Raw genomic sequence first — 68,944 nt, 5'->3', positions numbered from 1 at the left:
AGGATGGTGCTGCGAAACCCGGCGCCAGCCAATTGCTCTTTGCGCAGCGAGCGGTTGTGTCTGGGTGATGGGGGGGTCGCCGGTGAGACAACAGATTCACCCAGGGCTTGACGTTCCTGCCGAAAATTGTCTCTCCCAGCAGAAAGGCGGTTGGTAGGAAAGGCGTTTCCCACGCCCAGGTTTCTAGAAGTTTCTCTGGAGCTTTCTCGAAGTGGCTCGGGAGCTTTCTCTGCAGCTCTCTAGGAGTTTCTCTGGGTGTCAATATTTCAAATATCAGCTGAATGCAAAGCAGTTGGCTGCACATTTTTGCCCGCTGTATCCACCGGTCTTGCCAGCCATCCCATTCCTGTGGCACGCGTGGTTAAAGTAAGGAACTCAATTCTTTCGGTGGAAACCCTGGAAGAAAATGGCTTGAAGAGGAGGAAAGTGGGAAAGAAATGGGAGAAGAATGGGATGCTCGCAGGGCAGGAGCTCCCACACCATCGGCATCTCTCCCATTTGGGAGCTGAATGCTCTGGGCTCCCCTTCCCCTGTGCTGAATAAACCCGTCGCTGAAGCAGAAACCGCCCAGCCTGATCCCAGAAATGCTGTCTCCTATCTTTGAACCTGGGGGGGGCAAAAAAAATCACCAACAGCAACAAAGAGATGAGATTCCTCGAGACAAAAAGAGAAAAAAAAAAAAAAAGACATCAACAAACTCTGCTGTTTCCTAAGATTATCTTTGCATTTCCAGCAGCATCCCAGGAAAATCACCTCTATCCCCGGGCCCGGTGCAGCACCTGGGGGGAGCAGATGCAGCACCCCGTGGCACCCTGGCGGCTCGCAGCCGGAGCTGAGGGGTGCTGAGAGCCCGGGGGGAGGGAGAGGGGTGTCCCTCGGCTCATGGAAAGACAGTGCCGGCGGGATGCCGGCTATGGGAACCGCTGCCGGAGCTGGCGGGGAAGGGGCTCCTCTGAACCGGGTCGGTACCTGCCGTAGATGCAGCTCGTTAAACGACCGGCTGGAGGCGAGACAGACAGATCGCTCGATAAAGATGTAAAGCGAAATAGAGGGTAAATACAGTAATCTCCAGAACTTCCCACCAGGGTGTTAGCATTGAGGTTGTAAATACACTGAAATCAAAGACTCATAAAACATGCAAATTGCTCTCTGTGTGTTTGTCTGTCTCCTTCCCATGTCTTTGCCCCTCACCCCTTTCCTCTGAATTTCTATCTTTCTATCTCTCTTCTTTCCATGTTCTCTTCTCCGCTCCTGATGAGCCTGTTAGGGCGAGGGAGGGAGGCTTTAAAAGACATTTTTGTGGTTCTGGGCAGCAAGTCAAAAAAATCTGCTTTTTTTTTTCCCGCTACCCTGCCCCCTTCCCCGTTCCAGACTCAGGGACACGTCACCCCAAACCTACACAGCCATCAAAATAAACATTAATTAAGATATTTTCAGTGATGTTCACTGTCACAAATTACCAGCCCCACAAAAGAAACGCTGCTGTGCAACTACTCATGATGTCAGTTTATCCCTTTTGCGATTGCTGAGATAAAGCATCATTTCTCCGCTTTCCTCTTCTGCCTTTTGCCCCGTCCTGCTCCGCGCTGGGAGCCAGCATCTCAGCGGGGCTGGAAAACCAACGCCGCTGCTGCGGGGTCCCTGGGCTGCATCGGCAAAACCTGCGGCGGGGCACGGAGCGATGCTCCAAGCAGGCAGCACGACACCACGATCTGCCTAAATGGGAGGATTTTATTGCCTTGGTGCCCTGTGGGAAGCTGGGGTCCCCTCCTGATGCCCAGGGCGGGTGGGGATGGGCTGTGGGGTGCAGGGATGCAGGGGTTCAGGGTGCAGGAATACAAGGGATGCAGGGGTGCAAGGGTGAAGGGGTTCAGGGGCACAGGGATGCAGGGGTGCAGGGCGCAGGGATGCAGGGGTGCCAGGATGAGGGGATGCAGGGGTGTGGGGATGCAGGGGCACTGGCATGCAGGGATGCAGGGGTGCAAGCATGTAGGGGTGCAGGGACGCAGGGATGCAGGGGTGCCAGGATGAGGGGATGCAGGGGTGTGGGGATGCAGGGGTGTGGGGATGCAGGGACACGGGGATGCAGGGACACAGGGATGCAGGGGTACAGGGATGCAGGGTGGGGAAACGCAGGAGATGCAGGGGTGCTGGGATTCAGGGGCACAAGGGTACAAGGGTGCAGAGGCACAGGGATGCAGGGGCGCAGGGATGCAGGGGCACAGGGTGCGGGGATACAGGGGACGCAGGGGTGCAAGGGCGAAGGGGTTCAGGGGCGCAGGGATGCAGGGATGCAGGGGTGTAGGGGCACAGGGATGCAGGGGCGCAGGGGTACAAGGGTGCAGGGGCACAGAGCTGCAGGGATGCAGGGGCACAGCAGGTGGGGATACAGGGGATGCAGGTGTGCAAGAGTGTAGGGATGCAGGGGTACAGGGTTGTAGGGATGCAGGAGTGCAAGGGTGCAGGGGTACAAGGGTGCAAGGATGCAGGGGCACAAGGGTACAAGGATGTAGGCGCACAGGGATGTAGGGATGCAGGGGTACAGGGGTGCAGGGGCACAGGGATGCGAGGATGCAGGGGTGCAGGGGTGCAAGGGTGCAGGGGTGCGGGATGCTGGAGCTCGCTGGCCTGGGGCAGTGGCGACGGTGCTGGTGCGGCCGCGCAGCCGCACGGGGAGGCAGCGTGGGCCGCCCGGTGCAGGATGGCTGCCAGCGAGCCGGAGCTGGCAGGGCAGGGTGGGGAAGCAGGAAAGGGAGCCCCGCTCCTCCTCCCCTCGGGGAGAGCCGTGGCTCTCGGCGGGAGGGTTGTGAGTACACACAGACTCTCTGGAGCCTCCCATGTAAATCCTGGCAGGACCCAGCCAGCTCTTAGATCATTCACGTGAGATCACCGTCTTGTTCGGGGCACTTGCGCGGGTAGGTACGTGCTGGGATTTCTGCGGGGACCCTGCCCTGGGGGGCTGCCCATGAGTTGGGAGCTGGGAGAAGAGTTCAGCCCGTCCAGCCCCTCTCCCTCCAGGTTCCTCCTGTAGCAGCATCGTGACTATGTGGCCACCATGCACAGCAGTCCCCAAACCTCTTCCAGCCAGCTAGCAGAACCTCGCTCTTGGGCTGAGACGCAGGCTCTGACCCTGGGGATGGAAGGTCTGACCCTGGAGATGGAAGGTCTGACACTGGGGACGGCAGGTCTGGCACTGGGGACAGTAGATCTGACCCTGGGGACGGCAGATCTCACCCTGGGGACAGCAGATCTGATCCTGGGGACATCAATGCTTTTATTTGCTGCCTCGGCCAAGGGGCAGAGGCTGCGGCAGGCGGGAGAGCGGCCCTGGGAACAGCCGAGGTGTGATGCCCCGGGCACCTCCGCCGGCAGCCGCGTGCCCCGGCACGATGCCGGCGTGGTGCGAAGCACGGCCTCCAGGCTCCCACCAGTTTCCCCTTGGGTAGGATACGGCCTGAGGTCGCTTTCTGTTCTTCTGCCACCCTCAATCATTTTTCCTTTGGTGTTAAAACCTTGTGGGATATTTGCATGCAGTTGTGACTTCCCTTACCCGCTACCGCTCCAAAGAAAACAGATCCATGTGTTTTAAAATCTCAGCTTACATACCATTCCTCCAGCTTCTGCTCCTTTTTGGGGCTTTTCCTTCTTTCGGTGGATCAGTGACCTGAAAATGCACTTTATGCTTTCCCCGGGAGAGGTAGATGAGGAGAGCTCCGGCATAGCTGCATATTAAACCCGACCTGCCGCCGCTGCCGTCCCCAGCAGCCTTTGCTGAGCCGCCAACTGCCGCTCTCCCCCCTCCGACATGTTTTTAATCACTCGCCCCAGATAGATCCGATTAGAATTCCCCCCCCCCCCCCAAAAAAAAAATCATTAAGTTTCCTGTGCGTATTTCCAGCCATTTAGGCCCCTTTCATGTTGCTCCGACTGTGGAAGTACGCACAGCCCCGCACATGGGGGTATCCACGGGAATTTCATTGACAAGCTGCTTATCTTCTCTGCCAGGTCATTAACATGCTGTTTACGCGTTCTGCCGGGTCATTAAGGAAGATGTTAATGAATGACCTCCGCAGTACCCCATTAGATACTCCACCTCCTGCCTCCTCCAGCAAGCTCTGTGCAAGGTTGCTACCTTATACATATATATATATATATTCCCACCATATTGCTGTTGGGATATATTGCCGTGCCGTTTAGGGCTGCTCACGCTCCAGCCAATTTTCAGTCATTTTCATTATGTTTCCTACAATATTGTTCAAAGAGCTAAAAATAGCTTCCTACTGCTTCTCACCCATTGCCATTACTCTCCAGAAGAGCAAGGCAATCTACTTCTGGCGGGGACTTTTAGCATGCACAGCTCGGCTTTGGGTAAATTCTGGATGCTCGGGACCTTTCTCCCCCTGGTTTTCCTCCTTTTGTGTTTTAGGGCGATGCCAACCGTCTGCCAGGGATGCAGTTTTCGGCATCGCTGCCCTCTCCCCCTTGGCAGCCCTCTGCTCCTCTGCTCTCCCTCTTATCCAGGGCACAGCCCAAAAAAATGGATTTGCTCCCGCTATGGTGAGATGGCGAAATGATTTGTCCTGCCCTGGGGAGGAGCGTGAGGGATGCGCAGGACCCAGCCTGCCCCACATTGAGGGATGGGTGGGACACAGCCTGCCCCACATCGAGGGATGCAGGGGACCCAGCCTGCCCCACATCGAGGGATGGGTAGGACCCAGGCTGCCCCACATCGAGGGATGCAGGGCACCCAGCCTGCCCCACATCGAGGGATGGGTAGGACCCAGGCTGCCCCACATCGAGGGATGTGGGGGACCCAGCCTGCCTGCACTGAGGGATGCGGGGGACGCAGCCTGCCCGCATCGAGGGATACACGGGACACAGCCTGCCCCACATTGAGGGATGCGCAGGACCCAGCCTGCCCGCATCACCAAGGAGTGCGCCGAGGGATGCGGGGGACGCGGCCTGCCAACATCGGGGCATGCGTGGGACCCAGCCTACCGGCACCGTGGGATATGCGGGACCAGGCCTGCCTTCACCATCGAGGGATGCACCGAGGGATGCGGGGGACCCAGCCTGCCCTCATCGTGCCACCCCGGCCGCCTGCGGAACCAGCAGCTGCTGCTTCTCCTCTCTGCTCCTTCCTCGCAGAAGGCAGAGCAAAGCGATGAGTTCAGTCTCTCTCACCCATTTCTGAGGCCTCATTAATTTAAGCCAATATTCTTTCCTCCCCAGAGGTCCTGATGAAAGAGAGCAACTCCATTGAAGATGCTTAAGCATTAAGCCTGTGCTCAAGTTCCATTAAAGTGCCTGATTAAAGCGGTGAATGGCTGGACTCAGGACAATGCTAAGTGCTTTCCTGAATCAGGTTCCCTGACTTCCCAGTGCCTGCGGCTGCACACCCAGCTCCGGCTTTCCGCCACTCTTCTTCCCTGCAGTCCCTTGCCGGACCCTTGTTCAGTCGCCTTTTACATTTTCTTTTTCTTGCAGGGATTAATTTATTATTTTTTTTCCCCCCTCCTTTTTTTTTTGAAACCTCAAATCCATGAGTGGCCACTTCTGAAGTGATAAAAATCTTATTCCTTGCCTTTGGTTTGGTGGGGTTTTTTTTTGTTTTTTTTTTTTTTTTTTCCAGGCAATTGTAGCTTACAACACCTTAATTATCGCGTCTCTGAAAACTGGTTAAAGATTTTAATACTTCCTTCCCCGGACCATTATGCACTAGACTTCTCAGCCCCATAAAATGTGCCTTCTGGAACCCGATCGCCTTGTGCTGCTGCATTTCCCCGCTCGCTCCTTGCCCCGACGGTTCAAGTGCCTTTGGCTCCCCCCTTTGCCTCTCCCCCCTCGTGCTCCCCCCCCGGCACCCCGGGCAGGTGGGAACCGCCGGAGGCGACGGCAGGGCTGCAGGCAGCCCTAGCAGATTTTCAGTTAGAATATGGGCTTTTTAATTTAAATCGCATTACACAGCAAGCGAATACGTTGCGTCATTTTAATCAGCCAGCACATCTGCAGAAGGTGCAAGTTTCCAGGAGTCGGAGCGCAAGAATGACGGTATAAATCACGGCGAAGGCAAATCCTTGACATCACCTTCATTTCTGAATGCGATCCTCTGATTTAGCAGCGCGACGCTGGCTTTCTGGCACCCGTTTTGCCTAGCTGGTCGCTATTTAATAGGCGCAGGGCTTGTCAGACATCTCCACGCATCCGATGTCCTGGCGTTTCAAAAAATCCCCGTGGGTTTGTTGGTTTTTTTTTTTTTTTTTTCAAGAAGAGGGTTGGATTAATCATGAATTTTGGCCCCAATCTGCGCAGGGCTGTATCCCTGGAAAGGCCGTGCTCGGGGAGAGGGGCTGCGCCTCCCGGCAGAGCCGTTCGGGATACACGCGCTGCCCGAGATCAGCCCCGTGAGATCTCATCCGTTTCATCCCAGAAAATAGTTCGTGGTGGTGGGGGGAGAACCTACCAGGTCCCACGGTGCCCATGCCTTTGGGATGAGCCAAGTTTATTCCCCACCGGTTTTTATTTAGGTGAGTTTTAAATAACTCAAGCGCTTCCCTGGAGGAGCCATCCCACAGCCGAACGGATTTCAGCACTAAGCAGTTTTTTTTTCCCCGGTGTTCAGCCCAAAATTTCCTTTTGCTCTGTTTTATCCCATCGCTCTCTCGCTGTAACGTTTCTCAGGCAATTTAAATACGAAGTGGCTGCGGAATACATTTTGGGGATGCAGATCGCCATTTGATGAGGGTGTGATTGCGCGCGGTAAGGAACTGCAAGGCAGCGGCTGCTGGGGGGGAGGAGGGGGGGGTGATGATGAGCTGCTGGGGAACCGCAGAGATCGGGGGGTACAGTGCCATCTTTCTCGCCCTGTCCCTTTAGAACGAAGCAGATGGGGGTGAATTCCACCCCCCCCCCCCAAATTGCATTATCATTTTAAATTAGGTTTCGCGGGAGGAGATGGAAGCCAAGGGACAAGAGTACAGACGTATCGATGGCGTGGGAAGGGGACAGTGTGACATACGGGCAGGAGAAGCACTAAGGTGCCACGCGCATGTGGCACAAAACAACTCCTGGGCCCCAAAAATATGAAGAATGTGGGAATTAAGTGATGCCCTTTCTTCTCCTGCAGGCCCCCCCCTGCAATTGTAGGCAAGGAGCCTGGGGGAGCACCAGGTCTGTGGGCAGCTGGAGACCCCGCACCCCCCATGGAAAGGGAGCCCGGCACAGCGTTACCCTCCTGGGAGCCGGGAGGGAGCCTGCGTGGGAGCTGAGTCCCCTGAAACTCATGACACCCGCAGTCATTTAATACGTGGGGCAGCTGTCCCTGCTCGGGACATCAAAGGCAGCCAGAGCTGCCCTTCGCCACCGGAGCGGGGAGCGGGGGCCGTGTCCCGTATCGCCTCTTCTGCATCCAGAGCTGCATCACGCTGCGGCCACGGCTCGCTCCGCTCCCCCGGGGCTTTGGGTGGCCGTGCTGTGGGAGAATGCCTCGCGCAGCTGGTCGGGGGCCGCGCTGCATATGGAGATGTATTCGCCCCCCCCCCACGCCTGTGCGCGCATACGTGCCCTTGGCATGGGATCATACAAGCACCGCTTGCCCTGATGTACGGCATGCGAGTCCTCCGGGCAGGTGGCAGGGCTGGGGCCGGCGCCGGGGGACCCCTCTGATCTCTGAACTTCGGCCAGGGCTGCGAGCAGGTGTGCGCGAGCCCTGCACACTCGCTCCGTGCGCACCCTCCATGTGTGCTCTCTGCATGCACGCTTGCTCCATGCACAATCGCTCTGTGTGTGCTCGCTCTGTGCACACCCTCCATGTGTGCTCTCTGCATGCACGCTCACTCCGTGCACACCCTCCATGCACGGTCCCTCCATGCACGCTTGCTCCGTGCACACCCTCCATGTGTGCTCCCTGCATGCACACTCGCTCCCTGCGCGCTCGCTCTGTGCACACCCTCCATGCGCGCTTGCTCCATGCACGCTCGCTCCGTGCACACCCTCCATGTGTGCTCTCTGCATGCATGCTCACTCCGTGTGCGCTCGCTCCGTGCACACCCTCCATGTGTGCTCCCTGCATGCACGCTCGCTCCGTGTGCGCTCGCTCCGTGCACACCCTCCATGTGTGCTCCCTGCATGCATGCTCGCTCCCTGAGCGCTTGCTCTGTGCACACCCTCCATGCGCGCTTGCTCCATGCACGCTCGGTCTGTGCACACCCTCCATGTGTGCTCCCTGCATGCACGCTCACTCCGTGCACGCTTGCTCCGTGCACACCCTCCATGTGTGCTCCCTGCATGCACGCTCCCTCCGTGCACGCTCGCTCTGTGCGCACCCTCCATGTGTGCTCCCTGCATGCATGCTTGCTCCCTGTGCACTCACTCTGTGCACACCCTCCATGCGCACTTGCTCCATGCACACTCGTTCTGCGCGCACCCTCCATGCACGCTCGCTCCGAGTGCACTCACTCTGCACACCCTCCATGCACGCTCGCTCTGTGCGCACTCTCTCCATGCACACTTCTCCACGAGCACACTCCACGCGTGCCAGCTGCGTGCACACCCTCCACGCACGCTTGCTCTGTGCGCACACTCCCTGCACGCTCACTCTCTGTGCTCTCTCCATGAGCACCTTTCATGCACGTGCACTCTCTCCGCACTCTCCATGCACACTTGGTCTTTGTGCTTGCTCCGTGCACACTCTCTGTACATCCTCCGCGCACAACCTTCATGCACGCTTGCTCTCCGTGCTCCTTCCAAGTGCGCTCTCTGTGCACCCTCCACATGCGCTCTCCCTGCACGCTCGCTCGCTGTGCTTGCTCCGTGCACACTCTCTGTACGCTCTCCATGTGCACGCTTCACGCGTGCTCGCTCTCCGTGCTCTCTCCATGCACACCTTTCATGCACGCTTGCTCTCCGTGCACACTTCATGTGCACTCTCTGTGCTCCCTCCATGCACACTGCCCATGCACACTCACTCTCCGTGCTCTCTCCGTGCTCTCTCCATGCACACTCATTCTCTGTGCCCTCTCCATGCTCTCTCCGTGCTCTCTCCATGCACACTCACTCTCCATGCTCTCTCCATGCTCTCTCCATGCACACTCACTCTCTGTGCCCTCTCCGTGCTCTCTCCGTGCTTTCTCCATGCACTCATTCTCTGTGCTCTCTCCGTGCTCTCTCCATGCTCTCTCCATGCTCTCTCCATGCACACTCACTCTCCATACTCTCTCCATGCTCTCTCCATGCACACTCACTCTCTGTGACCTCTCCATACTCTCTCCATGCTCTCTCCATGCACACTCACTCTCCATGCTCTCTCCATGCTCTCTCCATGCACACTCACTCTCCGTGCTCTCTCCGTGCTCTCTCCGTGCTTTCTCCATGCACTCATTCTCTGTGCCCTCTCCATGCTCTCTCCATGCTCTCTCCATGCACACTCTCCGTGCTTTCTCCGTGCTCTCTCCGTGCTTTTTCCATGCACACTCATTCTCTGTGCTCTCTCTGTGCTCTCTCCGTGCTCTCTCCATGCACACTCACTCTCCGTGCTCTCTCCGTGCTCTCTCCGTGCACACTCACTCTCCGTGCTCTCTCCATGCACACTCTCCCCGCACGCTCCCCCGCCTCGTGCGCAGGGATGCCCGTGCCCACCCTGGGAGCGCGCTGGGGAAGGAGAAGGGCAGACAGGGAGGGAAGCAGACGTGCATCCCGCCGCTCCCTGGGCTGCAAGGCGGGCATGGGCAGGGCGGCAGCTTCCCGGCTGCTTCTCTCCGGCGTCCAGCTCCTTGTGAGAGCATGAGGGTGGCTCGCAAGGCCTTGGATTTTTGGAGAAGGACAGGGTATCGTTGTCCCCCTGCACCTGCCCCCTAACTGCTATGGGAGCCTTGCCTCGGCCCTCTGGGATAGCAATCCTCCCTGCTGCTGCCCACGCTGCTCCCGGCCGGAGCTCAGCCCGGTTGCCCACTGTCACCGGTGCAACTGAGGCTGGGAACCATTTTCCAATTAGTTTATTGGGGTTTTTTGCTCAGAACCATCTGAGGAATCGCCCTGGTTCGGCACCACTGTATTCCTTATGGGGGCCGGGTGGGAAAAGCGGGATTTAGTCCCCGAGTGACTTTACTGGGCGGGCGTTCCCTGCCGTAGGAGCAACATTGGGAAGGGTTGGGAAGGAGTTTTCCCGTTCTCCCAGAGCGGTGCCCACCTCTCCGAGGCGCACTCTGCCAGGAATGAGACCTCTCCCCATGCCGCGGTGCCTTTCCCACCCTGTCAGTGTTTGGTTTGGCATCCGCGGAGACGTTCCCATATGGGCAGAGGCAATAAAGTGGGTGTTTACCAGCACCCAGCCCTCCCGGCGTGCCGGGGGCCAGCCGTGCCACTTGAACCCACAATAAGGTGGCACGAGGTGACCTTTGGACGCTCCTTCGTGACGCTGCATATCTGCGCCGGTTCCCCTCATCACTGGGACGCACCAGCACCAAACTGGTCTCCACTGGTTGGAGGTGAGGGCGTCCGATCCCAAAGTGATCCCGGAGTGACGCTGCCTCCTTCTCCCTCCGCCCGTCGGGGCGGTTTGGGGACAGGGGGGGACATGGGCACGGCGTCTTCCTCTGGAAGGATTCCTGGGCTCTGGATCCCCACCTGAGCCTGTGCCGGGAGAGCCGGCATCGCCATGGCAACTGGTCCTGATGTCATCGGCAGAGATGATGGGGAGAAACGGGAAGGGCAGGTACCGCTTCCCATCTCCCAGCCACGGGACCCCGTGGGGCCAGGGCAGGTCGCCCTCTCCATCCTCCCTCCAAAAAAATGAGAATAATCAATTTTTTTCCCCCTCTTTCCTCAATTATTTTCATCTCTGTTGGATCAGGGGTCATCAGAGCAGCTCCCGGGGAGCCTCCGCTCCGCTGCAGGGCGGCAGCACCCGGCACCCCACCTCGGGATTTGATTTTTCTTTTTAAAAATATAAAAACCTGATGAATCTCCACCCAAATTGGACGGCAGGGTTTGGCCATGTAAGGTGCCGGAGGAGAAATGCGTAAATAAAAAAAAAAAAAGTGATGCAGAAAAAAAATATGTCTCGGGGCGTTGCAAAATGAGGGCGTTTAACATTTTCTGAGTCAAAAGTGAACTTCCAGAGGGTTTTTTCAATTTTTGTGACATATAGCGAACTGACTTTTTTTTTTTTTTTTAAATTTTCTTAATAAAAAGCAAACTGAGTCCGGAATGGATTTTTTGTGCTTTTTTTTTCTTTTTTTTTCCTTTTTTTTTTTTTTTACATTTTCATAATCGGAAGCGAACTGACTCTGGAGGGTCTTTTTAATTTTCTTAACAGAAATTGAACTGACTCTGAAGGGTTTTTTAAAAATTTTTGCAATAGAAAGTGAACTGACTCAAGCTTTAACTTAAATTTTCTTAATAGAAAGAGATCTGACTCTGGAGGTTTGGGGTTTTTTTTGTTTATTTTTGCAATAGAAAGTGAAGTGACTCCAGAGCTGTTTATTTTGAAATTTCTTAATACAAATTAAACTGACTCCAAAGGCTGCCTTTTTTATTTCTGTATTTCAGCAAACTGACTCGAGGTCTGGAATTTTTTTTTTTCTAATTTTCTTAATAAAAAGCAAACTGTCTCCGGATTATTTTTTTTTTTACATATTGTCTTATTAATAGAAATTGAACTAACCCCAGAGAGGTTTTTTATTATTTTTTTGTGGCAGAAAGCGAACCGACTCCATGGTGCTTCAAAAGTTTCCTTAATAGAAAGCGAACTGATTGTGGAATTTGGTTGGTTTTTCCCCACAAACCCCTCCAAAACCCAAAAAACCCCTCCAAAAACCTCAAAAAAATTAAATAAAACTCCTAAAACCCGCCCCCAAAATAAGAAAAAACCCTCCACAAAATCTCAAAAAACTTCAAAAAAACCCTAAAATAATAATAAAAAAATCCTAAAAACTGCCAAAAAATCCAAGGAAACCTCCCCAAAATCTCAAAAATCGTCAAAAAACTTCAAAAAAACCTAAAAAAAAATTAAAAAACTCCTAAAACCTGCCAACAAATCCAAGAGAACCTCCCAAAAAATCTCAAAAAGCCTTCCAAAAACCTCGAAAACCCCTCAAAAATAAAAAAAACACTCCTAAAAAACTCCGAGAAAGCTCCAAAAAAACCCTCGAAAAAGTAAAAAAAAAAAAAAAAACAACCTCAAAAAACTCTCAAAAAAATAAAAAAATCGGTAAAAAGTCAAAAAAAAACCCCAACCCCTCAGAAAAACCTCCCTAAAAAGCCAAAAAAAACTCATAAAAACTTCAAATGTGAATTTATTTAGTGTTTCGTGGTAAATCAGACTAAACCGGAGCCGTCCCGCTCTGTCCCCCCCCCACCCCCGTCCGCCGAGTGCAGGCAGCGCTGCCGTTTTCAGGCGGGGGCGGTGCCACCGGCGTCCGCTAGGGGGCGCTGTTGGACCGCGGCTGAATGGCGGGCGAGGCGGGAGGGGGGAACGGCGATGGGGACGGGCCGGCGGGGCGCCGGGGCCCCGGCGCCCCGCCGGCCCGTCCCCATCGCCGTTCCCCCCTCCCTCCCCAAGCGGTGACCGGGTGATGCGGGAAGGGGGGGGGATAAAAGCGGGGGGGGGGGGTGGGGGTTAAAAAAAGGTACGCGCGCCCTTTAAGAAGAACGAGTGGGCGTGTCTCAGCCCCGCAAGGCCCCCCCCCGCTCCGCTCCGCGATTGGCCGGCCGGCTCGGGGCTGCCCGTCGCGTTGCCTGCGCGGAGGAGTAGAGCGGTCGTCGCGGCGGGCGGCGCCGCTGTGAGGGAGGGGACGGCGGCGGCGACGGAGGAGGAGGAGGAGGCGGCGGCGGCGGGACGGGAGACGGAGGAGGGCGGCGGGGAAGCGGCATGGGCGCCTGACGCCCGTCCCGTCCCGCCGCCGAGGGACGATGGCGCGGCCCCGCGGCGGGCGGTGGTTGCTGGGCGTCCTCCTCGCCCTGTGCCGCTTGGCCGCGCCGCTCGCCAAGAGCCTGGAACCGGTCTCCTGGAGCTCCGGGAACCCTAAGTACGTGCGGCGGAGGGGCGCGGGGGAACGGAGTATGGAGGGGGGGGAAAAGGTGCCTCGCACACACACCCCCCCCCCCCTCCCGGCAAAAATATCTAAAACCGGGAAAATGTTTTCTTAAAAAATTATACATTTAACCAAAAAGCGGCAAGATTTTTGAGGAGAAAAATCCCGCCCCGGGCACCGCGAGGAGCGGCTGGAGGCTGCGGTCGACGGACGGAGAGGAGCGACCCCCGGCTGGAGTACGGACCCCGCGCCGAGCCCCGGCGGCTGCTCCGGGGGCAGCGGGGCTGCTGCGGGCTTTTACCTTGCCTTAAATAAAAAAAACCCCGTACTTCTAATATATTTTTTTTCCCTAATTTTTAAAGAGTCTTTTGGCTTTTAAAGATTTTCTTATCTTTAAAAATTTTTTGATTTTTTTAAAAATGTGTTTTATTTTATTTTTATATTTTTTTCACCTTTACATTAATTCTCCCCCCCACCCCGCCCCGGGATTTGGGGAGGAGAGGGTGCCGGGGGGCCGCCGCCACCCGGCCGGATCGTCGCTCCCCTGTTACCACGCCGACGCTAGAGTTGGATTTATTATAATTTTTTTTTAATTTTTCATATTTTTTTTTTTTTGGCTGGGTTTTTTCTTCTAAAAACAGGCCGCGGAGGAAGGCGGGGGGCCCGGGGGAGGGGGGGGACTGGCCGGCGGTGGGACCCCCCCCCCCCCCAGCTCCCGGTCCGAACAAAGCCGGCGGCGGGGCTGCGGCTATATATACAGCTAAATTATATATGTGTGTGTGTGTGTATATATATATATATATATATGTTTTATGGATGCGTACGTGTCTCGGCCCCGGAACAATGAGAAGGGGCTCTCCCAGCGCTCCGGGATGAAGGGCGAGGAGGAGGAGGAGGAGTGGAAGGTGCTCGGCCGCGGTCACTGCTGGCCGGGGCTGGTGGTGTCAGGGTGGTTTTGGTAGCCCTCTTGCTGGCCTTTATCTTGTCCATCGCAGAGTGTTTGTTTATCTTAGCCCTTTCTCGCTTTAAAAAAAAAAAAAAATCCTGGTTTTTAGCCTGATTTTTTTTTTTTATTTTTTTTTTCCCCGACCCTATTTCTCAAAAAAAAGAAAAGGAAAAGAGTTTTTGAGGCTTGGAGAGAACTAAAACAATTTGGACAACCTTCCTACGTGGACGCTTCTATTCCAACCAAACATATATTTCTCTCTTTTTTTACTGGGAGGGGGAGGAAAAAAGCAACTTTGCTGGGACGAGGGCTCCCGTAGGTGAATTTTCCTCCTCGGTGTGTTTTTTCTTTCCTTCCTTTTGGAGCTGCGTCCGTTGGTTGGGAGCAGGAAAAGAACATTGGGAACCGATCCCTTGTGTTTGTGAGCCTGCGATGTCGCTGAGGGGGAGGCAGATGGCTTCCGGAAAATACCCTTTTTGGTTGGAAAAAGGGTGGCCGGGGATAGAAATGGCTTTGGCTTGGTGGTGTTGGGGGACGCCGTGTCACCCCGGACCCCTTTTATCAAATCCCCAAGGCCCTGAGTTGGGCGGAGGCAGCGGCGGTGGCAGCCGGGGGTGGCACAGTGGTGGCTTTTCCTGGGTGCGGTGGGATTGGAGGCATCCGGGGGGGAGCTCGAGGGGTGTCTTGGTTCTCCTGCAGTTTGGAGCTTGGAGGTTGTCCACCCTCATTGCGGCTTTCTGGTTGCGTGGGGACGGCTCCCGTGGGTGCCTGGTGTGGTGCAGCAGCCCTGGGGTCCCCACGGGGTTGGGAGAAGATGGGAAGTGCCCAAAATGTCGGCGTTCCCACCCAGAAACGGCTTTGCCAGGGTGAGATGGGAGCTTGGGAGGGATCCCAGGAGCCATGGTTGGGTTTTGCCATGGAACGGGCTGTAGGTGCCTGGCCACGCTCATACTCGTGCCTTGTCGGTCCGTGCCTGTGTGGCCTGACCTGGATCCTCATCCTTGGGGTCCGACTTTGGGGTCCTTTTATCTCTTTTATCCCTTAATGCTCCTGCCTCCCGTCTTTGCAGGTTGCGTGGCGTTGGGCAGAGCCTCTTCCCGGCCACTCCTGTCTGCGAATGCAGTTGAGCAAGCCCGTCTGGGGAACCGCTGGCTCTACGGAGCCCTGTTCCAGGTTGAGGAGAAGCCATGGTCTTTCTTGGCCTGGGCTTTCTCCTGGATAGATTCGTTAAAATCCCCCCAACGCCCGCTCTCCACCGTAATTTGGGCTTTGAACCCCCTTCCTCCGGCACTCCATGGGCGATGCTGTGTCTGTGCCAGCCCTCTGCCCCACTCCGCCGAGCTTTAACTCTTGTTTTTAGAGTAAAGAGAGCTAAAGCCTTTAAAAATAACATGGCTAAGTGGAATTTTCCAACAGATAGAAGGAGAAAGCGTTGTGCGTTGGGCCGACTGGCCTTGGCGGTGTCACTGTAAATAATGAAAATATTTTTCTGCCCTTTCCTCCCCTGGGCAGCTCGGGGCTGCGCTGACAAAGTGTGGGCTTATAACTTGGCTGGGACGTCACCGGCAGGTTCCTGATCTCGCGGTGGTTATCAGAGGGATGCTGATAACGTGGCCGATAGAAGGAACGATTTCCTAATTGAGTTAAGACCAGTTTAAGCTGCAGCGCTGTGTGTGCTGTGCTGGGGAAACGCATCCCTTCAGCTCCTGGGTGCGCGTCTAAGAGCCGGCGGTGAAATCGTCACCGTCTCCCTATTGCGAATAATTCTGTAACTTTAAACGGGGGGAAAAATAGGCCTAGAAATGCTTTTGCTGGCTAAAAAGTGGTAATTATCACAAAGCTGTGCTTGGGACAAGCTCAGGCTAAATTAGATCCCCCTTGAGCGAGTTTTCCCGGGGATATGTGTGGAGCCCCGTGGAAGGGGTCACATGGAGCTGATCTGGTTTTAATTTTATTCCATCGTGTCCGAAGGGGGTTTCGTGGGAGGGGGGTGGAGGGTGCTTTCGGGATTTAATCGTCCCTTTTGCTGCTCCGCCGGGGGGTTGGTGGGAGCGTGCTCGTGTTGGACAGCCGGGAATTGCAGGAGAAATTCTGGCTAAATCCTTTCTGAACTCCCTTGGCTGTAATTTTGGAGAAATATTGACCCTGGTGGGCTCCTGTGCCGACCGTTAAAAGGAAGCATTCCTAATAAAATATGGTTTGGAAAATTCATTTCAGGCTGGAATTCGCCTCTCCAGAAAGTATTTTAATAAGGAGGTGGGGGAAATGGGACACATCATCCGTGCGGCTCTGAAGAACGGGTTGTTTCGACTCTGCTTTTCTCTCTTCCCCTTATATAAAGTTTTACTCGGCTCCACTCACTCGCTCGCTCTGCGGAGCAGCCCAGCAACTTTCTAAAAAGAAGACATGCATTTTTTAAAAAAAAAAAATAAAAAAAAATAAAAAAATTAATAAGTGCGGAGGAGGGGAAAAAAACCCCAACCAGACAAAAGTCTAATCATTTGTGGTATTTTTATTCTGTCTTTAATGACATTATGGTGTCCCATTGAATTCTGTAAGTGCTGGGTTTGAAGCCTGGTGTACCTTTGCCTTTTTTAATGCCTTTTACGAGGGACAAAGTACTCGCGGGAAGGCTGTTTCCGAGGGGATTGGCTGGCCCGGAGCTCTGCATCGGTGGGCTCGCACTTGTTGGAGCAGATGTAATTTAATTACCGTACCAGTGGGCGCATGAGGCGCTTTGCAGTATAAGGAGTTGGGAAATAGTGAAAACACGCTGCTTATTTTTAATTAAAAGCTGAGTTTGGCTCGCGGAGCCTTCAGGGGCTCCCCCCTCCTGGGGAGTGCATGGGGCTGGGAGGTTGGGGCTCCCTGGGAAAGGGGGACATGGAGGGTCCCATCAGCGATCTGATGGATCCCGCCTCTGCCTCCCCAGGGCTTTCCTTCATCTCCAGAGGCTGGTTTGGATTAAGTGAGCCTTGGATGGTCTGCATCCTCGTTGGAGTTTCCCTGCGGAATGGAGGAGCCCTTTCCAAGAGGGTGCTGGGGGGGACCCTTTGCTGGGTGCCGTGGGTTTGTGCTGCTGGAGGGAGCACGGTGTGGGGCTGCCCAGCGCTCTCCCAGCACGGAGGGCTGTTGCTCTCGTTCCCCCCCAAGGCAGAAACCCCTATGCCTGGCCCACCTTGCAGCGGTGAGGTTACCCTTGCCGTGCCTGGGGGAAAGGAGCACCCAGGGCTCCTTGCATGTTGTTTGGGAATGACTTCATTAACTTAAATTAAAAAAAAAAAAAAAAAAAGTGACGGCAGGGCTGCGGCTATTGCAGTAGCTGGGTAAATACCACTGGATTCTATAAAATGGATTTAACTGCTTCCTTTAAAAGAAAAAAAGAGCCGTGATGGGGTGGCTGATTGATTGTAAAAGGAGCTGTAGCTCTCTACTGAGCAAAGCAGCTGCTGCAGGTCCTGGGAGTGGGGACAGGATGGGGTGTTGGGGACATTGTTGGCCGTGGAGGTTCGGGGGGGCTGCTGGGGGGCTGTGTCCCTCCGTCGCCGCACCTGAGCGACTTCAGTGCTTTGGGCTTGAAGCTGCTCCCTGGATGCTGGACCCAAAGAGGCTGCATGTGGCCGGCTGGGATGTGCCCATGCCCTCGCATGGTGTGGGCCTGGCGGGGTGGGCAGGGTCCCCCCACCCCGAGCAGCTTTGGTGGGTGGGTAGGGGTCCCCCTCTGAGCCCTGTACGTGTTTGTCCAGGTCATGGGGACTGCAGAGAGCCGCGATGCAGATGCAGCCCCTTGCACGACACACGTTGGGAGGCGTTCGGATTGTCCCCTGGAAACTGGGGGCTTAGCGCTAAGGACTGCCCCTTCTTTCCATGTGGGATTTCTGGGTGCCGCCTGCCCCACGGCTTCCCCATTGCTCTCCGGTCCCTGCCCCACTTGCAGGGCATCCTGTCATCAGCGGAGCGGTGGCAGTGCTGCTGGGAAGCCGCTCTGCCCGAGGAGCGCCGGGGGTCCGGTGGGAAAACATCTTGTACCGATCAGTAGCACATGCTACTTGGAGTCTGGCAGCTGAAACAGGGTGGGGAGAAACAAAGCTGAAATCCATTCTGTGTCTAATTAATGATTGCTTGTATCGGGAGAGCAGGAGGAGGACTCTGGGCTCGGCGCTATCGCGGCGTCACATCTGGGCAGGAATGTGGCGGCGGTGCTGCGGGGCTTTTGTTGTGCTCGCCTGGAAAGAGCCGGGGTGCTTTCTACTGCTTTTTAGGCTTTTCTCCTTCCTGTCCCTCTCTCTAGAGCAGGTGACATGACAGAGAACCCTCCTCTGGCGAGCAGGGGAGGTGACGGTAGTGTTTTGCCTGCTCATGGAGAGGTTTGGTGCCCCTCAGTGCACACTCGGCACCCTTCAGGGAGGGTTTTCTTGCCCCTTGTGTGTTGTCCGTAGTTGGAGCACCCGTGCTCTGCTCATGGCCGTGCTGGAGCCTCAGGATCCCGGCACTCCCGGCTCCTCCAGCCTGTCCAGGCTTGGTCCCAGATGAGTTGGACAAGCCAGGGCTAAACGTCCTCTGTGGTTATGCTGGGCTGGTGCACAGGGTGGGGTTTGCTGCACTTTCGGGAGCAGGGTCCCTCCCGTGGGGCTGGAGTCAAACCCCATGGAAACTGTGGGCGATGCCTGGAAGGGAGAGGGGGGCTTGGGGGACCTCCAGCACCCTCCTCCTTGAAGATGGGGGGCAGGTTTGGGGGGGTACTCATGGTGTTTTCCGGTGGTCTTTTCTCGAGCTCTCCTTGCCGGTGACTCTGGGCAGGATCTGACCCGGCTCAGGTGCCGGCGTGGCAGTGCTGCCCCGGTCGAGCTGAGCAGCTGCACTTCAAAAATGCCAGCTATTTATAACCCTGGCTTGGCTGCTCTGGAATAACCTTTTCCTACTCGCAGCCGGCCCTTCCCAGGTGGGCTTGCTCCCCCTTTCCAAGGCCACGGGACATGGCTTTGCCAGCGGGGCTGGACGGAGAGCTGTGTCCCACCATGAGCTTCCTTCCCTTAGTGTTTTCCAAGGGCTCCATCCTGCTGTGATGCTGTGCCTGCGTGGACATCCACGTGTGCCATGTCTGCTGGCCTGGTTCTCGGCAGGTTGGGCTGTGGTGAAGGCTTTGTGTTAACCCGGTTTGACGTGAGTTGGCTCTTGCTGGTGCCAGCACGGAGGTGCTGGGGGTGACATGTCCAGGGGATGCTCCACGAGCTCTCTGTCCCTGCTCCTTCAGGCCAGAGTTTGGGAAGCGCCCTCCTCGCGATGCTGGGTCCCCTTTCCCATGCAAAGGCCTGGGGTGGGTGCCCTCCCCGGGAGAGGGGTCCCGCCTGGTTACGGTGACACCTGAGCCTCCCTCATGGCTCCACGTAGGGTGATGGGACACGAGTGTCCCGTTTCCCGGCGGTCCCTTTCCTCATGCTGGGGTGGCCGGCAGCTCCCCAGCTGGTGGGGTGAGCCCAGCCTCGGGGACCGTCTGCCCTGCCTGGCTTTCGGCATCCAACGGCTTCTGAGTAGGTACTTCAGAAAAAGCAAAGTGCCTTTTCACAGCTTATCAGCTATAAATACCCTCACACCATTAATATTGATCACTGAGTGTTTGCATGTTTTCCTCCTCATTAAGGCTGGGAAACGTCTGCGGTCGCACATGCATTAGTGGCGAGGCTGAGACTCGACGCTGTCTTCTCTTTGCTGCCGATTTTTAACGTTTTAATGGGTTTCTGAAACGTGTGAGCGCAGTCTGGTGTGTGGGTTTGCAGGCGGAGATGGCAGCCTGGGGTCTGGCGGCGGCGCGAGGTGATGCTTGGGGATGCGGTGATGCTCAGGGATGCGATCGTGCTGGGCTACGACGTTCTTTGTCTGGGCTTGCTGTAGTATCGCAGCCAAACGCGAGGGGGAGGTCCGCAGACACCCCCCCCCCCGCCCCGGCTCCCACTGGGATTTCGGGGGGCAAATTGGCGATGTGTGTTGGAAAGGGGGAATGGGTGCAAAGGCGTTTTCCCCCCCCACTTAAAGCAGGGGCGGCCGGGTTTTGCCCGGGCTGGGGGTCAGGGCAGGCTCCCCCCGTGCTGGCGGCGATGCCGGCGTACCCTGCCTGCCGCCGGGCGGGCAGCATATGGAAAGGATCTGGGTGTAATATCCCGGGCTGCAGCACGGCTTTGCTGAAGAGGCCACTTCAGCAGGGGACGCGGCGTGGTTAGTCCTCCCGGCTGACACATCCCAGGCCTTCCTCAGACTTGAAAGAGCTCGAGTTCGCCTTTGAATCTGAGGATTTATAGCCCTTTTAGGCCTCTCCAATAAAAGCACGGCTCCCTCCTCAGACAGAGCCCACCGTCTCCCTCCTCCGGGCTCATTATCCTGGGGATTTGTGTTGCTCGCTCTCGCGCGCTCTCGGTCTGTTGTTCGCTACCGCCGCTTTCTTCAGATGTGCGGCCGAGAACTTCAGAGCATAAAAGCAGAGCTGGAGGAGCTGCGGGTCCCGGCTGCGCTGCCAGGATGCGGCCCCTGCCATGATCTTGGGCAAACCCGGCTCCAGACCCGGCGCTGCGCGGGGAGAGGGCCCTTCATTTGATGATGCTGGGGGTGCGCCAGCGTCTCCCTCTGCGGCTGGGGAGCATTGGCTCCCCTTGCCTTGTGTTTTCCCGGTGATCCCCCTGCCATCCCTCGAGGGCTGCGAGCAAACTGGGATGAGCTCCCATCCTTCTAGGCAAGCGTGCGGAGAGCACTGGGTGCGCAGCGTGCGTCCACCCCGGCCTGCCTTGTTTCGGCACATGCGGGCACTTAAGCATCCTCAGCCCTCCGGATCATGCCTGCTTTATACAGGCACGTCAGGCCTCTAACCGTTTAACAGAGAGGCTTAGGAAAGAGTCCAGAGAAACGACATAATAATTATTGTATTACAAATTGTTTCCTTTAATGGGCCCTGTCGGATCGCTCAGTCTGCTAAACACATTGTGCCCTCCCCCAGCCCCCAGCCCCGAGTTGCTGCGGCCCCTTTCCATCGTTCCAGCCTCCTTTCCCGAACCCAGCCCCGCTGGAAAATTCCTCCTGCCGAGGAGCCCGGGTGGTGGGGCGAGGGATGGGGGCTGCCAGGGGACCCACTCAACCCCCGGGGGCTCCACAGGGCCAGGGAAGGATGGGGTCCTCTCCCTGCGGGTGGGCGGTGGTCCCTACCCCTTCCCTTGCTCCGGAGCATTGCGGTGCCCTGGATTTTGCACATCCCAAGGGCTTTTGAACAAGTGGCACCCCCAGCTGATGCTCAGGGCTCAAGGGCACCTACTCACCGGTCAAAAACTTCTTGGCCTGCCCGCACTGGTGCTGCAGGATGGGCAGAGTGAGATTCCTGGAGATTCCCGCCCTTCCCCGGTGTTTCGGTGCTAGCGTGGTGGTGGTGGTGGACGGCTCCCAGGCAGCTTTTTGGCAGCTCCCACCCCGAGGGCTGTGGGGTGTGTAAGGAGAGGAGGCAGTGCGAATTTTTTTGTTGCCCCCAAAGACTAAACGTGTTGGAATTAAGCAGCAGGTTACGTTTCTTCAAGGCTGAGCAGCAAATATGTTTTAAATTTGGCAGCCGGCGGCGGAGAGCGGGTGGGAGAAATTTTCCAGGTATTGCGTTACACTTTCCCCTAAAAGGGCTCTGCTTTGGGGCTGGGGATTAAAGGGAGGAGAGGAGGGGGGTGGCCCTGGGTGTGGGGATGGGGGCTGCGTCCCCCGGGGGTGCGGACCCCTCCCTTGCACGTGCTCAAGGCCCCGCGCGCTCCCGCTCCCTCCGGCACGCTCCCGAGGGCGCGGGGGCTGTGGTGCTCGCCCCAGCTGACTCAGGCCCTGCCCGGGGCAGGGGTGCGCTGCGGGGGATGGCCAGGATTAATTTTTGGGCTTCCTCCCTCTGGGCGCGATGGGAAATTTCCACCTGGCTGTGGGCACCGCCCCGCTCCCCCGGCCTGCCGGGCTCTGCCTTGCCCTCCTCTCCTCCTCTGATGTCTTTAATAACCGCTTCACGCAAGAGCGAACCTGGGATCCACTCCCAGCACGGAACTGGGGCTCGGCCAATTAGTCAATTATTTTAGAAGAAGAAATTTAAAAAAAAAAAAAAAATATTTTTTTTAGGGGAAGGTCTGCCCAATGCATCAGCCAGCAGCCCCTCTGCTGCGGGGGCTGTCCCCGCCAGCATGTCCCTTGTCCCTGGGCAGCCAGGCGGGTGGTCCATGAGCATCCCCTCTGGAGCTGGCACTGGTGCATCCCATTGTTCCCAGCTTCCTTCACAGCGGGAGGAGGAGGAGGAGATGCTTCCCCAGGAGGTGGGGAAGGGCCATTCCGGTGCCATTGGGGGGTGCAGACCCCCCCTTCCCTCTTGCTGGGCAGAGCCACTGTGTCCCATGGTCCCTACCACTTGCGAGGCCCGGCCAGGTTGGGGTTTCAGGAAGGCGCTCGGAGGCACGAAAGGATGGAGGTGCTGTGAAAGTCCCCTCAGCTGTGTTTGGTTTTAAATTTGTAGTATTCCTTCGTGTAAATCCTGCGAGGATGCTGCCTGGTTGCATGCCTCTGCCTGCGCATCCATGGCACCACGCTCTCTGGTGGCATGGCTTCCCTCCTCTGCGCCCCTGTTGGCCGTGCCTCGGCTGTAACTAATTGCTGAAATAATTGGGGCAGCAGCAGCCTGGCAAGGCAGTGGTGCTGGGCAGGGGTCAGCAGAGGGAGAGGGGGGTCCATCGTGCAGCCATGCCTCCTGGCCCCCCCATCCGGTGCTGGCCCGGCTTTGTGCCCATTGTTGATGTTGCTGCAGTAGGAGAACTCTTTCTTATTCTCTGTTTTCACTTGCCTGAGCTCCATGAAAACTTGTTATCGGGCATAGGGGATGGAGGAAAGCCTGCTCATGGGATGCTGAGGACAAGGACACTGGCTTGGCTTGGTGTTCCCTGCCCACGAGCGATGGGTGCTGGGGTGTGTGGAGAGGCTCAGCAGGGCCACCCCGGCGAAGGCAGGGAGAGGGGCCACTCCTGGGTTTGGTGGCTGAGAGCGCTTGGGGTGGCACATGAAAGCCTGCATGCATGAGCCATCCTGCCGCATTCCTGTCTTGGGATTAAACTTTGTTCCCAAAAGGGCTGGGGAGGGGATGGCACCCCACCCTGGGGAGATGGTGGGGAGCAGCCAGCACCCTCCCCGGGACTGGTTTCAGTGACCGTCCCGCGTGGCCGGCATGAGGGAGTCCCATGCAAGCCCCTTCCCAGGAGCAGTTCCTGATCCCAGGGAGGTTTAACACTTGGTGATGCTTTTGATCTCTGCCCTGACTTGGTTAGCGATGGGTGCTCCTTTCCTAATTACCCCCTTCATGTGGGGCTGTGCTGGTTGTTTGTGCTTACCCCGTCTTTCTCTCTCTCTCTCTCAAGAAAAAAAAAAAAACCTAATACCCTGGAAGGGTGTGTGCGGGGTGGGGGAGCGCGGCGTGCTTTCCCATAGCACGCAGGAATCCTACAGCGCTCTTCATATAGCCCTGGGTGCTCCCACCCACGGCAGGCAGTTTCATGCTCCTTGGCTGGTTTCATAACATTCAGGAGAGGCACGAAAGTCTTCCAAAACCGCCTCCCTTTGCTTGCGCGCGGAGCCTGTGGGCTCGGGAAGGCGGGTGTGGGTGCCCACTTTAGGGTGCCGACGCGGGGCTGGGGGGTTGCTGGTTGTGCCGCCTTGGCTGGGAGAGCCCCGGTGCCCACCTAGCGTCGCTTCTTGGCTGAGTTTTACTGCTCTTTAGGGTGCAGGCTGCACTTTGTGCCCGGGTACGTTGTGGGATGTGGCAGAGGAACGCGGGGACTCCCGCTGCTGTCCCCAGCTTGGGGTGGGGGCGAGGGCTGTGGGGTCCTGCTGGTTCCTGCTCTCCCAAGCAAGGCCCTTTTCTCCCTCTTTTACCTCTTTGAGGATGGAGGCACGTGGACCATCTTGCAGAGCTCCCAGGAGTTTTTCCATGCCTGTAAAAGCAGTTGGAGGCTTGTGGGACATCAGACTTGCAAGTAAAGCATTACCGTGCTGCAGCGTTGTACCGGTGCACAGGGAAATTTTAGTGTTTCTTATCCAAGTGCTCTTTCTCCTTAATGTACCTGCAGGTGGCCGTCCCGGCTGTACCCGATTCACCCCGTGTGCCTGGAACCTGGCAGGAGGGACCTTGCCCGCCCCGTGCCCTCTGTTGGGAAAGCCTCCGCTGCCTACTTGTTGTCGGGCAGGGGAGCGAGAATCCCTTTCCTAGTTTATTAAAGATTAAGAGATTTGTTGATAGTACGAATGGTTTCCTTACACAAGGACGAGGAGCGGGTGACAGATACAAGAGCGGTGGGATAATTGCTTCCAGATGCTGCTGGTGCCGTGTGTGTTCCAGTGCCCTGCCAGCTCTGAGCAAAACCCAGGAGTCAGCCCGAAAACCGGGGCTGGCCCAAGCAGTTTCAAACCGCTCAGCCCACCATGGCTCTTGATTTCCCCGCATCTTCTGGTGGCTGGAGCCATCCTGTGTGGACGGGGGAGCTGTGGCTGGGGCTCTCCCGGTTCCGCCAGCCCCCGAGCTGGGGCTTTATGAGAAATGCCGAGTGCCGGGAGACTGGGGCTGCGATCCGGAGTTGGCAGTGCCGGCTGCATTGTGCACGGCAGGCGGCTCTCCCGAATCCGCGCCGGAGGAGGCTGCCTCCGCTGCGCCCGCCTCGGGATGCTTATGCCATAAACACCCCATTTTTTTGGCATCTGGGCTTTCTTGCAGAGAGCATTATTTGCTAGCAAATAATATTGATGATTATTTATTGGTTCTCAATGCCAAATAATGTAAACATCCGGCTAACGCAGCGCACATGTGGCTCATGCCGTGGGACATCTCCGAGTGTTTGGCGTTGGGCTTACGTTCTTTGGGAATTACAGGAGGCAGCAGCCATCGCCCTGCAAATGGTGGGTTGTTTTGATAAACTCCCCGAAGGTAGAGATTCTTGAAGGGCTTCGCTGCTGACCTTCTTGTTAATTACTGCTCTGCAGCGCCGGGAGGACCAGCTGAAAGGGAGTAATGAAGCGTTGTCATCCGGCGCGCTCAGCCCGGCCAGGGCCCCGCGAGGAAGACGCCTCCTCCCTTGTGCACCGGCGATGTGTGCCTCTCTCTGCATATTTATCGAGCCGGTTCCCCGTGCCTGGTAGCTCGGAGCCTCGACTCGTAAGACCTATTTTAAGGTTACGGTTCTGACCTTGATTTACACCGGCAATGGGTGTCAATGCAAGATTTTTCCCAAGGTAACCTCAATAGGGGTAAATCTAGGTGATGATAAAGGTGCTGGGGAAGAAACGGGAGCAAAATGGCTTGCCGTCATGTTGCGTGCTGGTGGACACGGGCTTTACTTCCCCGCGGTTTTCCCTGCTTTTAGCCCCGGACAAAGCTTGGTGGGAAGGACAAAGGAAAATGTGAACGGAGGAAAATTTACTACTCCTGCGATTTCTGTAGTGCTTCTGAAGGTGAGAGTTGAGTCAGTTTGCCTGGTACCAGCTAAGCAATTCCACCTCGTCGCCGGAGAGTGTCTGAAGTCACGCAGGGAGAAATAATGCCTGGGGTTAAAAATAGACGCTGACAATGGGAAGGGAGGACTGGAAAAGCTCCGTGTCAGGGGAGGTGGACAGAGCCTGGCGAAAGGCATCAGGGTTGTGCTGCACTGCCTGAGCTCGGCTCTGCTGCGTTAGACCAGAGTTAAACCTCATTTGCACTGGTCATCGCCTGGAGTGGGTTTCACTCTTCGGCTTGGATGTCAGTCACTCGACGCGGGGAAAGTGCCTCTGTTTTTAACGGTCTTGCGAAAGTTTGTGAGCGAGGATGCGGTGCTGTCGGGGCCAGGACTGGGAGAAGAAAGCAGCTCATTAAATCCTAATTGTTTGAGGAGGGCAGGTGGGACGCGGCTTTGGCAGAGGAGAGCCTGGCACGGGATGGAAACTTTCCAGCTCCCCTGGCATTTTTTTAGGACTGATCCGGGGAGGGAAGAACTTAAGCTCGATCCGCTTCGTTGCCAGCTGGGAGTCATGCCGTGCCAAAGCGCTTTGCCAGGCTGTCCCAGTGCCACTGGTAGCTGCCTTGCTGGGAGCGGGGTGTGCAGGGTGCCGCTCAGCCGGGGACAGTGGCGGTGCCGAGGGGAGGGCGCGGAGCGGTGCAGGACTGCTAATTCTACAACCCTTGCCCGAGGCTTTTGTTAAAGCTCATTAAAACCATCTGTGGGTACCGGAGCCTGACCAGTAGCAGAGGCTGGGGCAGCCTGAGTCCCTGTCCCCGTGGTGGGGACACGGCCAGTGCTGTCCCCCCGGGGCAACTGCCAAGCAGCGGGCGGGAGGAGAGGGGGTCACGGCTCCCGCTGGAGCGGGACCAGGAGCGATTCCGGCTTCTCCCTTAGTTTAAAGCTTTTTTTTTTTCTTTCTCTCCTGTTTCTTTCACTCTGGCAGCCCGCTCGGCCCTCTCCACCGCGCGCGATGCCACGAGTACAATAGGGCTGCGAGGTGGGGCGGGAGGGTGGAAGGAGATGAAAGGGGAAAAGTAAAATTGAAGCATGTCTGGAAGGGCATTTTGATGTAAATGGGACTTTTTGATAGACTTTGAGAAACACCGGCAGAAAGGGCACCGGCCCCCTTCGGAGCGCTGAGCTCTGGGCTTGACTCGATTCATTTGCTGGGGAAAAGGGCATTTTTTCATCTCCTGTTGGGCGCACCCACAGTTCCTACTTGTCCTCCCCGTCCGTAATAATCTATAACCGCCTGTGTCCTGGTGTGGGGCAGCCCCGTGGGCACGTCTTAACAAAATGGAACAAGCGGAGAGTCCTGTTCAAAATGTGAAAGTGGTGGCTGAACCTTGGGAAAGGGAGATGGCTTCTTGCAACCCAAGCGGGCAAACCTCTGGGCGGCCGGGAGGACACGGCTCCATCCCAGCTTTCTCCCCCGGCAGCTCCTGCAAACCTTTCCCCTCCCTGGGGAGGGTGTGTGTTTGATCCGCTCTCGTCCTTTTGATCCCAGCCCTCGTCCTTGGCACCGTTTTAGCAGCTCTCCTGTGTTGGTGGAGACGTGGCCTTGCCGTGAGTCATCCTCCTTCCTTTCTGCTGCTTTTTTTTATTTTTTCCCTTTTCCCTCTCCTAAGAGAGCACTTACTAAAAGGAAGCAGCATATTCATCCAGGAAACAAGAGCACAATAAATGCGCGGCGTTTATACTTTAAAAGGCATCTCCATCATGGTTGTTGCTGCTGCTTTGACAAGCTGGGGATGAGAGGCGAGGTCCGGGGATGCTCCCCGTGTGCGTCGGCCCTGGGGTGCCTGGTCCTGGGTGGCAATGGGGAGCCCTTGGGGGGGGGTCACCCGTCTCCTGTCGCCTTCCCGTGTGCTCGCGTGCTTCTGCTTGGCAGCTACTGACCCTGCCAAGGCGAGAGGAGGAGAAATGAGGATAGCGCTGCTCCCCGGAGAGGAGTCTGACAGGTCGGGGGGCTGGGAGGGGACAAGCGGGAAGGTCGGTCGGAGCTGGCGTCTGCGTCCCCGCGCCGTCGCAGGCGATGGTTAGCCCAGGAGGAGACCTGTCACTTCTCATCTGCGTGTTGTCGGCTGAGCCCGTGGCTGGGCTCGCGTCCTCCCCGCTGCCACGTTCGCCGTCTTTGGGTTGTTGTCCTTGCACACCGCGCTGTCGACAGTCTGGAAATTTACTGCCAGTATAAAACCATCAAAAAAACCAAAGTGTTAGTCGGTAAAAATGGCAAGGCAATTACAGGGGAAACTTGTTTCTTCCTCTGACAAACTTCTGAATCAGTCCTTTAATCTCTAATCTAGGTTTATGGTCATCTTTATTGAAATGCTGGGCTCTGTGAAGAGCTGACATGTATGACCATCATAAACCAGGAGTTATGGGAGCCCAGAATTGCCTTGATGGTCCAAGTGTCTGCAGGAAGCATTTTTAAAATCCGTAATCGGGATTTATTGGCCATTGTGGCTGAAACTGTCAGTAGAAAATAAAATAATCATCCCGGGACTCTTTTTTTTTTTTTTTTCCCCCTCTTTGGCATTTGACTCCTTCCACATATTCTTAAATCATTTTGTATCTTGCCTACATGCTTAATGCCTTTCTAAGTGGGGGGCTGCGGGTAAGAGGAGGAGGGGGGTCCAGCCCCGGTCGGTACCGGGTGCCGTGTCTCTCATCCCATCCAGGAGCGGGTCCCTGGTCGTGTCCCATCCCTGTGTGCTCTCCTGCCTCCCTGTCCTCCCCACCCTGGGTATGCTGAGCATCTTCTACTTGGTGTACCACGGCGTGTGATGTTCGTGTGCACGGCCATGGCAGCACCGCTGCCGTGGAGGAGGTGGACACGGGGGGACATGGAGCAACATGCCTGGAGGAGGCATCTCAGCTGGTTTGTCGCCCTGGGGTACCTGGGTCCTGTGAACGTTACGTGCTTTTGGGGTTTATGTTGTTGTGCAAGATGTACGTGACAGGAAACACAAGTTGTGGAAAGGCGTCCTCCTGGGGTCGGTCAGGGAGGGGAGAAAAGGGGCTCCTTGTGTCCACCCTGGTCTCCATCGCTGGCCTGGCACTGGGTGGGGAGGCTGTCCCGCTCCTCCTCGCCGCTTCTGGGAAATGGAGACTGCCAGGACCTTTATCACTCAAACTATCAATCTCCATCGAGTTACAACAGTACTGAGACCGGCGCACGAGGCCAACCACGCATTTTTCTACGAGACAACTAATCAATGCCAGAGCCGCAGAGGAGCCTGCGCTCTCCCTGGGTGGCGTGGGCGCTGCTGAGCTGCCCTCCCTCTGCCGCGGCTCCGGCAGCAGCCCCAGCCTGCCCGCGGCTCTGCTCGCTCTCAAAGCAAACCCCAGTGCCCCGCAGCTTCTCCTTGCGAAGGACCTTGCTGTTAAATCTCCGCTTTTTTTTTTTTTTTTCTCCACTTTTTGGGTAAGCTAAACCAACCCAACTTCTTTTTTTCCCTGCTTTTTTTTTTTTTTCCAGTCTTTGAATCACTTCTGTGCTTTGCAGTTGTTCGCTGGCCGATGGGGACTGTCCAGGCCATGGGTGCACAGTACGGCTCTCACTGATGCCTGGTGTTTCCCTGCTCGTGGGTGCAGGACACATCCCAAGCTTCCGGAATCCAGAGGCAAAACTCTGCTCCGTCCCTGAGCATCCTATCGGCCCATCCCCATTGTCTCCCTTGGCCCTTTTGCTCTCCGCTAACCTGCGACCATCAGCAACACCCGATGGTGCCGGCTGCCAAGTTAGCCTAAAATAGTCTGCTCGGCTTGATAAATATCTCTGTTTCCGTTTTGTTTAACAAATATCTTCTTTTATGGCAAAGCTTTTTGTTAAGCTTTCTCATATTATCATCACGCTTAATCATGCAGGGTGACTTCTAAAAGTACTTTTTTTAAATGCCAGTTTTTATCCAGGTTTTAAAATTGAAATTCATTTTTTATCCAGAGGCAGGATATAAATGACTCTACTAAAATTAGATTAATCCTAATAAGAATGTCAGTTATCATTTCTGAATACATTAAAATTTTTTTTTTTTAATTTTACATGCCTCTTTAGCTATAATTGCTAGTGTAATTTCTTACATAGACATGGTGTGTCCTCACGGTTGACAGAAATACTTAATGCAATGTCGACACCGCAGTAAGTTCCAAATTAGTGCGTCGCAGTCACTGCAAACGTTTTGAACTTTCTCCTTAATAAGTTAAAAAAAAAAAAAAAGAGCACCTTAAATGCAAAGCAAGACTAAAATGCGTTTAGCTCGTCGGAGTAAAGCAGGACGATTGGAGGCTGGAGCCCTTCGGAAGGGCCTTTCGTGAGCTGGGTGAGGGAGGCAGAGAGGGAAGGGGGAGCTGGGGAGGCGGTTTGGGGTCTGGTGAGCGAGGGCAAGTTGTGGGGTTTGCGTGGAGGAGGCGGGGGACAAGTCCTGCCGGGGGCCTGGCGGCTGCAGGGCAGGACTGGGGAGGTTCTGCAGCAGCACCGGTGCTCGCTTGGGATTTTTTTTTTTACGGCACGGTCAATAAATCAAACCCGCTTTCCCGGCGGGTGCCCTGGGACCCTCGCTGTCCGCCTGCACGCAAGGAGGGGGTGTTGGAGCTCCGTTTGCTTCCGCGGCTCCGGTGCTTGTGCTCTGCCTTGGGGAGGGGGATTGAAGTGACCGATGTGCCACCCAGGCTGCAACCCTCCCCAAACATCTGCCGGCAGCCTGCATCCTCGCAGCACCCCAAAACTGCGCCCCCCGGCTCTGCCTAGTGTGCGGGGGGACGGTGGGGTGTCAGCAGCGTGCCCGGAGCGTGCTGGCAGCATCCCCCCGCGTGTGGTGGGCGCTTTGCTATAAACTCCCCGTTGCAATAAAAAGGTTGGCAGCATGGTCTCTTTCTGGCTCCCGGCATGGTGGCATCGATGTGTCCCCAGCCCGGTGGCACAGCGTGTGGTGGGGCGAGGACCGCAGCCGGGAATGCCTGAGCTAGCGGGATTTTGGGGCAAGGCTCTGGGGAATTGCATCTGGCAGCAAAGCCTGGGGCGGGGAAGGGGGGGAGGAAGTGGTTGGGGGGAGACTTTGGTCTCTCCTGTGGCATCTCGTCAGCTTTCTTCCATGCGCGTGGGTGGCAAGTCGGAGGTTTTGGTCTCGGGGGGGGGCGGGGGGGGGAAGGATTGTGAATGCTCCCCGTCCGCGGGCAATTGGAAACTGCTGCACATTGGGCTGGCGGTGGAGCGGGGCGGCAGGCTGGGTGCTCTGCCATCCCTCTCCTCCTCCTTCTCCTCCCCAGACCCGAGGGCTGGTTTATTTTTAGGTTTAAATCCCGAGCTTTCCTTGTTAAAGCTCCCGCCTAGGAGCAGGGGCCGTGTGTCCCGACAGCGTCTGGGGACGTCCCTGGAGAAGGGGCCGGAGAGGAGCACCAGTCCCGAGATCTCCGTGTCTGGCAGCATCCGTGACACCCGAGACAGCGCTGGGCTTTCTGGTTCCTCTCCTTCTCCTGTTCCCACCAGGAGGTTGTACATTTTATTAAAGTTCAGCCGTACATGTATCTGGCCTAAAAATAAAAGCAAGTACGAGCCAGATGTCTTTCGGCAGGAGGAGAGGTTTAAACCTGACACTCTTGTGTTGTGTTGGCCCTTCTCCCAGCCCGTCTCTCAGCTCCCACTGTGCTGACCAGCCCTGAACTGGGTAAACTGGGAGCAGTGCAGAGGCAGGCGGGGGGGGCATGGGGGGGCCCAGCCCCGTCCAGTGGTGAAGCCTTCAGGAGGGTCTTTCTCCTTGCTGTAGATACGTAGAAAATTGAGACTTTTGCGCCTGAATGGGGATCTCTCGGTAAAGAGGGAAGAATGTGGGCAGCACAAGGAAGAGGTTTTGGTGAAAAAGGAGCAGTTTTCTTCTCCGTTGGGTGACTTCCAGGAGCACGATCTGAGGCAGAGGCTGGATTCACGCTTTCTGGCGGAGCTTGCTCACCAGGCTTTGGTGATCACTCACAGTTTGTGTGCAGGAGGAAAAGGGGGGAGGGAGAAATGATCTTTTGAGGTTTTTATGACTCATCTTTAGCTTTTTCTCCTAGACCTAAACGAGACCCGTCCACCCTTCTGGTGTGGGGCTGAAGGTCCTGTACTGCCAGGAGCGGCGTGGCGATGGTAGGGCTGACTCAGGGGTGAGGAGTCCTGTGTGACCTGGTTATGGGGGCAGTTACTGCGCGGCTGTAGTGGACAGCCGTTGGGGTGGTTGTACGCATGCGCTTCGTTATAATGGGGTGGTTAAGAAGGTCTTAAGTTAGAAGGCGGGCTGCTGTCGAGCGAGTTCCCGGTAATGACACGAGGGCTGAGGGATGGTGATTTGCAGCTGCCTGGGAAGATGATGGCACTTCCAGACTGAGCCGGAATGACAGAACTCGTTTGGCCACATCTGGGAGCCGGGAGATCAAAGGGCCCGGCAGTGAGTCAGGGCGGCGTGGCGAGGGGTGACGCTGCTCCCCGGGGACACAGGGGCTGGCCAAACCCGGGAGACCTGTTGGTACAGGGCAGGGCATCCCGCAGCCGGGCTGTGGGTAACCATCCACAGGGTTCGCTTCTCTCCCTGCCCAGCTCCTAATGTTGGGATTAATGCTTCAAACCGCAGCATCGCTTCCCCAGGGCGAGCCTGAGCCCCAGCCCTCCCGGGGACCTGCTCGCTAGCGGGGTCGGTGCACGGGGGCTGTCACCCAGCCCTCGCTGGGATCTCCGGGGATGGAGGTGCCGACCCTGGCATGCCATGGGGGGATCCTGGGTGCCAGGGGAAAGGGCTTCCCAGGGACCTGGCTGAAGCCAGGAGGCCCCCGCTGCTGCTGTTCCCCGCACACGTGGGCTTTATTTTTGTGGAAGCCCTCAGAAAAATGGGTGAGGTTGGTTGCCCCTCGCCCTTGCTTTGGAGGCGACTGTATGGCCCGTGCAGTGGGGAACTGGGGAGCCAAGGGGTTTGGGGATCCCTCCTGTATCCCTGGGGGTGGAGCAGCAGCAACTTGCAGCACTCGGTGTTGGCCGGGCCAGGGTGCGGAAGCACACCCAGCCGCGGTCCCACGGGGAGGTGGCTGGTTTTGGGGCTCCCAGCTGCAAACAGGGTTTGTGGGGCGCAGGGTTAGCCAGGCTGTCAGGTCCTGGGGTGCAGGGATGGGGCACACGGAGGGAAGGGGCTTCCTCTCTCCCAAGGACTAACCACAGGGCTGTAACTTCATCTCTTGGCTGTTTGCGTTCGGTTCTTCGTTTTTCCAACCAAGTTGGAAAAGTGAGAAGTAGGAAGGGGGGGGACGTCTACGGAAAACGCCAGGGTTAGTGTCAGGTCTGGTGGGCTGAGCCCATTCCCCCCGCCTTCCCCTGCGCCCCCCAGCCCCGCATTGTGGAGAGCTGCAGTTTGCCTCCTTTCTATCCCGGCTGGGGATTAATCTGCATGACAACTAGCGGGGCTTGGCGGGGAGGTCTTGCTCTTGGGTTCCTTGGGCATATTCCTGCCGCTGCCGCTTTCCTTTCCAAGTGGGCGCCCAGCCGCCGCCATGTCCCCTGCCAAAGTAATTCTTTGCTTTGGAACCGGGAGATGAAATCTCCTCCGTCTTACTTCAGAGGGGTCAGGGAAGGAGTGGGAACCCCGCTGATCCAACCTTGTTCCCTTTTAACCTGCCTCTCCCTCTCTCCCCTCCCCGGCCCCCCGTCCTCCGGATGAGCGGGGCTGCAGCCAGGGCACGGGCATCCAAACCGAAGCAAAGCCGTAAAACACTCGGAGCCAAACGGGGAACCTGATCTGCTTCCGTCGGATCGTTTAATATCTGTGGCATCCCGTGCTCAGGGTTTGGGTTCGTGTCGCATCTGGTGCCATCTGGCTTTTGCAATGCCTGCTGGGGTGCTGGGCTCCTTACGGCTTTCCTGTTTCTTTGGGGTGGGTTTTTTTTGGGATGGTGATCACGGCTGCGGCATCCAGCTGCCAACCTCTGGAGGGGGCAGCCGGGGTGGGGGAGCCGGGGTGCGGGCAGGCAGAAGGTGAGCGCTCGCTGCCCCCGCCGCCGCTGCCCGCGCCTCATTGTCTCACTTCTCTCTCCATTCCTACGCCAATTAAAGCGCCGTGTTGCCATTCATGGCCCTTATGGTTTTGTTCAGTTGTCTGTCAGCTCTTGTCAAGCCCTGTCCCCTTCCCCTCCCCCGTTTTCAAAAACAAAACCCCTGACAAACCCCCCTTTGAATCCCCTCTTACCTCACTCCCAGCGTGGGGCCCCATTGACGGGAGATGCCGGCGGCGGCGGCGGGGAGACCGCTCCCCACGCCGCCTTTGTGGGCCACCGGCAGCCCCCCCCGGCCCCCGGCCTCCCTGCTTCTTGACAGCATTAATTAGATAACTCGGCTCGTCTTTATTTCTCCAAGGGGAGGTGCAGGACGATATTACTTGAGGGAGAAAATATGGCTCTTTTTTTTTTTTTTCCCCCCCTTTATTTTTTGGCCAAGCCCTGGATTCCATCACTGGCTGAGCTGCTTATTGTGCTGAAAAATAATGAGTTTGCAGGGGTGTGGGGGAGCGTGGGGAGACCCCCAATGCTCCTTATTTTGCCCAAATGGCATCTGAACCCCGGGTCGGCACTGGCAGGAGCCCCGGGGTCCCCGGAGCCGCACGCCACTGGCTGCCGAGAGCGCTGCAGGTGGCAGCAGCAGCCTGCGCCAGTGCTCAGGCCCCAATTAAATCTCCTCCAAACTCCCTCAATTACCAGCTCTTTTTTTATTTTTTCGCTCCCCCCACTCGCATGGTTTGGATTCACGTAATTCGTTTGCATGGTTTGGGCGCAACATCTGAACGCACGGGGTGCTGCGCGGAGGTGGGGAAGATGGGGCAGTAATGCGGCTGCTCGCATCAGCGCCTGGCTCCTGCGAGAGCTGTGAGCCTTCCTCTTCCTCCTCCTCAGGGCATTGGGGTGGTCGGCAGCCACGCTCTAATTACCCGGAGAAAGCCCTTCCCGCAGCCCTGCCGCGGCACAGGAGGGCTCTGAGTCACCGGGGCCAGCCCTGGCTGCCGGCGGCCGTGGGGCTGGGGACGTCGCCGGCTGCGGTGGCAGCCACCGGCCGTGGGCACCAAGGTGTGGCCGGCACCCCACGGCACCTCTGCCTGCTTTCCTGAAGCCTGAAGTCTGGCTGCTGACCGGTTTTCTGCAGCATCCTCGATGGTTGGAGCCCTCTTCTGCTCGGTTTCTTCTGCTGGTGATAACCGTGGTGTCACCGCTGCTGGGACCGCCTGCTCCAAAGGCGCTTGGGAGCAGAGCAGCCTCCTGAGCTCGGCGGCAGACAAGCCGGCACAGAGGGCAGAGCAGACCTGTGGGGATCGTCTTTTTTGCCTGGTGACCTCTGCTAATTGTCCTTCCTCTGGGCTTCCCCTGCCGTGGCATCTGGTGCGGGGACAGTAAAAGCAGAATCTGTATGGAGGGGCTTCCTTGCTGCCTGGTGGGTGGCTTTTTTTGGCTGAAGAGCACCTCCACGAGTGGATACGTGCTGTGGGCAGTGGTAGCAGGTGAAGTTTTGAGTCAGCCCTTGCCTGGTGTTGCTCAGGATTCCATCTCCCCTAGGAGAGGGATCTGTGCTGCAGGAGGAAAGACCAGACCCTTCTCCAAGCTGCAGGTTTGCAGTGAGAACCTGGGTCCTGCTCCTGGCTTCCCATGGTGGAAAGACACTGTGGTTCCGTGTGTTTTCATGGTAAAATAGGCTCTCTGTGGTCTTTCTCTGTTTGCTAATCGTGTACAACTGGGCCACCCCCTTTACATTTTGTAAGGGCTTGGTCTTCAGAGTTACAGCAGCGACGGTGCAACTTCTGAACCAAGCTCTGAGCGCCGTGGTGGGATCTCTCCTGCTTCCCAGCCGGGGTGGGCAGCTCTGCGTGGCGTAAGCAAGATGCTTGCCCGGCCTTCAGTGGTTGAAGCTGGTGTGGGAGAGTGACAGTATGAGGCTTTGAACATGGGGCTTATGGTTGCTAACGTGTGAAGCGTTGGAGTGGCCTCCTGGCATCGCCAAAGCCACCGGCTTCCCTGTGGGTAGTCGAGTCGGGGCTGGGGCTTGACCACGGACTTGCCTGCGTCGTCTTGAGCATCATAACTCTTTCTGAGCAGAGAGGGGTATTTCGGTTTCATTTTTCCCCCGCACCTGGTGTTTCCTGGCCTTCTGCTTAATTTGAACCCCGGTTCGACCGTGACCTGGAGTCGGTCACGGTGCAGAGCTGGTTGGGGTGCCTGCGCCGGGGGGGCGCTGGCTGGAGCATCTTTTAACTTCATCTCGAAAAATGGCATGCCTGCCAGCCGGGAGGGGTCACTTTTGGGTGGGGTGGGTGTTTTTACCAGCCTGTGCCGAGCCTTACAGCTGGTAGTAAAGCAACAGGGGGGGTTTTGGGGAGCAGTGGAGTTAGAAAATGGCATCCCCGTGCGGGGGGAGGTCGGGGTGCGGGTTGCCATGGCGACCCGTTTATGCCTCACTGATGCGTCGTGTAAATCCGTTTGGAAACGAGAAGGGCCTTTTGTCTTTGGGAGGGTTGAATGGGCCTCATTAAACCCGAGATGGGGAAAAAGAGCCTTAGAGCGCGTCGGGGAGGGGGACGGGATGGGACGGCCCCGTGGGGGCTCAGCAGAGGCGGTTCCCCTTGCCCGGGGATGGAAGCTGGGGAGACTGGAAGGTGCCGTTGTGAATAATTGAAAAATATGTCTCTGAGCGGCGGAGGCCAAAGGAGTGAAGGAGATACGAGGCTGTTCTCAGAAAGAGTTACCTGAAGTTGCTGGGTTCTGTGCTGACCACCTCGGCTCCAAGAGGATGCAGCAGAAATAGAAGAGGTCTGCAGAAGGACAGTGAGAATAATTATACATAGATTAGCGGGGGGGGGGAAAAGATCGAAGGCCCTTTTTAAAGGAGACTAATAATAGAAGAGCACATAAAAGAAGCAGGATATAAAAGTGTGGGGATCCGTGTGCTCCTATTTACCCTCTCTCACAGTGACGAAGAACTTGACTGAAGAAGCGAGAAGGCGACAGATACAGATAGGAGGCAGAGAGGAGCGGGGAAACTTTTTATTTAAGTTTTAATTAACTTCCTTCCGCGGGATGTCTTTGTTCACAAGAATTTAAAGGGAGTCAAAAAGGAGAAAGGGTCTGGTGCCTCCGGGTGCCATCACTGCTCCTGGAAAGGGCCGTGGATGCTGCAGGTGTACTGGGATGGTGTAGTGGGATGAGATGGCCGTTCGGTTAAGTATGTAATTCCTGTGTTTTAATTGTCCTCGGCTCTCGAGAGGTGAAGTGAGTTGGCTGGTGGGCTGTGGTGTCCCACGGCACTGGCTGGGGACCCCCACTGATGTGCCAGTGTCTGTGGGCAGCCCAGCCCTGCCTGGAGTATTGCCAGGAAAACCTGCCTCATCTCCAAGAAACGGGATCTCTGATGTTCTCGGTTCAAGCTCAGAGGGGACCATGTGGTTGTCCATCTGTGGGTTGCTGTCATGATGCTGTTTGACTTCAGCCACGGCAGTGGTGCTGTGAAGGTACCGCCGTGACGGTCCCAGTATTTGTTACCAACCCCTTGATGTCTCTTGCTTGGTGAAAGTACAGGTTTTGGCAAACGTAGAGGTGGCTGGTTGTCACCAGAGGAGCTCTGGAGCGATGGCCGGAGCATGAGCTCTGGAGGGACCATCTGGTGGCTGGAGCGTGACCTGGCTGTGTGTTGTTGAGGGGTCTGGAGGACTCCTCCAGGGACAGGACTGATTTCTTCTAGCTGGTAGCCGAGTCTCCTGGGCAGGAGAGTCCCCTGTGCCTGGGCAGCTGCTGTGAAACGCTGGTGCTGTGTCCCAGAAAAGCGAGTAAGAATGAGGCAGAGGCAGGTGTTTAATTTTCCATGCAGTTGGGCATCAGCAAAGCTCTTGCAGGTTTCAGAGTGTTTTCCAGGAGAACACACCCAGTTTGTACATAGAGTTCTGGCTTGTTTTACGGGATCTTTTTAGCTTGCGGAGCTGTTTCCTGTCCCTTTTCTGTGATGGTTCCCAGCTGGTGTGAGCTGCGGTGGCTCGTGGGAGCCGTGGCCCTGCTGGGAGGACCCATCTGCTGCGTTGGCATGGAGAGCGGTGCCAACGTGTTCTTCAGCTGCCCACACACCAGGAAAACCCACAGCTCCTGCATGCTAGAAAATGCCGTATGTACCTCAGTTATTGTTGCCCTCCTCTCGCAGTGCCTCGCTCTGCCGGGCATCAGCAGCCTTCACTGCCAGAAGTAGATGTCCTCCTTGTAAGATCCAGTTATTTTTGGATTTCTTTGAAGAAAACAGCATTCAGCATATGTCATCTTGTATGTATGTCAGCATTAATGCTTTAGAGCATCTTCTCCAAGGAGGAGATTGTTGTTAAATGTTGTTCTGTTTTCTGCAAAGCCTGAAATACAAGGTGAGGTGCATCGTGTTTCTTGGAAATGGAGAGGGGTGATGCTGCCCCAAAGATTTTGGAGTTCCTGTTGTTCGATGAGTGCCTGGGCGCAGGGGGAGAGAGGTTGGTGGAAAGTGTATCAACCCATTCTTCTAAAAAACTGTATTTTCAAGCAGTTTACTGGTCATGTTCTCCCTAAGGAAGAGATGAAGGACTGCTAACATGTTTGTGAAGGTGCCGGATACCTTGTCTACAGGACAGTTGTGTTTGCAGTTATTGCTGTGAACATGTTAGCTCGTCCGTCTTTAACCGTGACACAGTCTGCTAGCCTGTGCATGCCCATGCGGAGAAGAAGAGGATCCTGCATGTCAGTGTGTGTGTGCGTGGAGGAGGGGAGGTATCATACCCAACACCAGTCCTGAGCTTGCTCTGGCCAAACTTGCATGGTTTTCCCTCTCACTCCATGTTCTGGGCTTGTTGAGCCTCGAGGAGCAGTGGGACGGAGCAGGTCATCCCTGTGTGATGCCAGTTGAGGTCTGCTGGTTGCAAGAGCCCCGGTGCTGCTGGAGCTTCTTGGTACGGCTGGTGTTCCACGGGCCAGCCTGGGAAGCCATGGGCTTGTGATCTGGCAGGAGGCTTGCAGGAAGCCTCACCGGCCTCTTAGGTGGCTGCTCCTCCTTGAAGCCAAGCTGTGAGCTTCTCGGCTGCCAGTGGAAGGCCAGCATTCCGTGCCTGTGGTTGCACCAGGGTTCCCAGTCATCCTCGGTGTGCGGAGCCATTGGGCAAGTCTGTGCCCGGGGTTGAACCAAAGGGCGGGAGGCAGCTGGCACCGCGGGGCTGGTCTGTGCCCACCCCGGGACCACGCCGGTGCCGCTGTGTGGCTTCAGCTCCTGCCTGGGCACGGCCTGGGGATGCGAGGGCTGCGATCCATCCCTGGTCCCCAGGCAGCCCCACTGCATATTTCAGGGGATTATCATCTCTTATCACCCCATTCCTCTTCCTCTCCCAGCAAATTGCCTCTGTGATGCCTGGACGGCTGCCTCTGACACCAGTCACTGGCCAAACCCATGGCCCTTCCAGCAGGTCCCACTTACAGCCCTTAGGTCACTCCATCAAGTCCCACTGGAGCTTTTTGGAGCCCTGAGTGGGGACTAGCCCTCCGTGCTGGTGAGACAGGGGGGGTGCCTGGTCTGCAGGGGATTGGGGGTCCCCGCCCGGGGCCCCCCAGCTTGGGGCCGGGGAGAGGCTGCTCTTTAATCCCATCTCTCTGCTCCGGCATCCCGGCATCCCGCTGCCAACAGAGCTCCCCTTGTTTACCCAACTCGGAGGAATCGGTTTACAAGGCTCACAAATACCCTTTTCACCTTTCCCATCAGAAAACACCTCCCGAAACAATGAGGAAATTGGACGCTGCCACCTGATCGCTCCCAAGGAACCTGCGGGGCCGGGAGCTGAGGGCCGGGGGGCCCGGGAGCTGGGGGCCACAGACCAGGAACGCCTGGCCGGGATGCTCCTTGGCTGCTGGCACGGCTCTGCAGGTGGGTGGCCGCAGGTGCCACCCAAAAATCACTTTGATGGGCTTTAAGTGGTGAAGCTGGTGGTAGCCAGCGTGGAGGCCAGCACTCCCTGCCTGGCACACTCTGCTCAGCTGGGTGCTGTTCGTAGCACCCGCAAAAGAATTTATTTTTTTTTTTAAACTTTAATGGCTGTAGTTAGTCTTTCCCACCACCTTTGACACCAGGAGGAAGGATGCTGAGATGTTATCTGTGAGCTGCTGGCTGGTGGTAGTACCAATGCTAAACAAATAAAGCCAGAGCCCCCATCCTCCTCCCAGGTGGAGGGAGAGGTAGAGGAGGGTGGTTGGAGGGTGAGTGCATGGGGGACCCCCCCGGGTGCTGTGGGTGGTTGGGGTGCTGGTTTTGGGGTGCCAGGTGCCTGCTCATGGCCTTCCGCAGCAGGGCTCCAGCACGTGCCATGCAGGATTAGCCCCGAAAGCGCTGGGCACTCACTGGTGGGACACTGGTGGTGGGTGCGTGTCCCTGCCATTGCAAGGAGCGTGCTGAGCTGTGACAGATCCTGGGCAGGCGTCTGTTTGTGACCCAGGAGAGGGGTCAGAAAGAGGGGTTTCGGGAGGTTATGGCTTCGAGAGCAGCCGTCTTCCCTCTCGGTGTCTTGCTGCTGCGCTGGACCCAAATTCAAGGTGTCTAAAAGCGACTGTGTCTGGGGCTGCGTCCCAGAGCATGTGATCATGCAGGCGTCAATCTTAGTTTCAGCATGAAGGTTGAGTTGAATTTTGATTTTTCTTTTTTTCCCTCCTCTCCTTAAAACAGGGAAATCAAACTGTCATGTATGGACGATACAGCAGATTCCCACCCCCCACCCCCCAAATTACTGCGTGTGCTCCGAGGGCATGATGAATTTCCCTATTAACTTAAAAGATCTGTTCATTCTTTCCACTTAAGTTAAATTTGAAGATGTGTCCTTGTTAAGACAAGTCATGAGTGTAATTCTTTCTTGCCTTCACTGGTCCTTCTGAAGTAAAATTTCTCATACTCTTTGCTGTAATACTGCGTACAGGTGACTTTTGACAATTTTTGGACACACTTTTCTCTGCTGTTCTTGAGACAAATGTTGCTTTTCACGTTGTATATCTTAAAGGAGAATTTCCTGGAGAACCGGCCTCTTGCACGGTGGGAAGCGTTGTCAGTCTTCCCTAGGACAGCCGTCACAAGCCGTTGCTTGCCACAAAACAACATGTTTTTGGGGAAAAAACTCCCTATGTATGGTTAAGAGCTCAAAGAGCGAGGTGTTACACTTCAGGGATTTCTCATCACCGCTCGTGCTGCCCGGCCTCTCGGCTGGGAAACAGCCCTGCTTTTAGAGAAGAGAGGGAGGACACTAAGGAGGAAATGGAGGAGAAAAAATCAGGGAAATTGGAGGACAAAGGGTAAAATGTGTGTGTGCGGGCAGGAATGCGGCTGGCAGGGAGCAGCGGTGGGAGGGAGCACCCCCAAAAGCCCCGCGCGGCGCTGCCGCTGCATGCGGTGACGGGCAGCCTGCTTTGGCTGGTAGCTCTGTCTTGCTTGACGTTCCTGTAGGAGATTTGGAAAATGTTCCTGGGCTGATTCCCAGGCAGAAGCTGTGCGCTTCTGAAGCTGAGACTGAGCGTTCAGAGAAGAAATACAGCTCGTAATTTTATCCTTAAAACTAATAAAACAAACATAGGCCTTCTTTCTAGATTTTCTGGGATGAAGGAGTGCCAGCAGGATGTGGTGCCGGGATGTTCTCAGCTCCCTTGATTGCTTTATGGCCTCTCCCCTGCTTAAAAATCAGCTTGACCTGATCCCAGACAGCCGTGCCGTCAGCGCAGGCTGGTGTCGCGTGGACCGGTCGGTTTGCAGGTGTTGGCCAAGGCTTTGGCCAAGGAGGTGTGATAGTTCCTCCTGGTATGGAGATGGGGGATGGATAGGAGCCTTCTCCTCCTGCTCCGGCGTTGCAAGACATCTGCTTGACTTGTTTGTGGCTTCCTGTTTGGCATCTACTGGGCAGGAGGGAGCTGGCAGGGGCCGGAGGAGGGAATTTGAGTCACTTGGGAGTCCTGTGCCAGAAAGCCTGTGACTCAGCCCCGCCGTGGAGAAACGAGTGTGGGATCCAGCTGCCTCTCGGGGTGGGAACCCGTGAGCGAGCGTGCAAGTGTTCACTTGCGCGGCATGTCTGCGGCCCGGCGCGGGGCGGGGAGGGAGCGGCGGGGGCTCTTCTGCATCTCCCGGGATTGCGTCAGGGCTCCGGCCGTGGGTGGGGGAAGCCTTTATCGCTCCCAAGGCTCTGGAAGCGGCGTGCTGGCCGGGGGCCAGCTGACCTACTTGGTAGCATGCAGGCAAAGCGCGGCTCACCTGCCGGCAGCGCCGAGGATGGAGCCGGGCTCTGCCGTGCCAGCAGCGCGGTGCAGCATCCCACCTGCGCAAGCCCTTCAGGGGTTTAAGTTTCCTGCTCTTTCCAGAGGCTGCTGCATCACCCTTCTTCCAGAAGTTATGGTTTTTACAAAACTTAATTGCTCCCTGCAAACTTGCACGGGCAAAGGTGGTGCTGGCGTTGGGATGATCCTGACTGTCCCCCCTGTGCCTGATGCCCCACGGCTGTGGTGATGCTTTGGGTACCACTGGAGCTGGCGTGGTGGAGGCAGAGCCGCAGCCGGGCAGGGAGGTTGGGTCAGAAAACCCTCCTGAATTCAGCTCCCAACTTCGGAGCAGTGTGGGTGAAGGGGACCGTACCCGCTGTCCCTGTGCCTTGCCTCCGCCCCTGGGGCTGGGCGGGCGCTGGGGCTGCCCCCTCTGACCCGGCGAGCTGATGGAGAGGTGCTGCTGATGTCTGTCTGGCTGTCCTGGCTGTCCCTCCCGCTGCTACAGCTGGCACCGAGCTCCGGAGCCCTTGCCAAGGGCATCGGGGTGTGCGTGGACTCGGGCTCCGCCTGCCTCCTCCGAGCCCGGTCGGTCGGCGTGCGGATCTGCTGGGGCTCCTGCAGCCAGAGGGCTGGAGCCTGGGCTGCTCCGGTGCTGGTTTCAGCTCCGTGGCTTCTTGCTAAGACTTGTGCCAGAGGCACGGAGCAGGTTGGTCTTGTGTGTGTTTGATCTTCCTTCCATGGTGCCTGTAGCCCCAGCCGGTGCAGCTGGTGGGGGGGAGAAGGTGTCCCATCTTCCCGTCCAGCTGCTGGGGTGGGATGGGGCCGGGACTGGCCGTGTCTGGGAGCGGAAGGGAAAGCTGCGGACGTGCAGCCTGCCAGAGCACACGCTTCGGTTTTTGCCGTGCCCAAATTACACGAGGGAGTTGCAGCAGAGATAACTTTGCAGGAACATCCATTCCCACCTTATCTTCCATCAAGAACGCGTTACGTTGCCTACATCAAAGTAGATGTTCTGCTGCTTCCCTCCTTGTTGCCCTAATCCTCTACTTCATGCTGAAAAAAAAAAAAATCAGAGTCTTGCTCCACAATAATGAAATCTGAATGCTAATTATCAGCATATTGCCTTCCTTCCCTTCGGAGTGCCCTGCCTTCCAGCCCCAAATAGCTTTCCTCCCTCCTTGCTCCTCTCCATCCGGTCCTCCCACGCTCCTGGGCACGCCGTTGAGCCTGGCTTGGTAGAAGTTGTCCTGCAGGATGCTTCCCTCCCTTCCATTTAAGGACAGGAATTCCTCGGGGAGCCAGGGCGTGGAAGGGATCCCTCCCTGTGCCCCATTGTCAGGACTTCTCCCCATACCTAATTATCGCCTGTCCCTGCAGGAAGCTCCTTGCCTGGCCGTCGGGCAGAGCCGCGGCGTCTCCAGCCTGCCCGCTCCACAGCTCTTTGTGGGAAGACTCCATTCCGTTTTGGGTGCCAGGCTTGGGTCTGGGAAGGGTGCTCACCCTTGTCGTGGAAGGAGGGCTGGGGAACGGGACTGAACCAAGCGAGTTTTTGTTGGTGAGAGCCTACGCTGGCTCCTTGCACGTGCAGTGATGGTGAAGGAAAAGGAGAGCTTTATTTTGGTGTCAAAAAACATCTTGTGGAGAGAAAGCGGCAGAGTTTAAGCACAAAATAAATGGTGTGAAAGTGGGCCTCTGCGGGGGGCGGGACAGGCTGGCGTGGCCCCCGCTGCCTGCGCTCCAGTGTGTGGCTAACCTCTCGCCCTCCTCTCTTCCAGGTTCATGACTGGGAAGGGGCTGGTCATCTACCCGGAGATTGGGGACAAACTGGACATTATCTGCCCCAAGGCGGAGCCGTCCAAGCCTTACGAGTACTACAAGCTGTACCTGGTGAAGAAGGACCAGGCAGATGCCTGCAGCACTGTCATGGACCCCAACGTGCTGGTGACATGCAACCGGCCCGAGCAGGAGATCCGCTTCACCATCAAGTTTCAGGAATTCAGCCCCAACTACATGGGCCTGGAGTTCAAGCGACAGCAGGATTACTTCATCACATGTGAGTCGCCATCCTCTTCCTCGCCGCCGACCCTGGCTCAGGGGGGGCCGTGGGGGCCTGGAGAGTGTCGCCAGGCGCTTGTTTGCGACTTGGCTGGTGCAAAGAGCTGACACGTATGGAAAATATTTCCCGCTGGATGGGAGAAGAGGGAGGAATGTGTCGTTGGCCAAGCGGGTCACCGGCCCATGTCTGGCTGCTGTGCTGTGGCTTGTGCCCCCTGCCCTGTCCGCGGCCGAGAGCAGAAGCATGTCCCCCAGCCGGGGTCAGCCCTGGAATGGAGGGGCAGCGCGTGTCTGGAGCGTATTTTTTTGCAGCTTACTCCAAGGCTGGAGGTGCTGCAGGGCATTTCTGGTAGGGCTTGCCCTGGGGAGCTCCTGGTGGGGCAGTTGGGATTGTGAGGAACGGGGACTGAGGAGGTGCTCGTCCTCCTCCCTGGGCGCTGCCTCCAAGAGCAGCCTCGGCAGCGGGAATCCAGTCCGTGCTGTGGTCTAAATGGCTGTAAAATTCTGCATACTGCCCTGTTCTTCGTGTTTCTTGGTATAAAATGGAGTTACAGAGGGCAAGAGGGAAGGAGGGATGAATTTTCTTGGAGCCTGTGGTCTGTGTGTGCAGAGGGCCATCGCACAGGGATGAATCTGCCCGTGCTGGCTCCGGCGTGGATGGAGGGAGGACTCTGAGGAGCTCATCCCTCCCTTGGTCTGGCGGCGCTGGGCTTGGCGATTCCTGCCAGCTCGCTCATCTCCTGCTTGGCTTCTCCTCATTCTTGCTTTTTCCGCCTGGCTCGGCACATCGCGTGCAAACCCACAGCGGAGCAGCCGGCAAAGGGCACAGTGGCCACGGCGGAGCAGCCGGCAAAGGGCACAGTGGCCACACGGCTCTTCTCTCCCCTCGCCATCGTGTGCCGCGGGCTCGGCGGCAAGTGGCCCCGACGCAGAGGTCAGCCGCCCGTGTGGGAGGCGAGCGCCGAGCCGTGGGAGCTGATGCTTTCTGGTCGGTAAACAATTGTATTTTTAGCTTGAAATCTTTGCCCTCGGAGGGGGTGGCGAGGATGTTGCAGGCAGCGGGGGGCAGGAGGTGCTCTGCCGTAGCGTGGTGATGCTGCCAGCCTGGATTTCCCCAGCGAGCCCTACCTGAGGCTGGGGCTGCCTGGAGTTTTGCTGCAGAATTTAGGTAAACCCAGTGCACAGAAAGCAGCTGGGATGGGCTCTGGCAGGTCAGCCCTGAGCCCACCCTTGTGTCCTTTGCGGGAAATTTTGCTTAATGCTTCCTAACGCCTGGCTGAGCACGGGGTCGTAACGAAGGGGCTCGCAGGGGTTTCTAGTGACCTGTGTCTGGCACGGCATGGCCGTAGGAGGGGTGACAGTAGGGAGGACCTGGTGCAACAACCCGCTCGGCCTGCTCGGCACGGCGGCGGTGCTGGCAGAGACCGAGGGCTGCGCAGGGCTGAGTCACCATTTGGCGGGGCTGGTCTCTGCCGAGAGCTGCCATCGCTCTGCCACCCTTGCTGGCTGGTTCTGGGGCCATCTGCCTGATGTCACTCGGCAGGGCACAGGTGGGGTCACCAGCTTTGCAGCCGTCAGGGGTACCCACAACCCTGGCTGCAAGCCCAGGTGCCCCAGGGATGGGCTGGGGATGCCAAAATCCCTGGCACAGGTTCCCCTCAGGCTCCCATCTCCCTTACTGTGAATAACCAGGGTTGTCTCCAGCCTGGTGGCTCTGGGACCCTGAAAGGTCAGCCCTTCTGCTGTCCCTCAGCTGCTGCAAGGCTTAATTCAACCGCAAGCTTTCCCTGCAGCGAACGAAAAGTGGGGGAGAAGGGGCTAAATGCACAGCCGTGAGTCTGCCTTTTGTATGTGGGGCAAACATCTTGAAGCACTTGGTCAGTGGCTCCTCCATGCTCAGGGGGTCAAGTTCAAGCAGCGGCACGGTTGTCAAGCTAATGAGAGCTGAAAGCGGGGTCCTGCCTTGCGCCCTACTGCTACATCCCCTGAGACCTTTGGGCTGCAAATACCACCCCCCCAAGACAAATACGTTCCCCAGAAGGAGCTCAGGAACCTAACAAAACTCTGGGGAGGAGAAACGTGGGGGTCCCTGGCATTGCAGGGCAAGCAGAAGAAGGATTTACTGGGCTCTGAATTGCACAAGTTTTAAAAGGAGCTGCTTTGCGTTTCACACGAAAGCTCTCGCTTAAGAGTTAAACCAACCTCCCGTAGCTTTCGGTGGTGTTTTCACAAGTGGCCGACGGCTTTGAGCTGGTGCCAGCTCCCCTCCAATGCTGCCAGCACACCTGGGTCACCATCGCTCCGGTTTGCTGCGGATCCCGTCGGAGATTTGGCTGAGGCTGTTAAACTCATTGCATTTCTGCCCAATCTTTTTTTTTTTTTTATGATTCTGCTACCAGCAATGGGAATCTTCTCCCATATCTAGAAATTTTTTCTCTATTTGTAGTGCGCAATCCCAAGTGCGGGGACAGAGTGGGGGATCTCCCCAGAGACTGCCTATTTATCCTCTATTTATCCTATTTATCCTTTATTTCCCGGTCTCCCCTTACAGCATCTCAGAGCCTATATAGGGATGTGCTGAGCGGGCTGCTCAGCATCTCTGTGGGGGTCCCCTCCTTTTCTCTCCTCGAGGGGGGGCCGGTGGTGTCCTCCGCGCCCTCCTCGGACCGTTTCTGACTTTAATTTCTCTTGACTCCTCCGCGCTTTGATGCGAGCCCCCTCGGCGCTGGGAGCGAGCGGCCGCTGCCAGCTGAACTTTGGCCCCTGGGTGGGCCGAGGATGCTCCTGTGATCTGGCCGTACCCTCTGCCGAGCAGCCCCAGGAGCTCTTTCTGCCAAGAAATAAAATAGCCAAAAAAACAAAGTCAAAAGTCTCCTGAGCAGACCACCCACGTGTTGTCTTTTTTTTTTTTCTTTCTTTTTTTTTTTTTCTTACTCCTTCTTTTTTTTCCCCCCTTCCCCTCCCCTCTCCCCAAGCTTTGCCTTGACACACAAAAGGTTTTGGTTTTTTGTTTTGGTTTTTTTTTTTCTTCCTTTTCATTTGCCGGCGGCCCTAAGCCAGGGGAAGCGATGCTGAAGCGGAGGGGAGCGGGGCGGCAGCGGGACGTGTGCCGCTTGCCCCCCACCTTCCCCAGGCGGCTGGAAAACCTCCCCGCTGGAGCCGGGGGGCTTGCCGGGGTCCCTCCCCATTCAGGGCTGCCCCCTCCCCTTGCCCTCGCCTTGGATATGCCAAGCCTTGTTTAGGGCCACTTTTATCATGGAGGGACGTGGCCCCAGCCCTCGGCTTAGCAATGAAAAAGGCTTTTGAAAGCGAACGTTAACCTCTCCCCATCCTCTCCGAAGCCTTGCACCGAGCCCCTCCGCACCAGCCCCAGGCTTCGTTAAAACCATCTTTTCTCCAGGGGCTGATGCCTCTTCCTAAACCTTTTCATGAAGACCAAGATGATGCAGCTCCTGCCTGCCGGTTCACGCTGGAGGCAAGCTCGCTGGAGGATGTGGGCCTCCAGCAGGCCGTGGGGCACCATCCCCGGGACAGGGCTCTGAGACAGCAGGGAAGCTGGCAATTTGGGAATTGGGTGTTTTGCTCCGTGGCAGACTTTGAGTTCAGGGCAGCCCGTGGTTTCTTCTGTCCTCAGTCTCCTGCGGCTTTGCCTTTGGTGTCTGGGTGGGAGTCTCCTGTCCCCGCCATCCTGTCCCCTCCCTGCAAAACCATCGTACGCTGCGGGCAGACAAGAGGGAAGTGTGCAATGGTGGCTTTCCCGGCTGGTTCCTCCTGCTGGGCTGCGTGGGAGGTAGGAAGGTGAGGTCCAACAGGAATGAATTCTTGCTTTTTGCCTCAAAAGAAAGTCCCTTTTTGGGGTTCTCGGCCAAGCACGAAGCCATGGCAGGCTGCTGGAAAGGTTGATGGGAACTCCAGGGTAGCTGGTACTTGCAGACCTGTGTGTGGATGCGAGTGCTGCCGCCCTTCCCCAGACCAGTGGTAAGGTTTGGATCATTCACACTGTCCTCATCAAGGCAGAAGGTGCTTCTGGCTCATTAGCAGCTGTGCGGTTACTCCTCCCTCGGTCCCTGCTGAGCTGGTAGAGAAGCTGGTTGCTTGCGAATGGCTGAAATGGGAGGGAAGAATGTGCCCAAGCGCTTAAAAATAATCCATCCGATTGCTTTTGGGGGTAGCAGGAGCAATAGCCTATAGGAAGATGAAAACTGAAGACTGTTTTGTGAGGGTGCTGGCCTAGAGGTGGGGTGGGGGTCCTGCTTCATGCCTGTGGGTCATCTGCCCCAGGCCTGAGAGCCTGACCATACCAACATTTCTCCTCAACCTCGTTTTTTACCAGTTTCTGATGATTTTCTCTGCTTCCTTGGCTGTCCGTGTCCCACTGAAGTCGCCTTTCCCCCCTCCCTGGTATGTGCGCTCCTGGGATGCTCGTGGGCAGCTCCGGCCCCCCCACGGCTTAGCCAGCCGTGCAGGTTCGGCTCTCTCCACCTCCCCTCCTAATTCACTCCAGCTCTTAATTGCGTTTGCTGCTACTCTTTGAACTTGCTCCAGTTTTACTATCTCTGGTAATGAGGTGCCTAGATAGAGATGCATTAATCCCGATGTCCTGGCAGCGGGGCGGCGTGAGGAGGAGCTCCCGGCGCCGCTTCCCACCATGCAGGATCTCTGGATGTGGCCCAGCGGTGCCCTGCCTGCTGCTGGTGCCACCGTGCTCCATCAGGGTGCTGCCTCGGATGACGTGTTCTTCAGCCTTGGCCATGGTGGTGGTGGTGGTCCCTGGAGCCCTTTCCGTGTCTGATGGGGTGCGAGAGAATGAAGACCGCCCCCAAGCAAGACCCTTGCTTGGCCTTCTGATGCTCTCCAGGCAGCTGTTTGCAGATGTGGTGGGCAGTGCCTTCGCCAGCCGGCGCTATGATGTTTTTCCAGGTCTCCAGGCACAGCCGTGGTGTCCCACCTCTCCTAGGAGCCCGTTTAAGGCAAGGAGACCTTGTTTGATGAAAACGCTAAAGCAAAAGCGAGGCCCCGGTAGATGTTTGCCCCATGAATCTGTGCTGGTTATTGTTAGTCTTTAAGCCCTTCAATCCATTTTTGATGTAATAATGTTTGTAATCCAATCTAGCGCTTTTTGGCAGCAGCATTCAGTGAGACCAGATATATTATCCTGAGTGTTTCTTTAAACCCCTTGTCTTGCATTTCTGTTTTTAGATGCAATTAGACTTAACCTGGCAAGAATTATTTGTTGTAAACCATCACTGCCTCTGCTATGTGGGCTTCGTTCCTGGGCCGTTTTACATCAGCATTTTTCTATAGCTTGCAGTTGAGTGTGGAGAAGGGGGTCACCTATATATTGCCAACTGCCAGAATTCTCCTTCCTTCTTTTTTTTTTTTTGGGACACGTTGCCGTACTTGCTTTTCTGGCTATACTCCTCCAGCTTCCGAAATAGCTGCCGTTGGTTTGGGAAGCCTTTAACCCATTGCCAGCATGTGTGAGAACGTCTGCGGAGCCGCTTGAAGCTGCTTTCTGCAGCCCTTGGTATTTAATAATTTCCTCCCTGGTTCCTTCTGCCCTGGTTGCCCGTCTCTGATGGGTGCCGTGCCGGGGGGGGGGCCGGGCGCAGCCCCCCGGGCGGTTTGTCACCCCGCCAGCTCTTTGCTGGCTTTCTTTGCTGATTGCATTTGAATGTGGCCACTTTCATGTGCTCCTCATCTTCCGTCCCACAACTTGTTTGGTGAAGATGAGTTGAAAGCAAGAGTGCCGTTTGATGCCGTGATGAGAGCAATGAACTTCTGCTGATAAAAACCCAATTAACCGGCTTCCTCATTCTTCACCCAAATGGGCCGGCGCTGTCCTCGTCCCACCAGCTTGCGACATACCTGCGGCGACGCGGAAAGCCTGGGTGAAGCAAAGCTGTCCTGGTGTCATAATCGTCTGGTTTTGGGGACTGGTGTTCCTCCTCCCTCACAGAATCACAGAATGGTTTGGGTTGGAAGGGACCTTAAAGACCATCTAGTTCCAACCCCCCTGCCCTGGGCAGGGACACCTCCCACCAGACCAGGTTGCTCCAAGCCCCATCCAGCCTGGCCTTGAACACCTCCAGGGATGCGGCATTGACAGCTTCCCTGGGCAACCTGTTCCAGTGCCTCAGCACCCTCACAGGAAAGAATTTCTTCCTGACATCCAATCTAAATCTACCATCCCCATCCCGCTGGGAGTTGGTGGCAGAGGGTGGATGAGACCCTCTCCCCGCAGGAGATGCGGCGTGGGAGCCGGCGGGCTTGCGCCGGAGACAAACGGGTCTCTAACGGTGTCCCACTCCCAACTTCAAAGCCTGGGCGCTGGACATGTCAAACCCAAATAATGGCCCTTAGACAACACGCGGTTCCTTGTCTTGGAGGCTTGTCTGAAGACCGTGACCACAGTAAATGCGATTTTGTTGAGCCCTGTCCCTTAAGCCTCTGCCTCTTTTCTCTTCTCCTCCTCCCTCCTGACCTTTTCGGCTCAGTGCTGTCCCCGGACAGCCCCTGGCAGCTGATCTCATAGCTCAGCCTTTCACGGCCCTAATAGGGATGAAAAGCCCTATCAGAAAGGGCCAGTGTCCTGCACCCAGCCAGGAGGTAAATACCCAGCGCTTTGATCTGCTCCTGGGCCGGGGAGAGAGGGGGGGACCCTGCCTGCAACAAAGACCCCAGGCCAGGGGTGCCAGTGCCCGCTTAACTCTCTGGCTGCTGGGCAGCCCGGCCCCTGCCTGCACCCGGAGGGCAACTGCCCGCAGCTCTAGTGTGGCCAAGGGCTCTCCCTGCTGCAGGGAACCGGCCACCAGGCTGTGTCTGCCCGGGGAGTCAGGCTGCCTGCCTCCGAGGATGCTCTTCCCCAGGACAAACGGTTTCCAAGAGCATCTCTTCAACACTGACGCGACCCGTTAATAGAAAATAAACTGTGTCTAACTCCTCAGTGCTCCTGAAAACCGAGGTGATGTGCAGAGGGGTGGTGTGTAGCCCGGGCGATGGCAGCAAGGGGGTGACATCCAGCTGGTACCCATGCATCGCTGGCCTCATCCCACTCTGCACCCCATGATGCTGCTGGAGCAGTGCTGCCTGCTCCCCCCACCCCCAAAAAAGGTGCCCCCTTTGCAGCTGTGTTGGAGGGCCAATTCTAAAGCAATCCTTTTGGTTTTGTGGTGCATGCCGTGGCCATGCCTCTGGCCCATCCTCTTCCTCCCTGTCCCGCTCCCCCTGGCAGGTCTGCAGCAGTGGGACATGGGGACCCCAGGGAATCTCCTGGAGCTGCAGGTGCGCAGACCCTGATGGACCCTGCTCTTCAGGGATGGTCACCTCCAAGGGCTTCCTCCATAACAGTGAAAGAGGTTGAAACTTGCCTCCTTTTGGACTAAACTTCCAGTAAGAGACTTGAAAGGCAGAAGAAGCCTCCAGCTTGTTGAAGACTTAAAAAAAAATCACGCGTGTGTGGCCATGGGTGCTTGGGGGGACATGGGCTATCAGACCAAGAGCACGGTGGGGACTCCAAGAAGCGACGCCATGCTTGGACCATGAGACGTGCAGACTGCAAGCAGGTTTGGCATTAATGAATTGCTGCCCAGGTTGCATGCGGCACCTTTAACAGCTTGCCTTTTCGGGGAGAATTGGTTTTTCTTGCCATTTGAAGTTTCTTTGCCCTAGGAATGATGGTTTTTGCTGCTGCTGCTGCTGTGTAATGACGGTGCTCTTTGATCCCGCCTGGCAGCGCGGAGCGGGTGTTAACACAGCTAATTGAGAGCCGGCTGCGGCGGGCTGGCGGGGAGCAGTGGGGCTGGGGGGGCGGCTGCTCGCTCTTCTGCGATGGGGGTCAGCCCTCACTTGGGGGGCAGAGAGGGGCACCTCCATCCCTCACTCAGCAAAGGGGCAAGTCTTCATCTGGATACTCGGGGGCTTATTTGGCATATGTTGTAAATCTCCACATTCTATCACTCAAGGTGTTGCTGGAGATGGTTATATCCATGTGGTCCATCCTCCTGGAGGAGAGGGATGAGACCACCTTCGGGGTCCTGCAAGCACCCATGGGTGACGTGTGGGCTCTGCGGCCGGTGGCCTGTGGCTGGGGCAGTGCGGGTGCTGCCACCCTGGCTCCCCGGGGAGCTGCAGAGGTGACGGCGTGCTCCTGCTCCCGCTGCCCTGGGATGAAGCGCTCTGAGCCCAGGGAGATCCCGCTCCCAGCTCCAGCTCCCTGCAACACCAGTGGGGACTGGAGCAGTCCTGCTCCCCCTGTGGAGCTGGAGCTCCCCCTCTCCCAGCGGTGGGATTATTTGCAGCTCTGGGCCAGGAGTTGCACCGCCGTAAACTTCCCGGCTGCCAGCAGATTCCCGATGCTCATGCAAAGTTTACCTTTAATTGGAGTGGGGTTTCCTCCCGGCTGTCCCACGGCGCACCCTGAGCTCCTGTCCCTGCACCTCCTCGGCTCCCCACGCTCTCCCAGGCAGAAGATTTGCACATGAATCAGCCTCTCCTGATAACTTTGATTTTTTTTCTGAGCCTGGGCAGCGATGGAGCTGGTGTTGGCATCAGCCTCGCCAGCGGGGGATTGTCACTGTCCCCCTGCGAGTCCCTCTCCATCCCTTTCCTGATAGATTTCTCAGTTGGAGTCGCAGATGTTTTGCCTCCTAACTGAAGAGATTTACACCCTGTTAAAACGCAATAAGTGCTTTCCTCCTCTCCTGCTCCCAGCGGGGCCCACAAATGACTCTGGCAGAGCATCAGGTGGAGAATTACATGGCACTTTCTTCCTGACCTATAACCAGCTGCTTGGGGCTACCGCAGAGACTGTGCAAATAACCTTTCTCTTCCACCGATGCTCTTCTTTTTTTGGAAGGGGGTGAATAGACCTGAAGACAAAGGCTTTATTCAGTGCCCTGGACCCCCCCGAGCTGGGCGGGGAGCGTGGCCGCGTGTGCTCCCCGGCGCGGGACAGGGATGCAGGGAGCTTGCAAGGCTTTTCTACATGGATATCTCAGCAGCGTCGCTGCAAAAGGGCTTATAAGTGCGTAAGCAAGTGGTGGTCTTGTGACCAAGAAGTGCTTTCCGGCCTTGATGGGGTTACCTGTGATGTAGCTGTGACTCTTAATTATGATGCTGATTGGGATTGGTTATAATTTTTCCATCAGAAAGCTATTTTTATGGGAAATTAGGTTTTTGCGTAAGCGTTACTCATGTTAAAGTATGGTTGTCTGTGCAGTACTTCAGTATTTGCCTGTTATTCTCCGTTTGCTCCAGGAAAGTGCCCTAGATTGGCACAGCAGTGCTGTGGCATGTGAGGATGAGTGTGGGTGCATGGTGTCCTCCCTTCTCACCCCCTTAACCCGGCTGGCACTGCTGCGCCTGCGCTTTGCGAATGTAGCCGTCACTCTGTATAAGGAATGGGGCTAATTTAACATTTTTATTTATCTTTGTAGGGGGCTGACCCTGGCCAGGAGGAGGTGAACTCCATCCCAGCCAGACCCAGTGCTATCGTTTTCATTCCGGTTCCCAGAAGCGTGTTTGAACCTGGTGATTTTCACATTGCGGTGTGTTTGCTGGAGCAAGAAGCGCAGGCGGGGATGTCTGGGTTCGCCAGGGTGTGCAGCGAGCGGTCTGTCCTCTGCAGTCACCCCGGCTGTCCCCTGCTTGCTGTGTGCATGGGCAGGACGGGGGTAAAGCCCTGAGTTCCTCTACCTTGGCCCTGGCTGGTGGGAGCGGACCAGAGCAGCACACCAGGCTCTCCCTTTGGCAGTGAAAATTTGTACGATTTTGCAGCAACACGAAATTATTATTGTAGCCGATTCAACCCAATCAGCTCCATTAGGTTGTTTCCTTATGCCTTGCTTCGAGACCCACCAGCACTTGGCCATACCTTCTTGGAGACCCACCAGCGCTTGGCCATACCTGCTTGCTCCCCCTCGGTGGGAGGACTCGGTCTGAGGTTGCGGCGGGCATTTCCCTCCCCAGTGCAGGAAGAATCATGTGGTTTTATATATAAAATCTATTTATTTAGCCAGGCAATTCCAGGGCTGGGCATGCGGTGCTGGCGAGCGTTAGCATCCCCCTCCAGCCACTCTCAGGTGCTCCAGGAGGACGTAGCACTTCAGAGAGCTGGAAATCCCTGGTGAACACCACGGCTATAAACGAGACCTTTGTGTTGGCTGGCAGCTGGGTTTGCCATGTGCCCCTGTGGCTCCATACACCGGCAGATGGGACGTTGGGTTGGGAGCGTGCTGCTCTGCTGCGGCTACCACCGTGCCAGCTGAGACCTCAGAGCCGCCTCTGCTCCCAGATCCCAGTTGGTCCGGGGGGTTGATGCCATCAGCAAAACGGGAGCCATGGGCTGGAGGGAGTTGCGGAGGCAAACCGTGCGCCCACACCTGGCTCTGCACATGAAGGTGTGGTGGTGGGAAGCTTCATGGCTATGCTGGAGGAGCAGCATGGCCATGAACCTCGGCACGCCATTGCCCAGCGCACGCTGTTGTGGGTCCCACCACTGCTTCTCCAGCACCCTGTGGTGGCCAGCCCTTGGTTCACTGGGTGTAACCTTCCAGGATCCCTGTTTGTCCCCTGTGGAAGCAGAGCTCCAGATCTCTTCCGTGGTGTTTCCCTGACCCCAAGAGTTGCTGTGCTGTGGGCAGAGGGAACCTGAAACCGATTGCTGGGACACGAGGAGGGTTCACCATTCAGTGCTTGGAAACCCTGGCTCCAGCAGTCCTGGGACGGGTTGTTTTCTAGAAAACGCCCATGTTTTTCTGAGCTGTTTACGTTTGTGGGACCCTGAGACTGTAAATCCCAAGGAGCAAAGAGGAGGATGGAGACAACGAATAGGGATGGTGTTGCTTGCGAAACTCAGGTTTGGGTCTTAGGGTGCTCTGGAAGCTGGCAGGGCAGAATGGGAAGGTTGTGGGGGATGTCCCCAGTTCTGAGGATCTCGGCGTGCTTCCCACCCTGTAACAACAGCCATCGCCATGAGCGCCTGAGCAGAGCTTTTTCTTGCCAGAAGGGGTTTTTTTGGGCAACAGGGAGTAGGTGATGGTGGCAGCTGCCGGGCGGGCAGGCTGAGTATCGCTACCCGTGGTGGTCGTCTTCTGGTGCTCACCAGGGACGGTGGGGAGAAGGGACTGGGGGCTGTGTGGGTTGTCTTCAGGCTGACCCACGCATAGTTCGTCTTGTGTGCCCAGTGTAGGAGTGGGGAACGTAGAAATCCCAGTTTGTCGGCTGTGTGGACCCAGCAGTGCCCTCGGACAGCATGGCATGACAGGGATGGTGAGCTGGGGAGGGGACAGCCCCTGCTCCCTAGGGCACCCTCGGGGGGAGCCATGGGGGGGGAGCAGGCTGCTGGTCTCTCCTCTTTCCGTGGCAGCCTGGGAGGCTGTGGAGGAGCTCTCGGGCTGCCAGGAGGGTGTGTGAAACCTTAGCCTTGCACCTCCTGCAGCCGTTTAGGGACGGGACAGGGCTGGGCTGGCTTGCGCATGCATTTCTGGGGCTTTAGGGCCCCTTCCCGGTGCAGCTGCCTCTGGGCTGGAAGGCTGCTGCCGGCCTCGCTGGCAGCGTGACAGCGTGGGGCTCGGCTCCCCCCGCGCAGCCCCTGCCCTTGCTCTGGCAGCCGACCCAGAGAATGTGCCGGAGCTGATGGAAAGGGCTTGGTGGGGGGGGGTGTGATGTGTGCAGGGAGGGGGCGGCCAGCTTGCCCCCCTTCATCAGGGCCTGGCAAGGAGATAGTAATAATAATATTAATAATAATAATACCGATGATACCATGAGCGTAGGCTCCTGCTGCCTCTCAGCTCAGCCGGGGAGGGGGAGAAGGGGCTGCAACCAAGCCGTGCTCTCTGGGCAGCCCCAGGGTGTTAGTGTGCAGTGGAGCAGGCAGATGCCTCTGCTCGGTGACCTGGAAGCGGCTCTGTGGGTCCCCTGGGGCACCGGCCCTGGCCGGGATGGGGGGAGGAAGGAGTCCTGTGCCCGTGATGGGGCTGGGCACCAGTGCAGCACCTCTGCTGGTGCAACACCCGCACCTCGGGACTGAAGGTGCATAAACCAATGGGAAAGTCTTGGAGGAGAGGGAAGGTGGCATGAGCTAGATTTTTATTTTAGATAGAGTCTGCTTGCAGATTCCTGCTAGGGTCTGCTGGGGTGGGGGCACACCGGAGATGTGCGAGGCGCATCTTCAGGGCCACCGTTAGGGTCTTCAGCCATGCCAAGAAGGGCCTTCAGCCTGGTGGGTGTGAGCTGAGCCTGTTCTACACCAGCTGCCCCTCAGCAGGGTCCGTCAGTGGGTTCCCACCCCCCGTCTGCTCCGGCGGGATCGGGGTCAGGCTGCGGGGGTACCCTGGAGCCCTGGCAACGAGTGGTGGTGGTGCCGGTGGGATGGTGGTGCCGGTGGGATGTTGCCGCCTCTGCCCAAGGCTGTGCGATGGAAACCTGAATCTTGGACGGGTCTGGGAGTGAGGAGCGGGGGGGGATCATGGGGAGGGCGTCCGGGCTGCATCCACACAGCGCCTGGCTGGAGCAGGGCTGTGGTGCACAGATGGAAGAGTAATTAAGAATAATAAAAGGAAAGAGACTTGGATTCGCTACAGTCTCAGCACATTAATTGTGCTTTGGGGCCCAAATCATAACGAAGTCCTGCCAGAGGGAATCCAGAAGAGAAACCAAACGTCTCGCTCTGTCCAAAGCTGACCATTTAAGAGACCCTTGCCTTCATCTGCTGCCAGGTATTACTTCCAGAGTCTCCCATCTGCCAAAACCCAAGTTCTCATTTGAAATATTTTTTTTCGGGGAGGAAGAAAAGCTACGGTGACACTCTGAGTGCTGGCGGTGGGGAGGCAGAGTGTGATGCACCGGGGCCAGCACGTGGCACCGCTTGCTGCTGGAGGTAGAAACATGGGGTTTTTGGGGTTCTCCTCCCCGCAGAGGCGTCTGTCCCAGCTGGCTGGCGTGTGTCACTGGGCTGGGACTTGGCGTTTCGCTGGTCTTGTGCCCAAGGGCCGGGGTGAGTTGTGCCAGCAAGCGGAGGTCCTGCGTGTGCTTTCATGCAGGCTGAGCATCTCTTCTAAATTGACAAGCAATTACATGGTTAATGGTATCAATGTTAAATCCTCATCACTCAGCAGCCTAAGGCTTAATGCTTCATTAAGGCAAAGGCATCTAATAGCTCTCCGGGCTGGGAGCTGCCTTTTCTTTAAGCCTGAGTAGAAGTCATCTGTCCAGAGGCTGCTTTTGCTCTCCTGGTCCTACAGCCAAACTGTAGGTCCTACAGCCTACTGTAAGTCCCTCCAAAATGGAAGGGGGACAGGAAAATGCTCCCATGCACTTGGTGCTGCGTGGGACCGGCTGGGTCGAGCCGTGCTGATGGGACGGAGCTAAACGTTGCCGATGTGGCGTGTGAAAAGCACGGCCGATGTTTGAGACCTGCCATTTCCGATTCCCCGTGGTATCCCCAGCTCCCTGCCTGTTTTTGTTCATCGCTTTTTATCTTTGCCTCATGCTACCGCCCTGCGCCCACCTCTCCCCAGGCTCCGGGCTGCCTCTCACCGCTCCCTGCAGCCCACTGTTGTCCCTGTGGATTTAACCTTTTTCTCCCCTGCGTTACCGTGCGTTTGTTGATGACGACTTTCATCCACCGTTGGGGATCGGTGGTGCCTCCGCCGCTCTTCCAGGGGCGCAGCAACGAGCGTCACAGACGCTTTGGGCTTCGGTCTCGCTGCTCGCCAGGTGCCTCCCGGATCGCATGTCTCTGCTGGAGCGGTGCTGGCCTCGGGGCTGATCCTGCGGCCTTCTGCTGGTAAATCTTCCACTGTGAAGATAAGAAACAGCGTGAGGATCAGCTCTCCATCTCTGAGCTTTGCAGCGAAGCGCAGCGGAGGAGCCTGCAGTGCTGCCACCGCAGCCCCTCACCCCTGGGTCACTGGGGACCCCCCGGCTGCCGCCCCCACCCACCTCCGGACCCTGCTGCTCAGCAACACGTCACTCTGTCCTACGTGTTTATATAAAACTCGTCAGAAGCTGTACTCTTTAAGCCATATGGATGGGATTTTGACTTTTGGAAGCCCGACGGGCTGCGTGGAGCATCTTGCTTGGCTTTGCTTTGGCCCATTTTGGATCTATACAGAGCCTGGCAGCGTGTGTCCTTGTTTCAAGAGGCTGTACCGGAGACCATCACCATGGTTTTTGCAAGTGTTTTACCCTTTTAGCTGCCCTTTTTATGTTCCCTCAAGTAGCTGCTTCATTTTTTTTTCACGCGGTTCCCTTTCAAAGGTACTTTCTCCCCTCATTATTATTATGTTCGGAACAAGAAGAGGCTTTTTGAACAGTCCTGCGTGCGGCGCGGGAGGAAGGATGCTCAGCTGCGTGCCCGCGTCCGTCCCTGTGGCTCCAGCTGCCATCTCTCTGTCCTGTTCGGATGTTTAATGTTTGTGTCATATCCAAATGCAATGTCTCCGTGGTTATTTTGGAGGAAATTATGTCTCCCGTCACTGCTACGTGCTCTACCTTTGCAGGATCTCCTGGTTCCCCACAGTCAAGCCATACTTACTCTTGTAGATCATTTTGATATAATTACATTATTACCTTATAAATAAGACCTCAGGAGGTCTCGCAGAGGCTGTTTTTTTACACACTGCCCTGTTTTCCCCTGCCCCGCAGTGCTGCAGTGTGAATGGGTGAAGTCTGAGGTGGAGCAACCCATGGCACGGTGCTGGGAAGCTGCTCGTGGAGCTGCTTCAGGGCCATGAGCTGGGATGTTATCGGCTTCTTTCATCCCCAAACCAGTGCCTCTGGCCTGGGAGAACTGGGCCGCTGTGCCTTCTGCCGGAGTTAACTCCCCAAGTTGTTTTTGTGGGGAGTTTTTGCGCCGGCCCCTGCCTCTGGTTCACGTTTGGAAGAGCTTAACGCAGGCTGTCGGGGGGTGTTTCTCCATTTTCCCAGGCGTTTGCGTCGGGATTTGTGCTGACAGTGCTCCTGACAAAACGCCCGCCAGCGAATCCCAGATGCCTGGATATACGGTTCTGTCCAGGGAGCTGCTGGCAGGCAGAACCCCGCCGCGGGAGAGGCGATAACTCAGCAAACGGCCCAATGACTTTCTGATTAATAAAACATTTGCTGGTGTTTCACGCGAGAGCCTTGATTGCACAGAGACGTTTGGCCAGAGCTGATGGACTTTGAGCCTGCATCCTGGCGTGATCCAGGCTCGCTTTCCAGCGTAGCTCAGCATCGAATCCTCATCGAGATACCCCAGGGTCCTGCTGTAAGAAAGGGAGAGCAGAAGGAAAAGAAAGACCTTGCTTCGTAACCTGGACTCTTCCCATCACCTCCTCACCAGCACCCAGTGGGGTCTGATGGATTCGTCCCCACTGGCCATCCGTCACCTGCCCTCCCCAAACCCGAGGTTTTGTGGGATTGAGGCAGGAATTAGGCTGCACAGGCAACTTTAAACCCCAGAGCTGAGTTTTGGCATTCAGGCTCGGGGTAGGTGTTGGCTGTGCTGTGCTGGCCGAGCCCTGCTTTGTCTCACTGCCTTGTCTCTGTAAAATTATCCCCGTTGCTCCGTGACTCTCCTTGCATCGCCTTTCCTAAGCCCCGCTCCGGCCGTATGCCGTCGACGTGCTTCTCCCAGGTTTTGTTGCTTCCCTGGGTGAATAAATCCCCGTGCCTGGCTTTGGTGGAACACCGGGATGATTTGTGTTTGCCGTGATGGATGGAGGTGTCGGCTTGAGAGCCGGGGAGAGCAGGCTGCGTGCCAGAGCCGCCCTGCGCCCGGTGCATCACCCGTCTGCCTGGCACAGCACCCGCCGGGCGCTTGCTGCTGCTGGTGACGAGGGCCCTTTTGGGGTCAGAAGCCAGTTTTTGGAGTATGTTTGGCAGAATCTGCCATTTAGGTGCTTAATCCTGTCATCCTCCGGTTTGGCTTTTTTGTCTCTTGTGTCCCCCCGCCCCCGGCCCTGAGCCGTCCCCGCCGTGGCAGAGGGCTGGTGGGTGTGTGGGTGGGGATCCTTCCCTGCGTGGTGCCAGCGGGAGACGTGCGGCTCCCTGCGCTCCCGCAGGATTGAAAGGCTTAAAAAACTGTGCCGGCTAAAGCAAGAAGTTAATGTGAATTTAACTGACTTCTGCCCTGCAATTAAAGCCACTCAACCCCATTGGGGCTCTGAGTTTACATTCTTTACTGAGGCACACTGTGTAATTATATATGTATAATTTAAACTGTGCATATGCATGTGTTCCTATTATACACCAAGGAGCAAAGGAAATTATCCAGGAATTAAAGGGGGAGGAGGGTGCAGGCATGGAGAATGGCTTGCTTGTGTGGATGTGGCAGTGAGGGGAAGCTGGAGGGATCACATCCTCACTGCTGCAAACATCCTTGGAAGGTGCAGAAAACGAGAACTCTGCGTATTCAACACTTGCGGTGGGCTCTGGACTGGGACATGAAGGAATGGCAGCAGCAGGGGGGGTCAGGAGTGAGCCCATGAATTGGGAGGTGCTGAGCTCCTGACGGATCCCTCGTGGTGCCAGGGGACAGCAGGGACCTGCCCAGCGGGGACCTTCCAGCTCCCAGGAACTCTGCCTAACGCTCCCTCTCTTTTCTTACAGCCACTTCCAACGGGACGCTGGATGGCCTGGAGAACCGGGAAGGAGGAGTCTGCCAGACGCGCTCCATGAAGATTGTCATGAAAGTGGGGCAGGGTGAGTCCTTCTGCGCCCTGGGGTCTCCCAGTGCCAAAATGCCTTTGCCCAGCAAAACGTTGGCCCCAGCAAAACGTTGGCCCCAGCAAAACGTTGGCCCCTGTCCTGCTGTGCTGCGGGGGCTGGGGGGGGGGGCGGCGGGGATTCTGGATTGTGGGGAAACTGAGGCCTCTCAGTAGCAGTGGCCACTGTGCTGTGGTGGCAGTGGGACACCAAGGGTATCGCTGGTGGTGGTGCTGTGGCACAGGAGGAGAGTGTGCTCTTTTCCCGGAGGGAGCTCCCCAACACCTCCCATCCCGAGCTGCCGGGTGCCTCCCAGCCCCAGCGATGCCCCGGCCTCGGATGCAGAGCTCCTGGTGGCTGCTTTTCATTATTGTGTTTTCACTCTGGGGCCAGTATTTATAATAAACAGAAGAAGCAGTGCTGCAGCCTTGGCAGGCTCCCTTCCCGTTCCTGCTGCTGCCCGTGTGAGAAACTCGCCCCAACCCACGCACGGGAGCTCAGAAAACATAAAAGCAGGAGGGGATTAGGGTGGGGAAGCTGCTCCCACAAGCCCTGAAGCAGCTCAGCCTTGTTCTGTTGCTCTCGGCAGCTCCCGTCACTCCCGCTTCTCCCTTGCACCCTGCCGGGGGTGGCCGGCTGGGATTTGGTGGGGCAGTTGTTCTTTAGGTGGGGGAACGAGCTGTTGCCATTCAGGTTGAATCAAGGTTTCTCATTTGTCCCTTCCCTTTGCACCCCAGATCCGAATGCGGTCATCCCAGAGCAGCTGACGACGAGTCGGCCGAGCAAAGAGTCCGACAACACCGTGAAAATCGTCACGCAGAGCCCGCGCAGCAAGGTCCCCGCGGCGGAGGAGCCCGGCAAGCCAGGTGGGTTTTGCTGGGGACACCCCAGGACAGGGATGGTGGGGCCAGACGTTGGCCACGAGCTACTGCCGGCACAGCAGCTCCCAGCCAGGCTTGTTGCATGGATCCAGGGGACACCGGGTGCTCCAGAGCAGAGATACAGATGGGTTTCCTGTAAGCGTTGTGCCTGTCTCTGCCATCCCCGATGCTCGCAGCATCTCCTCGCCCCAGTTCCATGCCTTCCGGCTGGGGTCCACTCGGGGCCCAGTGCAGGCAGCCAGGCTGCTGGTGCTGGAGCAGCTCGGGTTTGTTTTCCCAGCTCCGGTATGTCCTGGCAGGAGTTTTGCAGGGAAGTGCTGTTTCAGCGCTCTCCTGCTCCTCCTCCTCCTCCTCCTCCTCCTCCACCTCCTCTTCCTCCTCCTCGCTGCCCATCTGTTCCTTGCAGTACATCTGAGAGGGCTTGGAGGAGGTGAGGTCCTCGGGTTTTTGAGCTGAGCCAGTGTGAAAGCCCTTTGAAGGTGGTTTCCTGAGTTCCTGACCCTGCTGAGAGAAAAGTGAAATCAGATGAAGTGGGGAAGAGTCGCTCTTTTCTTCTCGCCTGGTATGGCCAGCCAAGCGCTCTCCCCTCGGGGGGCTGGGGCTGCCCCGGCTCGGGGGTCAGGAGGAGGTGGGGGGTCAGTAATCGGATATCACGGGGCTCCAGGTATCAGAGCCCACTTTCACCAGAGCATCCAGGTCTGTTGCGGAGAGAAAGCCTGCTGGGGTCCGGACTGGTTGTCACCTGGACACAAGCAGAGCTCTGCTCCGTCGGCTGGGAGGTGGAAAGGGGGAGCAGCGATGTGGGGTGGGGGAGAGGGCGCATGGTCGTGGACGCCCAGGGCTCCTGCCTGCCCTGCCCAGAGCCTGCTGCCATCGAGGGCTCTCCCACCCACAGGGTGTGATCCGTGCATGGATGGAGCGTGGAACCAGCTGCGCTGAGCCCCGGAGCACAGGCTCTGACACCCCTCTGCCCTTGCCTTACAGGCTCCGTCAACCAGGACGGCCAGGAGACCCAAGGTCCCAGCGATGGCTTCTTGAGCTCCAAGGTGGCCGTCTTCGCAGCGATCGGCGCCGGCTGCGTCATCTTCATCCTCATCATCATCTTCCTCGTGGTCCTCCTGATCAAGATCCGCAAGCGGCACCGGAAGCACACGCAGCAGCGAGCCGCAGCCTTGTCCCTCAGCACCTTGGCCAGCCCGAAATGCAGCGGGAACGCGGGCTCTGAGCCCAGCGACATCATCATCCCCTTACGGACTACAGAGAACAACTACTGCCCGCACTACGAGAAGGTGAGCGGGGACTACGGGCACCCCGTCTACATTGTCCAGGAGATGCCCCCCCAGAGCCCAGCCAACATTTACTACAAGGTGTGAGGAGCAGCCTGGGCAAGCCGCCGATGCAGGAGCACGGGAGCGCCGAGCGCGGGGGGCAGCCGCCCCCCGGGTCTCCCCACGGGCGGTCTGGCGCCGGGAGGGAGGAAGCGAAACGAACCCCACGGCACGGCGCAGGGAGCGCCAGGGTCCGGCGCCGGAGAGCGGATGGCTCACTCGCGCGCTGGTTCTCCCCTTTGTATTTAGTTTTGTAGTTCTCAGCTTTTGTAATCCCGAGACTCGAGGGTGAGCCTTCAGCATCCTCCTCTTCTTCTCCAGACTGCGGCCGGCCGGCCGGGGGGGCGGGCGCCGTGCCTTTCCGTGCTTGCTCGGACACCGCTGGCATACCCGGAGACTCCACCTCCCCTTTTCATTTTGGGATTTCCCTGCGTCACTCCTACGTCCTTGCGTGAAGTGCCCGTGCGCCTGGCGCCGCGTCGGCCGCCGCTTGGGTCCCGGAGCCTGGACCAACGCCGGGGCCGCGGCGAGGAGTCTCGGTCCGAGGAGGAGCAAGCAGCCGCGGGGGGAGGAGGAGGATGCTTTGCCTAGGTGCCAAGATGCAGACAACTGTGCAGGGAGGAAGCTGGCAAACCCGATTTACTACTACTACTATTATTATTATTATAATTATTTTAATTTTTTTTGTAACATTTTTATTTTTGTGAATTCCGGGCGGGACTCTGGCCCGCCGCCTTCGGGCACACGCCGTCGCCTCCTTCCAGCACGCCGTCCCGCCGGCCCCGGGGCAGACCCCGCTGCTCCCGCCGCTGCCCTTTTAAACTTTTGTGTTCGTAGCTGTTGACTCTTGTTTTAGTCTCTTTATAAAAAGAAAGAAAGAAAAAAAAAAAAAAAATTCTATCTATACCATGTCTCAAGCATTCAGTGCGTGAGAATCCGGGTGCTCCTCCTGCCCCGCGCGGAGCAGCAGCCTCGGCCCGGCAGCTCTCCCCGACCCCCCCCCGGGGGCGTCCCGCTGCAGAAAAAGCCTTTGCTGGGGGTTTCCATCGGGCTGGGGCTGAGCCTGCTGGAAGCGAAGCTTGGGAGGGATGGCGGGGGGCGGTGGGAGGGCAGGGGATAATGGCAGCTCCCGTCCCCCAGCCGGCGATGCTGCGGGTGGCTGTCCTTGGAAAGGAAAACTGGAAAACAAATGTTCTTGACCTGCAGCCCGTGCCGGGAGAAGCTGGGGGGCTGGAAGCCCCCCTGGAGGGATCCCTTGGGCCGTTTAGCACCTGGCTGGGCTTGGTTGGGAGCTGAGCCGAAGGCTTCTCCCACCGCTTGGTTTACCAGGGTGACCCGGTGTCCCTCTGCGGGACCTGCCTTTGGGGACTGTCCCCCAGCAGCGCCTGCCCCCGCCCGCCGTGCACCCGGCGCAGGAACGTCACCCGCCGTGCCACCTCCCGGGGCTCCCGCAGCCCTTGCCTTGCCCATCTCCGGCCCAAAACTGGAAGGGGTTGAGCCTTGGGCTCTTCTGGTGGGATCGCTCCCAGCTTCCTTTTCCTGGGAGGACCCGCCAGCGCCGTAGCTGATGCCGGTGAGCGCGGTGGGGCTGGTGGTGCACGTGGCGGTGCCCTGTCACCTGCCTGTCCTCGGGCTGTCCCAGCCCAGGGCTTGGCAGCCGCCCCCACCTTCCTCGCTTTCTTTTCCTTCCAGAAGTAGCTGCTTTTGCTCAGGGAGCAAGCGTGGGGCGGGCGGTGTTGCTCCACCGGGGCGGCTCAGTGTGCTGCCAGGTGGTGGGTTTGCGGTTGGCACGGGGCTGCCCAGCCTGGTTTGTCCTCGCCTGTCCCCAAGACCCCGAAACCCGCATTAGGAAGTGCCCAAAGAGCGAGAGAGCTGCTCTGCCAAAAAGTGCCTTGACGAGGAGCGGGCAGGGGCGGCTGGAGGGGCAGAGCAGGGGACGGTGCAAACCCGGCGGCTCGGAGGCTGCGCTTGGGGTTCGGCTTCGGTCCTGAGCGGGACGGGAGCATCCCTTGGTGTCACATTGTTGGGGGTTTTTTGTGTGGTTTTGTTTTTGTTTTGTTTTTTAAAGGCAGGAGTTGGGGCTGGAGCGGAGCAGGCTGCCTCAGCTCTCCTCCCGCCCCTCGGCATCCCGCGGTGAGGATGGCTTCCAGGGCCCTGAACCAGCTGCCATACCTGGGGGAGAAGAGCCGAAGCGGGTGCTTTCCCCTGCCCAGCCCTTCTCCCCGCTCCCACCATTGCAGCTCCCCCCATGTAGCACCTTTTGGCCCCCTCTCCACGGCTTCCAGCACTGCCCACCCTGGGCTGCTGCTGAAGGGCTGGGAGCCACCCTAGCCGGGACCCCCTGATTCCCCATTGGGGAACGGGATCCGCTCTCTGAAATCACACAAAATTGTGTCTTAAAGAAAAAAAAAAAAAAACAAACCCTTTCCCATCACCCTTTTCCATCTGCAAAATCACAACCTGCACTTCCCGAGGGGGGCAGAGCCCCAGCTGGGGGGGTGGTGGCGGTGGCGGGGACGGTGGCGGCGGAGGATGCTTTATGGATGGGAGTTTCTCCCCGCAGCGGTTGGCGTGGAGGAGGCAGTTGGGGGATGATTTAGTTTTGATTCGCTTTTGGATGAAAAAGGAAGGAGCCTGGCCACAGGTCGTACCAAAAGCAAACTGCTGGCACCGGGTGGCTTCCCACGGTGGCTGTCCCCAGCCGGGCCGCGGCTCGGTGGCCCCCGTCAGCTCCACTCCTGTTGCTGGGGGCAGTCGAGAAAACCTTGTAAATATGTGAAGAAAGGGTGATAGCCGAACTCTTGGGTTTTGCTGAGCACCTCGGTCTGCTGGGTCCTGAAACAGAGTGTGTCCCTTCGGTTCTTTTCATTGAGAGCATTGAATTTTGGTTGGTTTTTTTCTTTCCCACTCCCCCTCCCCATTTCGTTTGTGTAAATACTAGTCTTTTTTGGAAGAAATAATGTAAAGATGTTTTGTATAAACTCTGAATTATTTTCTGGTTGCTTTTTCTTAGAAAAACAAACGAGAACGAAAAAAAGAAAAAAAAACGAAAAAGGGAAGAAAAAAAAAAAAAAGAAATTTTAACCACAAGAACGGGTGTAAAACATTGTCATACTGCGCTCAGCCCCGGGGCTGCCCCGCGGGGCTGTGCTGGTGTGCGGGTGCTGCCGGGCAGGATGGCTGGGGGCCAGGGGGGGTCAGGATGGGTTTGGGGGGGCCCGTACCCTCGATATAATGCAGGATCTGCCGGGCCCCAAGCAGAGAGCGAGGTGCTGGTGGTGCCCCGTGCTCCCGGCACTCGCGGCAGGGTTGGATCTGGCTCATTCCCGGCGAGTTTCTGGCCGTCCTGAGGCCGGGCAGAGCTTTCAGCCCCGGCCTGGGCACGGGCAAGAGACTTGGTAACACACAGTGAACTAAAGGAGCGTCGAATTTATCTCCTTTTTTTTATCTTTAACCAAAAAAAGAAAACCAAACCTCGGGACGTGTCACTCAGTGCAGCATCCTGGGATCCTGATCTGCTTTTCTGAGACCTGTGGAGCTGCTCCGGTTGCAGATCCCTTTTCCCAGCTATCCCCATTTTCCACTTGCCAAACGCAAGCACACCGTAGCCCCATCTCTGCTTGGTGCCCAGGCGGGGGGTGACTCGCTCCTCTTCGGCAGCGCCCACGTTTTGTACAGGGCAGCGCCAGGTGTCCCTGCCCTCGGGGAGGTGGCCGTGCCCACCGAAGCCATCTCCGGTGTCACCGGCATGTGTGGCACTTCCCCGGGAGGCAGCTGGGACCTCCTTGTAGTCCCAGTTGCTCCCAGGAGCTGGGCAGATGCCTGTGAATCTGCATTATATTGGCAGTGGGTGAGGGGGGGCTGACACAGCCTTCACTGCCCTGGCGGGGGGGGTCCAAACCGTGGGGGGGGACGTTTCCGAACCCTGGGGGGGTTCCAAACCCTGGCAGTGCTGGAGCAGGGCTGGTCTCCCTCCCGGCTGCACCGCACACCAGCACGCCTGCGCCGTGCGCTCCCACATTTCAGAGCTGTGACCACCTCTGCATCCCACGGCGTCGCATCCGCGCCCTTGGTCCCGCATCCCGAGGCGGGAAAAGTCCCCACGTTCCCGGGTGGCCCCCGTGTCATCGCACGATCAACCAGCCGCGGGGCTGCTGCCCCAACTCCGTGCCTGGCTGCCCTTGCCGCGGTGCCGGTGCCGCCGGAGCATCCGGGCTGCCAGATTTTCCCTGTCCATCCGCCGCTGCCGTTAGCCGAGAGGTGGATTTGGACTTGGAGCCTGGATGCGGCCGGTCCTGCCGCTGGTGCAGGGCACGCGGGATGGGGGCTTTGGCCGAGGGCCGGGAATTGCCGCGGGCGAGCAGCGGGAGCGGTTTGGGCACCGCGCAGCTTGGCGATGCGGGGGGATGCTGGGGCTTCGGCCGTGGCACGGGGGGAAGGGGGACCCTCTGTGCCAGCACCTCCTCGGGCGGCGGCCGGTCCCCGGGCTGCCGCAGGGGCACATCCCGCAGTGGGGCTCAGCAATCCCGCCCTGGTTGATCGTCCTTGGTTCCTGGTGGGGCTCCGGCGGTGCCGGGCACCGGGGTCCCGTCGGCCGCGCTCCCCGGCACCACAGGCTTATGTTTCTTCGTGTCATGTTCCTCTTTTTGATTCCTTTCACCTTCTCCCCAGCTCTCCCGCCCAGTAGCATATCATCGGCATCGGTAACCAGCTCTGTGGCATCTGAACTCCATGGAGCCGTGATGGAACCTGATATATTGTTAAATAAAAGGGTTTTTTTCCTATGGAAACCCGGCTGTCTCCTGTGTGCTTTTTTGCTGCCCCAAGGTTGTCTTTGGAAACCGCAGCCTGGTCTGAAGAGATCCGGGGCAAGTTTGCTTGCCCAGTTCATCGCCGGCTTTTCCTGCTGGTGTTGGAGGGAGCTGTTGGGGTTTGTTTTGGTCAGCATTAAAAATTTGGGGATTTTTGTCTTAATACTCGCAGCATCTCATGTGGCCCCAGTGACTCGATGGACTTAGGGTTGGATACGGATGGATACGGTTGGATACTCAATGGATACAGTTGGACTCGATGATCTTAAAGGTCTTTTCCAACCTAAATGGTTCAATGATTCTCTGACTGTCCCTGCAGCTGGAAGCTCCTCGGAGGCCACCAGCTCCCCCCCGGGCAAACGTTCGCTCTGGAGGGTAGAGCTACCTGCCCTGCCGCCGTGCTGGCATGGCCCCTGGGCTCATGGTGCATCTGGTGGCCCCTGGGCTTGTGGTGTGTCCGGTAGCCCCCGGGCTCCCAGTGGATCCAGTGGCCCCCATCCCACGGGAGCTCGGGGGCTGCTCCTGTGCTCTGGAGCAGGTAAAGCCTTGTGGGAGCTGTTGGTGGATGGTGCAGGGCAGCGGTGTTCATCCCATCTAGTGACTGATATTTATGTAGTCATTCCTCAATGTGACTTCATTTGATAAGTTATTAAAAAGTCATTTTAGGAAATGGGTTGATAATAAATCCCTAACAGATGGTGCTTTAGCTGGCTCCAAAGTGGGCTCCTCCGCAGTCCTTGCTCCCGCTCTGTATAACCAGCTTCCGTACGGCACTGCATTGCTGTGAAGCACCCGGCGGCGCAGTCGGTCGTGGGTGAGGCGTGGGGTGTGATTGGGAAACGCTCGGGGAGTTTGTTCGGCCGCGTTGCTCAGCCTGGAGCCCGTATTTCTGATTTTGTGGGACTTTAGCCACCGCTGCAGGCCCAGGACCTTCCCCTGCCCTCTCTGCCAGCCCCCCTGGTGAGTGCAGCCCCTTGGCTTCAGCGGATGCCTTATCCGAGGATTGCCTCTCCCGGGGACAGCCATCCGGCAGCACAGGATAGCGGGTAGCACGGAGACAACTCGGGGAGCCTGGGATAGCTGAAGAAGAAAGGTCTTGGGGAAGGGCAGCGCTGGAGCGGTTACATGTCCTTGTCGTTGCTGGTGTGGATCCAGGACATCGAATGTGGGATATGGGACATCGGATGTGGGATGTGGGACGTAGGATGTGGGATGCGGGATGCTGGATGGGGGATGCAGGGTGCTGGATGGGGGATGCAGGATGCAGGACCTGGGAGGTGGGATGTGGGATGCGGGCTGTGGGCAGAGCAGGAAGATGGGGAAGGGGTCTCTTCCCAACCAGGCTGGGCTCAGGGCGATGCAGGAGCGTGAGTGCGGCCGCTGAGGTCCTGGGCAGAGGCTGGAGCCTCTGGGTGCCC

The 68,944-nt window shown here is 57.2% G+C and overlaps 1 protein-coding gene across 1 annotated transcript; it reads left to right on the top strand.

Moving 5' to 3' along the window:
• The first annotated feature begins 12,781 nt into the window (after positions 1 to 12,781).
• Positions 12,782 to 63,619, top strand: EFNB1 (ephrin B1). The gene is made up of 5 exons (XM_074600803.1): positions 12,782 to 13,025; positions 43,538 to 43,815; positions 60,411 to 60,503; positions 61,244 to 61,372; positions 62,372 to 63,619. The coding sequence occupies exons 1-5, from the start codon at positions 12,910 to 12,912 to the stop codon at positions 62,758 to 62,760; spliced, it is 1,005 nt and encodes a 334-aa protein (XP_074456904.1). The 5' UTR covers positions 12,782 to 12,909; the 3' UTR covers positions 62,761 to 63,619.
• Positions 63,620 to 68,944: the final 5,325 nt, after the last annotated feature.

Source organism: Larus michahellis, chromosome 9, assembly GCF_964199755.1.
Source record: "Larus michahellis chromosome 9, bLarMic1.1, whole genome shotgun sequence".
Lineage (NCBI taxonomy): Eukaryota > Metazoa > Chordata > Aves > Charadriiformes > Laridae > Larus > Larus michahellis.
The sequence above is the reverse complement of the archived record's forward strand: the minus strand, read 5'-3'. Positions and strand labels throughout refer to the sequence as shown.

What these genes read in the sequence shown, in the direction of transcription:
- EFNB1 (XM_074600803.1), top strand. Translation starts at nt 12,910, where the DNA reads ATGGCGCGGCCCCGCGGCGGGCGGTGGTTGCTGGGCGTCCTCCTCGCC. An exon ending in GCAGGATTACTTCATCACAT is followed by an intron (nt 43,816 to 60,410) that starts GTGAGTCGCCAT and finishes CTTTTCTTACAG; the next exon opens with CCACTTCCAACGGGACGCTG. An exon ending in GGAGGAGCCCGGCAAGCCAG is followed by an intron (nt 61,373 to 62,371) that starts GTGGGTTTTGCT and finishes CTTGCCTTACAG; the next exon opens with GCTCCGTCAACCAGGACGGC.